General features: G+C 35.5%; 3 protein-coding genes across 5 annotated transcripts; 2 read left to right on the top strand and 1 right to left on the bottom strand.

Moving 5' to 3' along the window:
• Window positions 1–8,843: 8,843 nt before the first annotated feature.
• On the top strand, window positions 8,844–19,430 carry LOC129278092 (uncharacterized). Of its 2 annotated transcripts, none has more exons than XM_054914310.2 (2): window positions 8,844–9,497; window positions 17,208–19,430. In XM_054914310.2, the coding sequence occupies exons 1-2, from the start codon at window positions 9,444–9,446 to the stop codon at window positions 18,009–18,011; spliced, it is 858 nt and encodes a 285-aa protein (XP_054770285.1). In that variant the 5' UTR covers window positions 8,844–9,443; the 3' UTR covers window positions 18,012–19,430. The 2 variants fall into 2 exon arrangements, with proteins under 2 accessions (XP_054770285.1, XP_054770284.2); XM_054914309.2 differs by lacking the exon at window positions 8,844–9,497 and adding an exon at window positions 10,085–10,633.
• Window positions 19,431–36,961: 17,531 nt separating this feature from the next.
• Window positions 36,962–49,180, top strand: LOC129278091 (uncharacterized). The gene is made up of 5 exons (XM_054914308.2): window positions 36,962–38,201; window positions 38,557–38,672; window positions 40,610–40,677; window positions 45,269–45,326; window positions 46,358–49,180. Exons 1-5 carry the CDS (start codon window positions 38,096–38,098, stop codon window positions 46,388–46,390), a joined length of 381 nt encoding a protein of 126 aa, XP_054770283.1. The 5' UTR covers window positions 36,962–38,095; the 3' UTR covers window positions 46,391–49,180.
• Window positions 49,181–53,276: 4,096 nt separating this feature from the next.
• Window positions 53,277–71,878, bottom strand: LOC129278096 (integrator complex subunit 5-like). 2 transcript variants are annotated; one of them, XM_054914321.2, is made up of 19 exons: window positions 71,150–71,878; window positions 69,863–69,966; window positions 69,205–69,313; window positions 68,688–68,826; window positions 67,316–67,514; window positions 67,066–67,180; window positions 66,529–66,764; window positions 65,949–66,118; window positions 65,076–65,184; window positions 62,440–62,550; window positions 61,826–62,093; window positions 61,050–61,168; window positions 60,155–60,385; window positions 58,065–58,330; window positions 56,748–56,818; window positions 56,174–56,322; window positions 55,832–55,936; window positions 55,381–55,453; window positions 53,277–54,181 (listed from the first exon to the last, which is right to left on the bottom strand). In XM_054914321.2, the coding sequence occupies exons 2-19, from the start codon at window positions 69,959–69,961 to the stop codon at window positions 54,075–54,077; spliced, it is 2,676 nt and encodes an 891-aa protein (XP_054770296.2). In that variant the 5' UTR covers window positions 69,962–69,966; window positions 71,150–71,878; the 3' UTR covers window positions 53,277–54,074. The 2 variants fall into 2 exon arrangements, with proteins under 2 accessions (XP_054770296.2, XP_063966524.1); XM_064110454.1 differs by lacking the exon at window positions 62,440–62,550.
• Between the last annotated feature and the right edge of the window lie 211 nt (window positions 71,879–72,089).

Genomic DNA, 72,089 nt, shown 5'->3' with positions numbered 1-72,089 from the left:
TACAACGTTGAACTTGGGGTTCACCAGTTACATCGATTTTTGTTTCTTTGTTATAAGATTTGTATATTGTTACAGGTTCGTAGCAAAGTGAACAACTAGGCTTGGGCATGTATACAATACGTCATCCTTATTGGTGAGGTATTATGGCAACCAGTGACCTGACATTAAATGGTTTGGAACCATGCACGCACGTAACATGACATCATGAAGATAATAATAAAGATATATTATTGTCCTGTTTATTATGTTATTCAAAGAAACAATATGTTTCATAAGATCTGATCTTTTTCAAATTTATTAACATATGGTAGATATCAGCTGAAGGGAAAGTTAATAAACAAGTCAAGAGAAAATCTTAAATGTGTGGATCAATGTAAACCGATAGCAAAGTTTTTAAGCCCTCTGGGAAACTTGAAAATATTTTTGTTTATGACTCCTACAAGTCCAAAATATATTCATTTAACGGTAATACTTCTGCAGTTCACGAGGGTTTTGTAATCCATTATTTCTTCTCCTTCATCTAGTTCATTTTTAGTACAAATTTCTCAGTGCTCCCATGTGTTGTACTGCTTTTCTGTTATCGACATTTACCAAATATGATTACTAAACCGCAGAGGGCGCTCAACTAGAATGCCAAATGTTGACATTCATCGTATCACGAACTGTATCACTGTCAGTGGGCACAATGAATATTGGATAGGCCTACTGACAAAACAAAACACAGTCAAATTACACAGTTGCTTTCAAACTAATGTAGTTGTCACAACATAAAGGGATGAAGGAGGTCTTCCTAACATAGCAGCAAGGTGATGCTCGCGTTGTCATGCCTGCTATTATTTGAGATCCGCATCACAAATATTAGATAAGGTCGAGGTATAAATTCTCATCTTTATGGAAAGTTTCTCACAATACAGACTCACTAATTTAAATTCCATTTCTATCTCCCCAACGGTAATATGTTTTTCTTTGGTCATTTAACTATGGCGAAATCAAGCTTCCTTGTTCAAAGCGTAGATGTTCTTCAACTGGTGGTAATTCGAAGCAACCACTTTTGATATCATCAATGTTAAGATGACGTCACTGTACTTTAATGGCATTGGATGGGGAATAGACTCTTCTATTAACCTTGACTCTAATACACATGATATGAAGGATCTTCTGGTAATAAAAAGTGCAATGAAGTCCGGGAAGGTATAACTTGTTGATACGCCGTCAGAAAAAAAATATATATCGTATCAATTTTGTTGTTTGCCTTTTACGGAAACACAGTTCATACATTTTATATAACTTGAAGTTAAATTGAAAGACTCATAATTTTATACTGATATAATTTCGACACAGAACGCCCCTCCCCCTTCATCATTCTAGTTTACCATGTTTACTGAGGTGGTGCCATCGATCAGTGCATCGAACGCCGTCTTAAAGTGCGCCATCTTCGGTCACACCAGGAGATTTATTGAATATTTTTGGGCCACCCTTGTTTGATACTTTTCCTTTTACAAAAAAAGAGAATATTTTCCTTTATTCTCCGTTTCCCTCATTCGTACAATGCCAAATATGGTTGCCTAGATAGCATGTCATGTGGTCGTGTACCGAATTACACTTTTAATCAATGTTAACCAATTTATTTTACTCCGGGATTTTACCTAATTTCTGGTCTCCTCCTCTCCCAATACTGTCTTTGTTTGAGTCCCTTCCCTCCTATCGTTTCATCGTCCATTTATACACGTGTTACTTTTTTCTCGTGTTGGGTATGAATTTCATCATCGGCGACATGAGATTCAAATTACGGTTGTCTAAAGTTGAATTGGAAATATGAAACGTCCGCAATCCAAACAACAAAAATTATACGGGTATGTTGTGAGAAAGAACTCATTGTTAAACTGTTTCAAAGGGAGAATTTGATTTTTCCTGGTATGCGTGGGTACATTATTTTACCAGGATATCAGGTTTATTTATAGTCATGTCCATATAAATTGAGAGAAAAGGTATTTTTGAAGTTGTGAATCATTCATAAAATACTGCAGAACATCATTTTGATTATAAGATCGTCAGAATACTATAGAAGTTAAACATACCTGTTCGAAAAGTTGTCGCGGTGTGGGTTTTCCCGACATATTTCCCTAATTGACAGTGTGCATAATAATCAAAATGGGTAAGTTTTTAAAGGATTTTTACTATTGATAGGCCTTATGTTTTATATGGTACATAATAATGGCCGAAAACGACTATTGCATTCCTGTTTTTATACGAAAGTGTAGCATGTTCATGAATTTCATTTCATCAATTGATTATTGCATGGACCTACTAATACTAGTAGGTCCATGATTAATATAAGAAGAAAGAAAAGTTTTCACCAAAACGAGTTTAACATAATTTGTATTAACAAAAATGCTCTGTATTTATGGATCGCACTATCGATTTGCTATTGCATAAAGCAACGTTTAATAACAAAAATATGAAAAGATTCGCATTAGAGTACATACTACTACTACTACTAAAATTTCTACTTAAAAAAAATCCTGCAGCAGAGTCTCGAGAACACCTGTAATCTTACTGCACTGTAATATAACATGCATTTGTGTAAAATTACAAAAAATAGATATTTGGTGTATGTAACCTTACAAATTTATTGTAATGAAACTGTTTTCCCCCTTTTTAAAACAGACCTGTTCTGCAAAATTCTATAAAAAAATGTATAAAATCTTTTCTGTTTTAACAATTTACAGAATGATTTGGTTACTTCTTTCTGTAAAATCTTTTTTTTTTCTAACAGTGTACTACTACTATTACTACTACTACTACTACTACTACTAGTAGTAGTAGTATTCGCGCTGTCCCCGTCTTGCGAAGTATTAAGCATCGACAAGGCAACCTTAGCTTGGCAAAGTCAATCTACCTTGTTATTGTTTCTCTATTTACCTTTGTTATTTATTCGTCTACTTACACGCCCAGACCTCGTACGTCAAACATTATTAACTCCCTGGCTACACCCATTTTCTTGTATATTAAGGTACCACCTGTCTAACATTCTAAAGAGAACAATTTATACAACCCCTCCTTGAAAGGAGCCACTTACAAGTGGTATTGTGTGAGTGAGATGCAACTGAAACGTGTAAAAGATAAAGACAATAACCGACTTTCATATCCATCATATGTTATTCTGTAATTCAAGTGCTTTAAATTAATTTTCGCCTAGTTTTCTGTTCGTTGCAATGAACATTTTTTAGTAAGGATTCCGCTGATTGTATCGCATTAACTTTCGTCATTTATGTTGTTCAGTTTCGTTAGATAATATTTCCAAGAAGGTAGATGCTTCCTATAGTAGAGTTCATCACCCCAACATCGTGGTTTTTTTTGTATGTTGTTTATTTGTTGTCTTGCTGTTTACCTGGCTAAATAGTAAATGTCTGAGTAACTCAAACCCCTGTTCTGAAGGTTGACTTGTCTTGGAAACATTTGAGGTAATCCCCAGCCTTGTAAGAGAATATCGAAAAGCTATCTAGAAGGTTTGTCTTGAGATGGCGTCACGAAACTCCTTGTTAAAAAAACAGAGATGGTGGCGAATAAATTTCACTACAGCTTGACTTTATACCAGTCCATCATTATTGTACAAACTATTGATTCTTTTCTTGATTGTTCAAAGAGGAGGACACATACTCCCAATGGAGGGGCACTTAGCTCCATTATCCAGCCCAATTCTTAATGATCTATCGATATATCTCAATATCTCATGGATGTAAGGGTGTTCTGATAGGGCTTCGACTTCGATTGGCGTCATGACATAATCCTTGATGAATCTTAAGGTTTCCTTGAAGGTTGTAGATCGCATTTCACACCCGTAATATTCTGAATATATTGATCGTAGAAGTCACCACTCGTTCTCCTCCTCTAGAAGTAAATATGCAGATATATAATGTGAAATAAAGCTAGACTTGGACTAACTATTTTTGCTTGATCATGATTAAGTTTGGGCCTGGAATCTTAACAGTTAAGACAATGTTCTTCAAAACGCAGTTCTTATGCTAGGTTAAGCTTCCATCCAAAACAGTTTTAACATCGACAGACTTATATCACAATTTCATGTTAACTATACATTATTTACGGAATGTACGGATTTTACTCCATTTGAAATTGAGAAATAAACGATTTTATAATGATAGGTAGGACATGCAGGAAGGCCTAGTACTTGTCATAACATATTTGTATGCATTGGCTTCAGTTTTTAATTTTACTTTAAAAAACTCGACAACCACAGGTTGACATACATGACATAGGTCGAATAAATGTGACCGACAAAATGTAAAAATATATCCATGGATGTCCTTTGTGATATTTATTTAGGCTAGATTAAACTCTAAATGTTTGTGTTGGTCAGTTTGTCGAAGCATGTGCACAATCAACAATGAAGCAAGCTGACCTTCGGTAAACTTCGCAATTTTGTCTTTCCTTCTTCTCTATTCTCACTACATTATATCCATAAAATCAAAGATCATCATAAAACCCCTCCTCTCCCCCCCCCCCCCCATTTAGGCATACACCCCAAAAAAAATCAAAACCTCTATGTGGGCCGATCGAGGAGAGGCGTCGTTTTCCACCTTTATTAAAAAGTGTTGTCCTTTCCATGTCCTCTTAAAAGGTGAATTACCCCATTCCAACGTTTCTTTTTTGTGTGGAGAGTATATAGGCCTATACGTTGCAGCGCTTGGCTCTCACACTTCTTCTGATAATGTTCCAGTGATGATTTCGAACCTTCATAAATCCTTTCTCAGACCATGGATATACTTCTCTGGTCAGTCTTTACCTCTCATTTACTTAATGTCTCTTTAAGAGATTGGATGGTCCTTTTCAGGACCAACACTTGCCCAAGAAAGATACATGGTGTACCGTGAAACCTACTACACTATCTCTTCTTCATAACTCTGTATATCAATGAGGTGAGGTGAATACAGTCACCTTTTCTAATCTCCAATTTCAGCATCAGTCGTTAGTTCGATTCCTCATCGTTTCTTGAGAAAAAAAAAAGAAACTTGATGATTCCTGCACAGTACGATGCCTTCTCACATCGCTCTAGCCCATCCCATTGTTCTCTTGTCAACGATAGCCTCTCGATAAAATTGAAGACTTTATGGTGACTGCACAAAACGAATGAAGTCTGATGAGCTTAGTAACTACAAGAAATCGATATCACAATGGCGGACTATTGTTAACACAAATCCTATCAAAATACACATCGATCAATTTTCAGTCGATGGCAAATGCATAAAATGATTCTTATTTGCAATATGTCAAGACAGTAAGATTTCACAATACTTATAGGCAAGTGTGTGTTCTATTTGATAGGCCAGGTTGGGGCGGGGTGGGTCATTTTATTATAATTGTCACAAAAATGCAAAAAAAAAAATTTAATCCAAGTGAGAGCGAATGAAGTAGACCCCAAATACACCTGCCAATGTCGATCTCACAAAGTTCTAAGACTCACTAATAAAATAATCAAATGTGTTTTATATAATTGTTATTATTAGGGGAGCATTCAAGAGTCTCCATTATGTAGAATACAACATTTCTGTACAAGCTTGGCCCTTTACTGAACTCTTACGATTACTTAGAGTACCATGGAGTAATTAGGCGAAAATATCTCATTTATAGATTTTTTAAAAATCCCGTATGATACTAAATCAGTGAAGCTTTACTTGAGATATAAATTCCATTCAATTCCTCACTCAAGGTTGGGCATATTTTTCTTTTATAAAATACCAGCAGACTATTAAAGCAATCCTTTCTGCTCCAAATGATAATAACAAATGTATGTTTGTTTTTATTGTATTATTTTCAGACTTAATTATTCAAGTAGATATAAATCTATACAAAATTTATAAACAGAAACGTTTCTCGAGGTTCTTTGGAAATGATGTGGCAAATAGTAATTTCGTCATGCTATACAAGCGAGGCGTTCTTGTAACGACCTCGGAATTACCATACCCTCGCGCCGGTTTGATCTTCACACTATACCCCCCCCCCTCCCAAGTAAGTCCACCCCAACAAAAACATGATTTGAATAAAGAGAAAAATCCATCATGCATAACACTGCAAATTAAATCGGATATAAAATAAGAAAGTTATGACATTTTAAAGTTTTGCTTAATTAAAAAAAAATAGTTATGTGCACATCCTGGTCGGTATGCAAATGAGGAGAATGATGACGTCATCCACTCACTATTTCCTTTGTATTTTATTATATGAAATACGAAATATTCTAATTTTCTCCTCATTGTCAAGTGAAACAACGATTAATTCCTCACTGCAGAACATGTGGAATTAGCATTGTTTAATACGATATGGTTCAGTCAAGTTGGTCCTTCTGTCAAATCTGTAAAAAATGAAATATTGTATAATTCAAACAATAAAAAATAAACGAAAGAGTAATTTAGGGACATCATCGGCTGTCTCATTTGCATTTCACTGAATTGTATGTATCACTGTTTTATATATGAGAAATAAGCGAAACTTTAAAATGTCATAACTTTCTTAACTTACATCCAATTTTGATGAAACTTTCAGTATTATGCTATTTTGATTTTTCTCTATTTATTCAAGTCAACATTTTCTGGGATGGACCTTCAATTGACCTTCAACAAGGTGTACCTCTGACCGTCCCGACCCTTCAGTGTCATGAATGATGAATGATTAATATCATTGATAGATTATTCATTTAGTATTCATTAAATGTGTCCATATTTTTTTAAGATGTAGACTTTTTTTTAGTTTCGATAAGTATTTAGAGTTGGGAATATGTCTTGTGTTTTATTCTGGAACATATCAGTAGTCATATATGTTTTGCGAATACAAAATAGCTTTATATTAAGATAATTTATTGCAGACCCAGACATGGATGTGTATAGTTTATAAATTGAAGAGCATATATGCCGAGCAACATGCAAATGTTTGACGAGTAGGCTGTTGAATGGGTTTGATTTAATCTTCATATTTTATCACCTTTGTAAAGTGTTTACAATACACTTAACAATGCATTTAATGGGTTGAAAGCAAATACATAATGGCATTCTTTGCATTCCAATCTTCATAATTTGCCTATTTTTATATTGTTCGAGTAATTCCATTATATTCCATTCTAAATTCACTGTCAAATTCATGGATAGACGAATTGAAATCTGTGATAAATTTCGGTTATTATTGGAGAATATAGCACTATATAATGTGGTCTTAGATTTATTATACTATATTCCAAGGAAAATAATGCCATTTAAGTAATTTTTTCACCAATCAGTCACATATTAATATCGATTCGACAGCCATGGATAATTTATCAGTTGAAATTTTAGATTGATGTCGAGTTGTGTTCTAATATCAGTACTGATACAGTTCTGATTAAGTTCTGATTAAGGTTTTTTAATCTTTCAGAAACAAAGGAAAATTTACTTACAAAATACTCTATATATTTCCGTTTATCCAACTAAGATAAGCCTAATGCAAACGAATGAACATACATATATTGAATATTGATATGAAAGCAGTGTACAATAGAGAAAATGAAAATAAAAATTTATTTTGTTTTCTTCTCCTTAAACCACACTTCCTTCTTTTGTCGTCGTCATCGATCCTTGAATTACAAATAACTTCTTTCTCTTCTAATAACATCTAAACTTTTCTCAAGTCTACTTTGTAGCAGCATCAACTGAGACTTTCAATTTCTTCTCATTAGCATAATAAAACACTTATATGCTCCTTGACACGAGTCACCATCCTAAAAGAGTGCAAAAGCTTATCCCAGCTTTTCTTGTCTTTGATCCTATTGGATTAACACCATGATGAATCAATCGGTGTAGGTGTTATGACGAGGTTTGGTAATTAACCGGCCGCAAATCTGCTATCTGATACCTCAAATAACGATGACGCATGATGATTTTCCCATGTTTTTTTCTAAACTTCAGGAGGGACAAAAACAAAGACTCAGTCATGTTGCATAATTTGTTTGATTTCACCATGGAGATTCAAACAGATTCTACCATGAAGTTATTTTGATAGGTCCGATCGCCCCTCTGATTCGATAGTTACATTGGTGAAACCGACTCCAGACTGACAAAAGCTGCTAGGCCTGCTTTACCATGATTATTACCATTTAAAAAAGATAAGTCCACACCTAGTTTCAGAAAATGCATTGCATTTCCATTTATTTGAATGCAGGATAAAAGAGCACTGTCGATTAAATGCCTTGCTCATGGGCATAGGTGCCGTGGTTTGAATCGAACCCCAGACAATGTATAGTCGGCGCCTTAGACCACTTGGCCACGACACCTCCAATGTCATACCATGGATGGTCATACCATAGCTCGGTTTCTTTGGTGTGACTGCAGCGTGATACACACGAGCCTTTGTTTACTCTGGACTCGGTCAGTTTTCACCCCCCCCCATCACTTCAAGTAAATTTAAAGATCTTTTTATCAGATGAATTCTCCTCAGCAACGCCACATTTTAGCATATCTAAGAGAAAAAAACGGAAACATTTGTTTGATTTCTGAGGATAGGTGGTCTTAGTTTTGTTAATGACTTGACAAATTCCTGGTGGAATCGTTAAATCAAATTGGAAGGGTAAATATTTGGACACAAGCGGAAAGAAATGGATGGGAAGATACAAATTTACGAGGAAGTAAGAATTATTGAGAGATAAGGGGGAATGAGCGCTTGGTGACGGGAATGTGAAGGGGAAAGAGTGGGAAAATAAGACAGAAAAGGTAAAAGGGGGAGAAAGAAAGCCATATGAAACTTAGAGTCGTAAGTATATGAGCAGATGTATTTGAGCAATCAACCGACACATAGATATCACATCACGATACATCTGAGGATTTTAATGTATAAATTATATATTGTCACAATTATTCAATATTTGGGATAATTCAGGTGATTCGTATGGCAACTTATGTCATTGTACTAATGCTTAAAATAAATAAGGCCCGATGTGAAACAATGAAAAACGAGAGATAAGATTTCAAATGTTTCAAGGCAGGAAGAAGGCAGGGGGGTATGGGGTTGACTATTGACAGAAGTCACAGTTGAAAAGGTATGCGGCTTGCTTAGTGAATCATTGGAGCTTCGCATGCACACGAACTAAATGCATTTACTCTTTTGTTTGTCCAGTCGAAAAAGGGGGATACTTCGTTTCTTTCTCTGCTTGAGCACTCGTTAAATGTGACGATTTCTTTGTTGCCATTTCTCAGTTCGTCTTCTGAAAGACTTGCAGTAATCTAACGAGCTCCAGAAACTTGTGTCTTTGTGACATCTTATTACTTTACACGAACGCTATACTGCCCAGTATTCCCTTTATATTACATATCTGGAGACTTTGAGCGGAATATCTATGTTTTTTCGAGGATGCACTACTTTTTTTCCTGTATCAATAACTCATCTGAGTTTGAAATGTTGCAATGCTGACCAAAGGAAAGGAAAGGCTTGTGTACGTGGGTAAAAATTTAATAAAAGTAAGTATTACCGGCATGTCGACTGCAATGCAATCTTTGCTTTGTTACATTGCCTCCATCATCCTGTCTCGCTCTGTAAAATCATCCAGGTCTCGAAGTAGTGGATTATAACAGGTCTTTAAATAGCATGTTATCACCCACTGCAGACTTGGATAACTGCAGAATGTAGCAAAAAATTACCGAGTAGACACATGTTCAATAAATATATCTTAAAATTTTGTTTGCATGTGGATGAATAAATCTATACTAAAGACAGAATTTTAAGAACAGTGTATTATTTGCTGGCTAGGCAAAATAAGTATGATTGCCTAAGCGAGAACTTGCCTCAAAATCTCAAATCACTTCAGTTAGAACATAACAATAAAAAGGCAAAACGTAAAGTACCTACACCAGAATATTATCTGACGATTTTTCAGGACAATAACATAGGCCGGGAACGTAGGCTACAGGAAAAATACTGGATTATTTTTCACTGGATTATCTTTCACTTTTTCAAACCTCTTTAATTCCTCGAGCTCATATACATGATATACATACCATCAACATTGCCTGTTTAAATTGCCTGTTTGTTTTATAACACATAACAGTGAAATAACGCTATATGGAAATTGTAGCATTCAAGGACCGAAGAAGCATGCCGAGTCTAGGATGAGTGAAAGTTACTCCATTTAGACAGGGTTTTGACATTGAACGTGTATGGTGCGTCGCATAGAACCAGTGACGTTTAAATGTCTCGCATCCCCACAAAGTGTTTACATCGTATATACTTTTGTTTATGTGCTAGTATCCATTGTCTTTGACGACCTCAGATGTCGCAACCCATAATCATATCCAATGAGCATAAACAATTGAACTTGACGGGGGTCTACCGCTATGACAAGGGTGAAAAGAGCGAAATTGATTTTTGTTTTGTTTTTCTTTCGTGGAACGCATCTTCGCACCTCTAGAACGAGTTGTTACATTCAGAAGTTGCTTATGTAAAAATATCATTTGTTTTTACTTGTGGCCAATAGTCATGGTTGCGTCTCGCTTGCATGTATATACTACAGTTAAAGCGATGTCATCAGGAACAAATTTTAGGAAAGCATCAAGCTGGTGGATTCAAGGTGAAGAGTAGCATGAAAAAAGTCACTTTTGTAAGTTTTTATTCGAACTTCTCTCCTGGCATGTTTAAACGTTGATTTTTATTGTAACATCAACCTAGTAATTGCTTAAAAATGAATCTTCTAAATCCTGAAAATTTAATTGAGTTTCGATATAAAGGTACAGAATGTATCGATTTTTCTTATTCGAGAGATAACCTGATATTAAGTTCCTATTCAGCAAGACAAACTTACTTATTGTCTTTGTTTATCTATTAATGATAGCTGCATTCCATGTAGATGCCGTTCTTATCAAAATTCTTAGCTTGATCTATCGATGACAGTCTTCTTCGTCTACTTCTTTATCTGCTTATTTTCCTCTTATTCTTTTCTTCTTCCCCTTCTTTTTCTTTTCTTTCTTTCTTTATTTATTTCTTCCTTCCTTTCTTTCTTTATTTCTTCCTTTCTTTCTTTCTTTCTTTCTTTCTTTCTTTCTTTCTTTCTTTCTTTCTTTCTTTCTTTCTTTCTTTCTTTCTTTCTTTCTTTCTTTCTTTATTTCTTTCTTTCTTTCTTTCTTTCTTTCTTTCTTTCTTTCTTTATTTCTTTATTTCTTCCTTTCTTTCTTTCTTTCTTTCTTCCTTTCTTTCTTTCTTCTTTATCTTTGTCTTCTTTTTCTCATTCTTTCATCTTGTGTGTTTTGATGTTTTCTTGTCATCTTACCAAAATAAAGACAATCTATATTTCACTTTGCACAGTCATGCTTATGGTGAAATTGATGTTTTAGTTTCTATATTTAAAATAGTTAAATTGGTTAAAACGACATCAAGAATAACACGTTGGTACAGAGTACGTATCCTTTGGGGCAGTTAAGTGCAGAATAATTCTTTCTCGTTATATTTACACACTCAGCATGTAAAACCAATCCACAGTGTTTGTATATTTGTTCGCATGAGTACATTTACATAAAATATACATGCCATGTAAAATTCCAAGCTGTCACAACCTTGTGATGCCCTTCAGAAAAGTGAGCCTACAATGGGATGTAATAATAGGAGTGGGCAGAAGTGCTATCTTTAATAGAAATGGTCAAGACCATTACCTGCTTAATTTCTAAGGAATAGGGCAGATTTTGACCTTTTGGTGTATGTAAACTGTTATAACAGAAAATGTGGAATAACCCTGTGAAAAACCTCTCTCAAAATGCTTAAAAAAAACCTGACTGACTGAATTTGAGGCAGCCTGTTTTCACCAACCAGAAAGTCGGAAATTGACCTAAAAGATTGCATTCATAACGTACTGATTCCACCATGCCAGTGCAGAGGTTGTTACTGTTAATTATTGACATTTCAATCCGAGAATGGGCTTCGAAAATAAATAATACATAGCTTAGTTTGGGTGTCCCAGGCGAGAAAGATTATGGGCCCTGACCGAGACAAGATAATTACGATTATGAATAATAAAATGTTCTACTTCATTTAACACTGACTGCTGATATCAGGTTCAGATTCAGATTCATTAATTTATTGTCCTCAATGGAAATTCACTCTGTTGGCATTACAAAATATACATACATTATTTACATAGATTATACTGATGTATAACAATATTGGTTTAAAAACGGTGTAGATATACAATTATAATCAATTTGGCTATATAATATTAATTATTTGTAAGAGCCCCGCCCCCTTCATCAAACAAAAAATCAAAACCAAACTGAATGGCGTAACACACGTCAATCACTATACCTGTGATGGATCGTTTACATGGTATAGAGAATGCGTTTGTGACAGATTCAGGTTAGATCAATATTGTATCGTGATTGTACTACCAACGAGAATCGAATATTGCTATTCGAGTTGTTAACTCTTGGCAATAACTATTGGCAAACGAACAAACATTTTTGCGAAAAGCTTTGGTAACGAATAAAGAAGATCAAATGTTGGATGCAGTTATTTCCATGTACCAGTTCTATACAAAAAGTCAAGTATAATTGCCGAACGTTTACGTTTGTTTTTATTTGTGTTTAGCTATTGAGATTCAGTATTACTGTTCCCACGTGGGACGCAGGATGCTTGTTGGGAAATAATGAACTAGAGCAAACATATTGGACTACAATAATGATTTATTGTCTTCATTTATCATAGATAACCCGTAAATTGTAATTCAGAACTTGAAATAAACTGAATTTTCATCAGTAACTACTGGTTTTGTGAATAGTTTTGGAACTCCAAATTTTATTGATGATATTTTCAACCATCCTTAAAATACGTTTACCTGATAATATAGATTTATACGTACATGAATGTTTAGGTTTTGCTGATGATTAAATAAATCAAGCAATTTACTCATCCTAATTCTTAGAACATCGTCATGATTGTCATGATTGTAGAGAATATTGTCAGGTTGTTCTTCATATTGGAAACCAAAGGGAAATCTTCAAGATCTCGTGTTCCTATGTTTTTATGTTTTATGTTAAATGCGCGGCATTAGCTTCCGTTCTTTTGTTAGGACTTAGGAGGAAGTCGGTTTTATCCGTCTTTGTAACCGATAGCAAACCAGTAGTAAACAAATTATGACGAAGAATATTGTATTTTTAACGAACACTACAAACTGTTTCTTTTTCAGAAAGCGTTGAATTGTTAGAACTACGATTATCCCGAGAACATAACCAAAGTAACGGATATTGGTAAATACATGTTTACCTTGTTTAGAATCGAGACGTTTGTTGTGACGTCATTCAATAGTGTTTACATTAATTCAACAAAGTGACCTAACGTTTTATGTTTAAGTACATTGTATGGATAGCAAACAGTCAATATAATAAACTCCCAGTTCTAATTTGGAACGAATCTTTTCGACCTCAAGAAGAGGGGATATTAGTCAAACCCTAGTCAACTCTCCTGTTCCACTCGTATTGATTACTGTGTAAGGTATTGTTAATAACCCATTAAGGCGAAACCGATGGGGGAAAGAAGATTATTTGAAGATGAAGGGTAGTTTGTGATGATAAACAACTTATTCTACATGATAATGTCGGGTGAAAGACAGGAAAGTAATGAGAGTCTTAATGAACCATTTTATTAAGGTTAGTTCCACCACCCCCCCCCCAAAAAAAAATCGACTCCTCTCCCAGTGAATTGCGATGGGAACGTTAATTTGGAGGCCAATTTCTTAACGGTGAATCCGGCGGTGAATGAAGTTCTTCACTGATTTCATAAGATCAGTGTATTTCTTTTTTTCTAGGCCATTTGTTGAAAGAAGAAACGAATTTATATTCAAATATCCATGGGATAAATGTATGGTATCCGTCACGGAATGTCAGCAATCGTTAAACTTTCTGACGACGAAAAGTAAAAATAACGGGCTTCAATTTTCATTTGACTCGTCGATGTTGCTGATACTATCATAGAGGATTGAATATGGATATGGAATACCAGTGCCTAGTATCTTTTCCGTAGTATTAATTAACCTTACCTAGGTTCCAATAACTGTAATGTATATTGATGTTCTGCAGGAATTTACGCCGATTTGTATTCCTAGATGATTTATAGTTCAGTGTTCACACCAGTTCGTTTCAGTAAAATTTGTGATAGGTTTAGTCCTTTACATCATGGTAGATGTTTTCTTTTCTCACGCTTCTCTCACGAATTGATGAATCCAACATTTTCAGGTCACAATTTGATCCATTCCATCCATTATCTACCCACCCGTTTTTTGTCACATCCCATTGTAATCCTTTCAAGAATCACATCAAAATAACGAGCTGGTATAATAGAAATATTGCTAAATGATGTATGACAAAAGACTCTGAAACTCTCTAAGGGGTAGATTCCACGGAGATACCATTCTTCTGAAGTTCTCACAAAGAACCATCTTTTTTTCAGTGATACAAATTTTTCCCGTTTCTATAAACAAAGTAAGGTCTGATGTATAATTAAAAGTAAAAAAAAGCAACTTATTGTATATCGGTATATAAGTCAAGAAAAACTTTTACATCAATTAAGACCAGCAAAGGAAGAAAAAAAAATCGATCTTTATACCTTGCCACAACTTGAAAGGGAGTATCTGAACAATATTATGGAATTGTATTCTGTTTAATTACATTATATAAAAAAATCAAGATTGTTGAGCGTTGAATGTTGAATGTAGAAAAAAAAATTGTCATAACATAAACACTTTACTTTTGAGCACCGCTGCAAGCTTTAACGTGAACATAATTCAAATGTATAGACAATAATTTCAGTGCATATTCCCCTTCCGTTTTGGGGGCTAATTGGATCAAATTTATGAGAAAAATCCTAATTATAAAAGTTACCCTGGAATTTCACCTTTTGGTAACCCGTCGACGTGCAGCTATACAAAAGACACGAAAATTCACAAACTTCACTGAAGCAAGTCAAAGAAATTGACATTCCGTTTCCGATTCAAAACCTCAAACTTTTCAATTCTATTACATGTACACACAATGTGATATAATAGTCTAATGCTTTGGTTCTAAAGGTTAATACTTCACTGTTTGCGATCATAGCTAACCCTTTAAGAAATACTATAGGATTTGTTCCGCATTTGCGCTTTTCGGTATAAAAGCTAGGAAATCTGGGACATTTTTTTCTTATATCCATTTCCTGTCAAATCCTTCCGTTTATTGAACGTAAGTATGAATCTGTTCTTATGCCAAAGTATCTGATTTATTTTTCGTATTAAGACATTGAGCCCATTTTTTAGCAACTATAACAATAACGTTAACTCGATTAAACCAAGGGTTGATAAAACATTTAACAAAATTGCATGTGATTATTAAATCTCGCATTTATCTATTAAAATATCTGATTAAACATCAATCAAGTGACATTACTCTGGTACATATAATAGTCTGACGAGTGTGATTTTGTTCAAACCTTGGAGAGGTTATCGTCATGCTTTTGTAGCCATCGGTTAAATGGCAAAATGTCTTCTATGGGGGAAGTGTCAAGTAGAAATCTCGGAGAAAATACAGATTCTGTCATGGATGACACTAAATACAGCACCATTATTCTTTTGTTTTTCGGAATCCATTGTCTGATTGTGTAGAATATATTATTCACGAGACGTGTGGAAAGATGAGATTTCATGTTAAACCATGCGCAACACTGCCGATTTGTATCAGAAGATTTGATAAAAATATTTCATGACAACTCAGATCCTGCCCATCAATCAAAATGGTAGATTATGAATATTCTGTAAACAAGGGAAATGTTCTTTTATTTCATTTTCTTCACGAATGAAAATTCGAAGCTTTCGGTACCATCAACTTGTTTTAGAATGTGAGAAATAGAAGAGAGAAAGAGGAAGAGGATGCGCGTATGGAAGGAAGGAGAGAAAGAGGAGGTGGATTTTCAAAATTATCCCTTTCTTTAAAACATGTCAAAAGCAAACGTCAAATAATGAAAAAAAAAACAGTTCGTGACAGAAATACATAAAAAAAATAATTTAATATTGCTCCCACCGCAGTTCTCTATTTGCGTCATGTTAACTGTCATAAAAAAACGCACCAAAAAATCCCGTCAAAGTAGACGAGACTGCACGTGGGGTCCTAATAACGCATGTAAACGAAATATTTGCTGATATTTAGATAGGGGACGTTGTAATAGCCCGACCTCATTAACTTCAGTGTTTAAAATCCTGTCAGGTATGCCATCTACATATTTGTTCATCTAGAGGCATAAAATTACTTCTTATCTTGGCTTTTTTTGGTTTTGTTAAGCTGCCCCAGAGCTTCCCTCTTTTTCAAGTTTGCTCGCTGAATTAGAAAGTGTGTTTGCAAAACAGCTGAAGTTCTACGAACTGTCTTGCCACACAATTGAAGATACAAGGAAATTTCTTTCTCTGCCTCCAGTTCTTCTGGAGCTTCCCTTACTTGATTTCCAAAGTACAACAAGGTCTCAAGACGTGATTTACAATATGCTGCATTTTCTTCTTGCTGGAGATTAAGAATCGTTTAAATTGGAGAAAAGAAAAGAATGAATATGTATTTTAGTTGGGAGGCTTCTTATTCCCTTAGCTCTCTTCCCATACGATGTAACTTGGCAACGGATAATACCAATCTAAATATTGTTGTAATGTATTTTGTTGAAATTCTCTCCACTCTATCTCCCCCCCCCCTCTCTCTCTCTCTCTCTCTCTACCTACCCCTCACTTTCATCTCATCCCCTATCTCTCTATATTGGATCCCCTATATCCCCATACCTCTCTCTTTTTCGTCTTCAGTTACAAAACTGTTTCTGTTCTGTTTTGTTTCTGTTTTGTTTCTGTTTGATGGTAACCCCCGTAGGAACTCGGCAGGACAGCGTTTTATTGGTAATCGCCAAGCTGGTATATAACCAAATACTGTACCTTGGAAACATTTTACGTCTAGGTTATTCAGTCATAATGGCTGACCTTATAGACGACAGATCAAGGATTTTTTTTTAAATCAAAGTGGAGACAATGGCAGAGTGGGGATTCGAACTCACAACCTTGCGATTATAAGTCCAATGTTCTTACCACTGGACCATACGACCCATATCAATGACATGAATCGATCAAATTTTATTTTTGTTAAAGATTTAGTCCATTTACGATGTACATTTTGTTCTTTTTGTCTGTGCAGTTGGAAAGCGAAGTAAAGCTACTCCGAGAGAAGCTGGCTGCAGCCCAGACTACCCTTGGTGAGATGGGCCATCAGATGGACCTACAGAAGACAAGAACAAGACAACTCTTAGCTGGCTGGAAACTCAAACTCGAAGAGAGCGAAGATAAAATCATGTCGCAAGCACACGAGAAAGACTCCCAGTTTACCGATCTCATCTCTGATTTGATGTACTTTGAGGGATGTCTCAAGAGAGAGAGGCAAGAAATTGTTTCAAAGCTTGGTGACAAGGATCGCCGTATACGCGAACTGGAACGACAGGTTATGAAGCAAGAAAAACAGATTAACGCACTGAACAAAGCAAATGAGAAACTTATTAGTAGCTTACACGATACGAGGGGAATGTCGATGTCGGAGGATGATAGAAGCAATGGAGCGAAGTCGAGCGACGACTCGCACCACGACGAGAGCAGTAGCAGTCACGACAACAGCAGCGAGACCGAACGCGTCTCGTCACCCTCACCGATGATGTCGAGTCGACGTCCGAACGGTAGACGATGCACGGTACATACGGGTCCGACGTCGCAGCAAGTCAGTGGGATAAGACACCTTAACAACAACACCATTAAGGCTGGCAGTCCAACTAACGGACATCAACATCGAGTTCGCTTCGTCGATGATGTTGTTAATGACCTGAGCTCTAGTAGACCTAGAAAAGGTTTCCTAATGAAAACCGAAGATCGAAGTAAAGCTAGGAAGATATCTTTGCCCGCATATCGCTTGCCTGTACCCAATGAAGGTGATGAGAATATAAGGTTCTTCTGATATGAATTGAAGCGCATGACGCAGATGTAGAACTTGCTTTGAATATTATTATTTGAAAAGATTCTTGTCTACAGATATCACGTGGTTGTGCATTGTTGGAGTCGTGCTGACTCGAACTAAAGGCGCTCTGATTAATAGGGGCTGACAACATGGACAACAAAATGATTTGAGGAATCATTGATGTGGAAGTTTCTCGTGTAATACATCAAGTTTTGCAGTACAGTAAACTAAGATGTTTTGATAATGCCAATCGCTTGAAAAATGAAGACTTATGGACGAATTAATGTGAAACGCGATCACCAACTATAAGGAAACATGGAAGAACTTTTCTGCAAATCCCGCGATATTCGGATTATGTTAAGACAAGAAATTAATATATTTTTGAAAGCAAAGTAAATGAACATTACTATAATTATATGAGATGAATGAAGATAAATATTACATTTCAGAGGTATGTTGTATCAGTAATGAGGTTTTTTCATGTGCTGGTAATACAGTAAATACATGTCAACTTTGAGTTTCGTTTATTGGCGAAAAGGGAAGTTGAATGCATATTGCGATTAGCATTGGATCCCTTCCTTTTTGTTTTCTTCAAATATGTGATTATAGAAATGTCTGGTTTTATCGCAGAGATAGATATAAATGTTTTTGTAAGATTGAACAAACTGTATCAACCTCATTGATGGTATGAGAATAAAATTATTGTCATGACTGTACAACTCTAAATTCATGTCGACCACGTTGATAAATACCCTTCCCGGATAAAGATGTTTAGTTACTACGCATTATACAACTAATTTGTGTCCCAAGTACAGATTACTCTATGAGATAATAGAAAAGTATTTTCGTTGTTTTATTTGAGTTTGGATGTTCCCTACTTACCAAGAAAGCAATTTATGCTTATAAGCATGAACTATGGACCGATAATTTTACGACCTAGCCAAAGGAATTGATAATGATGATTGGTATACTAAGGATACTAGTATTTCGACATGGTTTCGAACTTTAATATCATTGTTTTTTCACCAAACCTCCATTACGTTTATATTTGTTGTATAAAATAATATACAGACATCCATTTAGTTAACATTAGAGTTCGACATGAGTCATTTATCATTATCATGTCCTCCGAAAGTTGGTGATGAAAATGTAGGTTTTCATTATATTAAACCATGAGATCAAACGTGTCAGACATGCATTGCATATTCATGATATTAGATAAATTTCAAAATTGAGAAAGAAACCATGTCTTTATAGAGATATTACATAAATTAAACCACCATGGCAAGTAGCAACATGCCATACTAATATTAAATTTCTTACCATGATTATAATTCAGATTTATGAGGAATTTGTGAACCTGGTTTATTTATTGTATGAGTGTACATAAAATATATCAGCTAGATTATAAACAATAAACCAGAATGTGCTTGTATTTAATTTTTCTTTCAGAAGAAAAAAACACCCGAGGAGGGGGTATAGGGAGAGGAGATGGAAGAAAGAGCGAGTGAGAGAGGGGGGAGAAGTTTGGGGAGGGAGGGCACTAGAAGATGAATGGATTTGAAAAAGAGGAGAGTGGGTTATCCAATTTGGCGATGGAGGGTATTAGCCTATAAGTGACAACTTTTTTAAAATTATTTTTCAAAGGGCCCTTTTCACTTCTGATATTGCCTTCTCACTTTAAAACTCTTTCAATAGTGTCTTTTAATAGTGTCATTCCCCCATCAATGCCTCTTTATTTCAAAAATCTATTTTGTGGAAAAGCGTGGACATGAAGAAAAATAAAGGGTATGAGAGCGAGCAAACGAGAGAGGAAAGGGAAGGATAGAAAAGGGAAACGAAAAAGAGAAAGATTGAAAGATGAAAGAAAGGAAAAGATTGAGTGAGAGAGACAGATCTAGAAAGGGGGAAGTACGGAGAAAAGGGGGGAAATGAGAGGAAGTAGATAGAGAAAGGGAGAGGGTGAGGCGGAGAGAGAGATAGCGTGAGAGATGAGGAGGGGGGACTAAATAGAGGATAGAGGTTGGGAGGAACTGAAATACATATACTTTTTTAAATGTTATGCTGCAGTCACATTTCTCCTACGGCGGCCGTACGGCGAGTCGAAAACAGCCGTTTAAACATTTTTGTACCAGCTACATAATTATAGGTGGTTTGAATTAAAATCAATAAAACGGCTGTTTTCGACTCGCCGTACGGCCGCCATAGAGCAAATGTGACCGAGGTATTATTCATTTTTATTCAAACCACCTATATGTAGCTGGTAAAAAAAGTGTTAAAACTGCTGTATTCGACTCACCGTACGGCCGCCGTAGCCCGTAGGCATCAGAAGCGGATCTAGATGGGGGGTTGGGGGGGTTGCAACCCCCCCAAAAAAAAAATTTAAAAAAAATCCGGGGACGATTTTTTTAAATCTTATTTTTTTTTTAAACTTGTAATTTTATTTTATTCTATTTCTATGTATTTATTTCATTTATTATTATTATTATTATTATTATTATTATTATTATTATTATTTCTTTTTGGGGGAGGGGGGGGGGTTAATTTGGCAACGACCTCTATACCAAAAAGAGTGGTGTTTTAGATGCAAGAAAACGCCATTTTCACACACAGATTTTCAAAAATTTTCCCTACTGTAGGAAGGGGGGACACCCCCCTCCCACACCCTCCCCCCTCGCTCGCTCCGCTCGCTTGGACTCGGTCGCTACGCTCCCTCGCATACCACCCCAACCCCCCCTTTATAAAAAGCTGGATCCGCCCCTGGGCATGGTAGGGGAAATGTGACTGCGTCATATTATTCGTAGGTTAAGAAATCGTGTTTTCCCCCATTAGTATTTCCTTTTTTTTCTTGTCCTGACAAAATATGTTCCATTCAATAATTCAATTTTAAAAGGCAAATTAATTCATAAAGTCAGTGAGTGGCTGAACTTTGTGTAATGGGGCTAGCATCGATCAAATTATTTTTTTTTTTATCTCACCAGGACTAACAAAAAGGTGGCGATGTCATAATGTACATTCTATAAACTGTAATTTTTTTAAAACTTTATTTCATCTCTTTCAGTAATCGCGAGCTTTAGCCACAATGGCATTTTGTGATATTCATGTTCAGCAGCTCGCAATAGGCATTTACATAATTTTAAAATGTCCATTAATGTATTTTTCTTTGTTTGATTTTCGACTAACTTTAATCCAGGGATATTCACCTCATATTTTACTGTTACAGGGGCCGCGGAATGGTTTTCAAGGGGGGGGGGGGGGGCTGACCATGCAAAAAATTACAATCATATGGTAATTTTTACGTTTTTGTACACGGTTTTGGAAAATAGTGGCCCCCCCGCTTCCGCGGCCCCTGCTGTTATAAATACATGATGATGAATCTCCTTTCATTTATACATCTTAAGATCGTGGTACCCCCAAAAAAGTAATGATAATAATAATAATTCAAATTTTCTTTAATGCGGTTTTGGATGATACAATATACTACACTGATGCTAAACTGTGACAACGCCACCTCTTTTATACCTCTTTGTTAGTCTTGACGAGAAAAAAAAATCAAATTTGATCGATGCTTGAGCCCCGTTACACAGAGTTCAGCCACTCACTGATTTTATGAATTAATTTGCCTTTTAAAATTAGATTATTGAATGGAACATATTTTGTCAGGACTAGAACAAATAAATGAAATGAATGAGTATATAAATAAATCATAGATTATGCACAAATTATTTTTTCCCAGGCATTTCTTTTATGTTTTAGACTTTGTTACATAATAAATTGCTTATTTAGTTGAAACCGGGTCGAATAACGATTTGTTAGAGACAATTTAATATTTTAGAGAAAAGAAGGAAATATAAAAAGGGTCACTTCATCTAAAAGGAAGGTAGCATAAACGAATCACTGATTAAACATTAAATTGGACAAAGAAAAAATATCAAAAGGAAATTACAGGCCCACAGAACTATAAGAAAAGAAATAGTTTACCAATAACTTTAAATAGGGGTCGTTGAAAGTATGACAGGGGCCGCGGAAGCGGGGGCTGGGGTGGCTTCAACCCCCCACTTTTTTCCAAAACCATGTACAAAAAACGTAAAAATGACCATACGATTGTGATTTTTTGCATGGTCAGCCCCCCCCCCCACTTTTGGCTCAGCCCCCCACTTTGAAAACCGTTCCGCGGCCTCTGTATGAATGTACAGAGTATGCCTATCAGTATGGGAAAATTGTATTGTTAGAAAATTCCCCTTAATATATGCACCCCCAAGAAAAAATATGAGCACTTCCACTTAGAGATTTCAAATATGATATAGGATCCGTTCTAAATCAAGAGGAATTTAATATGAGAAAGTGGTAGATGTGGAAAAAATGTTAAGCTGAAACAGGGGTTATTAATTGAATGCATAGTGAATTACATAGAAGGAGCGAAAAATTAGCACAAATTAGACTAAAGGAAGACCTTTTAAGTTTAGAAATGTTTTTTTCCGTATATGAGAACTTTTTAAAACCCGAAGAGGGCACTTTTAAAAACTAGGCATTCTATACTTTGGCACTTGTTAAGAATGAGCGGATTAGAGGGGAACTCGCACTCTCAATTTTCAAAAATTCAAAAAGACCATTTATCAGAATGTAAAGGGGCACTATGAAAGGAAAGGGGCGCAAAACATAGAGCAAAATAAAACATTAGCAGCTATAAAAATGGTAGTTAAAAAAAATCAAACGACTTATATAAATGAGAGAGAGAGAAAGCATTTGAGGCGGGTACTTAGGGAGGGTGACACGACATTTGCTCCTACGGCAATCGCTCCGGTCTTAATATCTCAGATTAGAGTTGTAGAAGATCAGTGTTTGGTTTAGAATAATATAAAGATTAGGATTAGGGTTTATTTAGTTTTGGGGGTTATAGGTTTTAGGTTTCGCTTAACAGTGCAGATTTTCCATCGGAGCAATAGTCGCCGGAGCAAATGTCATGGAACCTTGGGGAGTGTGTTCTCGCCTCCGAGTGCATTGCCTCTTTATGACATATTGATAGCTAGGGGGTCGCCAACTTGAAGACGATTTGAAAGTGACGTCATAATTGTTCACAATGGAATTAGGGTAACTCATACCGGACCATAGAGATATATAATTAGTATACATCTCTATGTACCGGACCCACCTCTCATTTTCATACTCTTCCATTCTTCCTTTTTCCTCACCTTCTTTTTCTTCTACTAATTTTTTTTCACTGGTCGAAAAATTACAGGGACCCTCCCCCGGGCATCCCCCCGTGGTGACACCGCCCTACCGTCATCTTGCATTCTTGTATTCTTTTCTATTTACTCAATAAGCACTGGATTTCTTTCTTTAGTGTCGCCCTCATTCGACAATGTATCATCAGTCAATTATTGTTTCTGCACGTCTTGGCAACCTTACGTCATTTCCCATACATTTGTACGGATGACTACCCGATTATACTCGCACAACAATGCCCGCCCGATGTGATATGCGAGTATTACGATATACACCTGTGTTTGCAAACCACAGATCTAGTTCAATTCTACATATACGCTTAACATAGTACAAGTGGACATTTGACATGACTTGACATTGGTGCTTATGACTGTGACTATATGCTCAGGAATTCAGCTTTTAGTAACGCATTGTCGAATTGTTTTAGCTCCGACTAGACTTAGCTTTGCTTTGAGAAGCATTGGCATGATTGGTAAGGTAATACGATTTTTAAGTTAATTGATAATGCAATTTATGATTCATTATTTGTTTTTAAATGGAATTAAGCGATCCGAGGCGAGGGTCAGGGTGGGTTAATTATGAAGGATGTAACTATGAGTAAACTTTCTTGTAGACGAATTAATATGAATATGATGTATTTGAGTGTGTTTAAATTTAAAATTGTGAATGGTACATATGGTCAGGATATATATGTTCATGATTTTTTTTTTCTTACTTTTTACTGTACATGTACTATCATGTACAGTGACTCGGGTGCAAATCAGTGAGTGATCTGCATCATACCTACCCACCACGTACATGCAGGGGCCGCGGAAGCGGGGGGCTGGGGGGCTTCAGCCCCCCACTTTTTTCCGAAACCGTGTACAAATAAAACGTAAAAAGACCATATGATTGTGATTTTTGCATGGTCAGCCCCCCCACTTATGGCTCAGCCCCCCCCCCACTTTGAAAACCGTTCCGCGGCCCCCAGACATGTACTCACCCTTTTCCTATTCCAACCCAATTTCGAAATATATAAAGTGTATTTGCTCCATAAACATCAAATACATGTATGATGTAGGGGAGGCGCGATAGCTCAGTCGGTAGAGCGGGGGTTTCGGATTTCGGTGACCCGGGTTCGATTCCCAAGTGGTGCGCTAGTGCCCTTTGGTAAGGCATTTATCCTCATTACCAGGTCCCTCGGAGAGGACCTTAAGCCGTTGGTCCACTGGTTGCTTGCTCACAGGCATTCGTGCTTTCTTAGCAGTCGGGTAAAACAACCTCGGTATAACATGTATCCCAGGTTGGTGTTTGTGTTTCATCTGTCCATAAGTTAAATAGCCACTTTAACTGGTCGAACCCCCGGGGGGGGCACTCGACCAAAAAAGTGGTAGGGGTGTGCCGCGGGCGAGGCAAAAAACGGGGGCCTTGGAGCGGGCTTATTGTAAAAAGGAGGGTCCTCGGAACGGGCTTCGGAACTACAAATGTTTGTGAAAACGGGGGTCCTCGGAACGGATCTCCGTATCTCTGTGAGTGCGTATGCATCCCTATGGAACGGGCAATCGTGCATGACGCAGCTAGCGCGGCCTCCGCCGGGCGCGCTCGCGCTTAGGCGATGGTCGAAAAGCGCTCTACGGCCGCTTTTCACCAAAATTGTAGCAGATCAATGCGACCGGAACGGCGTAACGAAAAATATACGAAGCTTTGGAGCTGATTTCTTTCTTCTTTTTTCTCGATAAGAAGGAAATGCTATGCCTTGGAGCGGCTTTCTTTGTTCTTTTTCTCAATAAGACAAATACGCTATGCCTTGGAACGGAAATTTGAGTGTAAAAATGGGGGTCCCCTCCGCGGCACATACCCACTATGCATTATATACTGAGTGCCCCCCCCGGGGTCGAACCTCATGCGTTAAGTTATCACCAGTGAACATATCTTTTATCGCAAGAAAGGATCACCAGTCATTCTTAAAGTGACTTTATGAAATGGCCCCAGGATGCATTGCTTGCTGCCATAAATCCAGCGCCCAGTGGTTACGATTTTTTTTCTGGGGGTGCTGATGCAAATTTGAAAAGCCAAAAAAAAAGTTTTTCACTACTAAGATTAGGTCATTTTAGTCCTGAAAAATTTGAAAAGCAACCCCCCAAGGGGGGGGGGGGTTCACTACATTCCTCCATTTTACACACCTTCCAGAATTCCAGGGGGTGCTGCCCTTGGATACACACCCCTCAGGAAAAAAACGCGGTACCCCCACTTACCAGGGCCATGCATAATCAAATGATGTGATCAGGTTGATGCAGGCATAAGTTTGAAGAGTAGTATGGAGTAAAAGTAGGAATTTGACAAAAACAGGGGTGGCAACAATTAATGCTAATTTATTGGGTTGACAAATTGTAAGTATTTCCATTAGAAAGGCAAACTTGAAGTTCAGCATAAATTTGATTGTTACCTATTATTTGACAATGTTATGCTTTGTATGTATTTTGCATATTTTATTAACATGAGAATGAATCCAAATGTTTTTATCACTCTATCAAGGGAGAAGAGACACATGGTAGGCCTACATCTACAGAATACAAAAAATATATTATACACACACACACATATACATATATATATATATATATATATATACATACATAAAAATATATATATATATCAAATTACCATATTTCAAATTTTCAAATTGAATCAGCCAATCAAAATGAAGGAAAGTTATCAGATCAGACAAATATTGATGAAATACTCCCCATGCTGTGTAATGCTCCAAATTACTTTCTGCGAAATATAATCTAACAGGGATTTCACAGCCCCTATTTACTTCTCTATATAGTTTCACAAATCCACCATTAAAATGATCAAATTCAATATATGTGCCTTTGTGAAAAAAGAAGCATCAAAATCATTATGCTTCAAATAATGTTATATTTTCATAAGCTTCATTATGACGATTAATATGAGGAAATATAACGAAATAAAAGCAAAGTTTGCACTGTATTGTGATGAAGATTAACATTACAGATAGAGAGAGAGAGAGAGAAAGAGAGAGGGAGAGGAGAAGGGAGAGGGAAGAAGGAAAGTGTAATTTCATTTTAGAAAGAAGAAACGATTCCAAGATAACAGTACAAAGGTCTATTGTACATTGTCCATGAAAAATGATGACTAATCTTAGGATTGAAATTACATACTGCAAAACACTACTACAAAAAGAGTTGATAAATAAAAAATTGATTATGGAGTTTGGCTTTCAAAGCAAAAATAAAATGGAAACTTTGAAGATAATTGTATGATTTTTGAAATATTGAAAGTGAAAAAAAAATTTAATAGTATTTGTATGGATACTGATTTTATGATCAGCATTCAAAAAGGTTACTTTTTATTTGTGACTGTCATTAGATTCAGATTTACACACAAAATAACTACAAAATAATAATTGTGCAATATGTAGAAAAATCATGTCTACTCTTCCTGTTGCCATGACAATTTGAATGTATTGCTGTACTTTACAAAAACATCTGACTGTCATCATACAGACCTTTGTATACTCACATTCATCTCTGTATGATGAAGATTGGTAATTTAAAGGTCAAGTCCACCACAGAAAAATGTTGATTTGAATAAATAGAGAAAAATCAAGCTGGCATTACGCTGAAAATTTCATCAAAATCGTAGGTGAAATAAGAAAGTTATGACATTTTAAGGTTTCGCTTATTTTTCACAAAACAGTGATATATCCACTACTCAAAAAAATGCAAATGAGACAGTCGGTGATGTCCCTCACTCATTATTTCTTTTGTTTTTTATTGTTTAAAATTATATAAATTTTTTTCATTTTTATAGATTTGACAAGACTGAACCATACAGTATTAAACAATGCTAATTTCTCATGTTCAGGGAGGAATTAATTGTTGTTTCACTCGATATTGAGAATCTTAAAATATTTCATATTTCGATAAAATATGTGAGAAATAGTGAGTGGATGACATCATACGTCTCCTCATTTGCATACCGACCAGGATAGGCATATAACTGTTGTGTGAAATTAAGCGAAATTTGTCATGAAAATGTCATAACTTTTTTATTTTACAGCGTTATGCTTGTTGGATTTTTCCCTTTTTATTCAAATAAACTTTTTGTTGGGGTGAACTTGTCCTTTAAGTTGCATAATAAACATAAACCCATATTGGCTATAAATTATTTTTTTCAGCAATGTACATGTACTATAACGATCCATATTTGACAGATTCAAACATCAATTTTCACAATAATGGACTCTACATCAATTTGTTGTTTCTGTTTCTTGAGCTATTTTGCATTTTAAGCTGCACAATTCCAGAATATTGGTCAGCCTCTTTGTTGTTAAATCCCATTTTTTAGCAGACATTCTTTCTTGAGTTCCGTAGATCTTCTCTGAAAATTTCTTTTTGAGAATTCATGATGCGTTGTGTGATTTTTGTTCTTTCAAAATTGTCTATTTCATTTTCATGTTTGAAATTTTTAATGTCTTGGGAGCGCTTTATGAAAGGACTGTTGGATGTTTTATCTAACAGTCTGTCTTTTTTACATATTCCTTAGTAACTGTCAGACACCTGGCTCTCAGTCAATCATGCATGGAAGGTTGTCAGATGTGACATTTTATAAGGTGACAAAGAATGGAATGTTGATTAAACACTCTCCTTCTGAGCAGTTATTGATTCATGACACTTCTTAGAGAAAGTTTGTGGATTTACAATTTTCAATGATATAGCACAATTATCCTTTGGCAATCATTATGATCACTGTACAGTTGAGTATTGATTTTTGTCTCACCTGCATAGCAGAGTGAGACTATAGGCGCCGCTTTTCCGACAACGGCGGCATCAACACCAAATCTTAACCTAAGGTTAAGTTTTTGAAATGACAGCATATACATTTGTAAGGACCTAGTTCATGAAACTTGGCCATAAGGTTGATCTAGTATTACTGAACTCTCTGCCTGAGTTTCAGGTCACATGACCAAGATCAAAGGTCATTTAGGGTCAATGAACTTAGACCATGTTGGTGGAATCAACATCAAAATCTTAACCTAAGGTTAAATTTTTGAAATGTCATCATAACTTAGAAAATATATGGACCTAGTTCATGAAACTTAAATATAAGGTTAATCAAGTATTACTGAACATCCTGCTTGAGTTTCACTTCACATGACCAATGTCAAAGGTCATTTAGGGTCAATGAACTTTGGCCAAATTGGGGGTATTTGTCGAATTACCATCATAACTTTGAAAGTTTATTGGTCTAGTTCATAAAACTTGGACATAAGAGTAATTGAGTATCACTGAACATCCTGTGTGAATTTTAGGTCACATGACCAACGTCAAAGGTCAATGAACTTTGGCCATAATGGGGTATCTGTTGAATTACCATTATAACTTTGATTGTTTATGGATCTGATTCATGAAACTTGGCCATAAAAGTAATCAAGTATCTTTGAACATCCCGTCCGAGTTTCAGGTCACATAACCAAGGTCAAAGGTCATTTAAGGTCAATGAACTTTGGCTATGTTGGGGGTATTTGTTGAATTACCATCATATCTCTGTAAGTGTATTGGTCTAGTTCATAAAACGTGGACATAAGAGTAACCAAGTATCACTGAACATCTTGTGCGAGTTTCAGGTCACATGACCTAGGTCAAAGGTCAGTGGACTTTGGCCATGTTTGGGGTATTTGTTGAATTACCATCATAACTCTGATATTGGTCTAGTTCATAAAACTTGGACATAAGAGTCATCAAGTATCACTGAACATCTCCTGCGAGTTTCAGGTCACATGACCAAAGTCAAAGGTCATTTAAGGTCATTGAACTTTGGCCATTTTAGAGGTAATTATTAGATTACTGTCATAACTTTCAAAGTTTATAGATAATGCATAAAATGTGGATAAAAGGGTAATCAAGTATCACTGACAAGTTTTAGGTCACATGATCAAGGTCAAATGTCAATGAACGTAGTATTGTATCATTATATGAATGGTGTTTTTTGTGAATAATTATTTTATAGTAGCTTTCAAAGTCAGCACTGCTGCTATATTGAATCGCGTGATGCAGGTGAGACAGCCAGAGGCATTCCACTTGTTAATAGATTTCATTCAAATATTATTTTATCAGTCTTATGCTTGTTTCTCTATACTCATACATTCCACGCTTTCCCCCTAGTCTGGCACCACCCAAATGCATGCAGATTATAATCTGCAGGCACAGACCCTAATTGAAACTTTGATCAACAAGTGTGTCTCCATGCAAAGACTAGCACATACAAAAATTGCTGTTTCAATTCCTGAGCGAGAGGGCCTTCAGTACGCAAGGCACGAGTAGGCTGCAATTCAGACCCTTAGGCTTTACTCGAGTAAGGGTTTGCACAGCAGACTATGCAGATTGAATGTACATGTATTTCATTGATTATTAATTTTTTGACAGGTTTCCTTCAATATGTTATGTTTGATTTATATTGTGTGAATGCATCAGATTGATCCCATGATGTTTTAATTGAATTAGAATTTATGAACAAACTTCATTCACTTGACATGAACATTTTGTTTTACGATATAGACAATGATATCATAAAAAATATTTGTAGCAGTATATCGTATAAATCAGTAATACATCAATACATTTTCCATAGATTTCCAGTAAATTGAATTATGTATATATATACTGTATCTATATATACAAAGATATGAAAGATTGTAAACATATGAAAGCATGGTAGAATGCGATGGCAATGAATGGTGTTGTTATACATGTACATGTACATTCATTGAATAATATGAGATAGTATCCCACCGCTGACACCAAAAAGTAAATTTGTTCAAATGAATTGATTGAGAATAACATTGAATCATGGTACAGTATAACTAAAGAACCAAGCATACTCAACAGGGCTGTGATTTAATGTTGAATTCTAGGATGATGATCTTAAAGGTCTTTCAAGGGATGTATTACAAAACAATGTTAAAAACTTAGATTTTGCATGTGTTACATGTACACAATTTTTTTTTTTAAAGTTTAGAAAAGTTTGTTTAGAACTATAGTTGTGGGGGTATGTTTTTTAAATGGCCAAGTATTTTTAATTCACCATTAAAAAAATATGTAATTTTACGATTACCATTCATGTGATTAGCTCTACTTGTGCTGGATAAATGGAAGCTCTATGGCTATGCCTATAGGGCCGTCTCCACCAGCCTGAGTTTTCAAATAATCGCGCTATTTCTGATCTGGCAAATTTTCCCAATCTGAACAATCTTGAGATTATTTGTAATGGAGATACAAACATCGGGGTAGTTCGCTGGATTAATCTCGAAATTGCAATCCTAAGTCAACTTGGGATCATTTGCAAATTAGCGCGCTATTTTCGAATTATCCCGCTAAATCGCAGGTGCAGACGCACTCGGGATTATTTATTCATGGCATCGGACCATAATGCATCCATGCGTAGCTCGAGCAAGAATTGCTCTTCTTGCACTGGTGGAGATGGGGTTTCTTGAATCTTAAGTTTAATCGCGAAGAGGGCTTATCGGGCTAAAATCTCGAGATTGAGCAAACTCGGGCTGGTGCAGCACTGCCTTAGGGGATTATGACAGAGGCAGGTTTAGAGTTAGTGAAGCAGGAGCATGTATCAATCATGTGGGGGAATGTGTGGTATTGACTATGTATTGATCTGTTGTTTTGGTGAAGCGTTAGCAAGTTCCAATGTCAAATTGTACAATAGTCTCACAATTCCAGACCTTAAACCTTCCATTCAATGTATCTTCTTGCAGAGTAATGATTTACAAATTTTTAATGGTATACCAGGTAGAATGCAAGATCCAAAAATCATGCAGAGATGATATGTGTACATTTATACATGAAGAGTGTTTAATTTTCATCAACATTTGTTTTCTGATACTGACAACTTTCTTTTTGATAAGCTGAGAAGGACAGTTTTTCGGACTGTTACTATGGTAATTGTCAGATGAATTGGTCTTTATCAGATGAAACATTTGACAAATTCATTTATGAAATGTTCCTCGATTTAAAGGAAACAGATGTACACTTTAAGTCTATTTTATTGAAGAGCAATTGAGATTTCATGGTACATGTACATGTAACTGTAAATGATGTCAAGGATTGATTAAAAACCTTTCAGTCAGGGTATATTATAAAAGACTCACACTCTAATATGATAACCTTCAAGTCAGTGCATGAGCACATGCTAACATACATGTATCTTTCAAGACTCTAGGCGTAATAAGTCATCCTTGTAGATGATTAGCTCGTGTTACAACCTGTGCTCATTTATTGTCACGCTTACTTTTCTCCGTTCAATGAAGCGCTCAATGCAGCTTACCAGTTACATGTACATGGTCATCCTTGATGCTTTCTTGCTAATATGTTTGTTTCACAGTAATAGGCGTTCACAATTAAAGGTACTCACTTCATTAATCACAGTCTACTTTGATAGATGTAGAATTATATTATGGTAATGAAGCATGGCAGGTTTCTTTGAATCAGCTAACTTTTTAATCATCTTGGTTGTATTAGGAAAGAGGGTCAGGCTTATGTTTGTGTCCACTTGGTTAATGACTCATCTGAATAATACAATGTACATGTAGGGCCTAGATGTGTAACTGATGAGAAGAAACTTTGTGAAAATACACCAGTATGTCACAAAATTTTTCCCATTAGAACAGCTCTTAAACAAGTCAGCCCAACTGAAAAAAAATCTTAGAATCTTAGTGCATTTTACCCTGACCTTTAATAGGTTTTGATATTATTTTTGGAAGTAGAGCTTGTTTCATAGAATCCTTTAGATGATTCCATTGCCTGGCCTTTCCTCTAAGCAAGGCTAATCTATGTTTGTTTCACCTGCTTACTGCTGTGTTGACATCATTGTTTTGATTTAGGTGTTGCCATGAGTAGCAGATAAATTTTTTTTCTGAGATGAATTTGTGAAAATTGAACACGGTTGCTTGGAGAATGCGGCCTACAGGTGATGAAGATTTCATTAGGTGGCTGCAGGTATGAACACACGATGTTGGTGATCACATAAAATAGTTATACTTTGCATGAAAGAATAATGGAGACAAAGTATGCCTACATGTATTTGGCGGATGATGATTTTCCAATGAAGGATAAAGACGATTGTTAAATCTCTACTTTACTGGAACCTTTTAAAAAAGATAATACAAAACAGTTGCCATCTTTTATTAAGGGTTTCTGTAAAGTAAAGTTTTACATTAGACGTAACTGACCTTCTTTCCATTATTTAAATGAAATGGATGTTGCTTTAGCTAAAACTCAAATCTTGGTCTGTAAGCCTGTATACAAAATTCCACGTTTAATTTATATGGTTCATTTCTATTGATAATCCTGGGTTAGATTTCATCATGGCTATAATAATGATAATAATAGGCATATATATGGCGCCATCTATCTACATGTAGAAATAATCTATTCCGTGGCGCATTGTTATTATTATTACCCCAGCTTTAGCTCGAACTGCCTTTCAGCGCTCAGTGCATTCAAGGAATTAATCCTACCTGGTACCCATTCACCTCACCTGGGTTAAGTGCAGCACAATGTGGATAAATTTCTTGCTGAAGGAAATTACGCCATAGCTGGTATTCGAACCCACGACCCTATAATATTTCCCTCTTGCTATATTTATTAAGTTGAAGAAAGAAATGGTGTTCAGTAAATACCAAATTCATGAGAAGTCAGGAATATATCTCATTTTACAACTCCTTGATATGGTTATCCTCACTACAATGGCTGCTAAAGGCAGGTGTTAATCTTTACAATCTATCAGTTGTTCCAACATTTAACCGGATCCCAAATTGGTTGCCTTATCCACCATCCAGTGAGGAAATATTGACATTGACATGACAGGTTGCTAGGTTTCTTTTATCTGACTCACCAGCCACATCTATAGAGTGTCTTTTTTCTTGCGATGTTGATATGTGAGGGCGTTGAATGCTTCCTCTACATATTCGTGCTGCGTCGATCATGGCAAACGATAACACCTTCAGCAAGGCTTTGACTCTGTAACGATGGTCGTAATCATAGGTATCACACTTATAGTCCAGCAGTGGTGTTTGTCATTGACGCTGGTCATAAGGATGGCCAGATATTCAATGCATATCTCTCGGTCAGATGGCTTTTGTCCATTATACAAAATATGTTCATTTTTTATACCACTCTTACAAACTGAAACAAGTTCTTCACATAACAAGATAAACAGCATAGGAAAAGAATGATGCATGATGACTTGCTTGATTACTGATTTAAAGCTAAAATGAGAACAGTTTGGTAACTTTCAGAATCCTGTAGGCCCTGTATTTCTTGTTTTTAAAGTTGATAACAGGAAATTTGCCCCTTTAGAAATGAACTGTTGAAATACATGTATTTGCCAGGAGAGACATGATTTATAATCTACTGAGACAGGCAGATATGTGCAAAACATTGAAATGGCATAGTGTCCATCATCTTTAAAGCCAACTACAGTAGATAGAAGTAAGATGTAGCAAGCTATTATTTAAAGAGAAATTCCTTATACAATATAATATAATATTTTATAAATAGTGTACAATCTATACTGGATTATAATGTACGACAAATATAAAATTATCCCGAGTGCAGGTTTATTTCACCGAGGCCAAATTTGGAGTTCATATAGTCCAGTAATATTGTATGATAGAAAGTTCACTATACAACCTACTTAGCTTGTGGTACACGAGCAATTGGGAGACTGAATGTCAAACATTCGTACCGTTGCACAAATACCATCCAAAATGTACCGTCCTAATGTAAAGTTGCACAAGTCAGGAAAAGGTGACGTCACTAAAAATTAAGATTCAACGCATTGCATGCACTTATAGTAAATGCAGACACGTAGGACTGACTGGCTAAATGCGCATTGCCATTAATCTATAGTCTCCCCATTCATTTAACATGGGTTTTACCCTCTGAAAATCGAAATTTATATTGTACATAAATTATGTACAAATTTAATTTTTTCAAGGGAGCATTCCGGGTCTGTTAACGGATGTTCCAAATAATTATAAAGAAACTGCCAATCGTATACATTGTAAATGACCATTTTCTACAAATAGCTTCAAACTTACCTAGTTTGAATAAACAACAATTACTGTGTTTCTTACCAGCGCCCTCTATGTGCCCTATTGTTCAGCCGTATGAAATATATACTGTGTAAACTAAAATCACAAAAATCAAGTATCTCCAATGATTTACCGATCCGCATTATTCGAGAGTTTGCAGTTGAATTGAGTACTCCGTTAGCTGATATCTTAAACTCATCTTTCCATCTAGGTGTTTTTCCTCAAATGTGGAAGTATGCTGAGATCATTCCTGTTCCTAAGTCTTCCCCATCAAACATCGATGAGTTAACACCAATTGCATTAACATCATTTTTTGCGAAGATTGCGGAAACATTTATTGCAAAATGGCTTTGGGAATATATTTCGAACAAAATTGATCAAATCAGTACGGAAACAATAAAGGAATCTCTACATGTCACTAATTGATTGGGTTGTTACATGAATTATGAAGGAATGCTGATAAACCTAAGTCTATATCAACACTCATACTGACAGAATTTTCGAAAACTTTCGATCGGATAAATCACAATATTCTTATTACTAAATTATGTGAAATGCATGTTCGACCTTGTGTTATATCTTTGGTAGTAGATTTCTTAAGTAATCCCCAACAAACTGTGAAGTATAGGGGCCAGTTATCAAAATCAAAATGCAGTGTTACGGGTCTACCTCAGGGTACCAAACTTGGTCCCATTTTATTTTTGATAATGGTAAATGGTGCCTGTAGTGATAGTAGTTTGTCATACTTTAAATATGTAGATGACTTAACCATGGTAGAGTGTAGAATGAATAATCAAACTTCACAAATACAAACTGAAATTGAATTACTCAAATCATGGACTTCTCAAAATGATATGGAACTCAATGCATCAAAATATTCTACAATGTCAATTTCATTTTCAAAACAACCTCTTCAATCGCAAGTGATCTATATAAATAACACCCCATTGCAATGAGTAACCACAGTGAAAATCCTAGGAATTACACTTCAGAATGATTTAAAGTGGAATGCTCATCTAACCGAAATAATGAAAAAGAGCAATAAAAAGGTATGCTAAGAAGATTGAAAGCTTACAATCTACCTGAATGTGATGCGTTAACAGTGTATATAGGGTATGTAAGACCAGTCCTAGAGTATTGTGTACCTCTATTCGCTGCTTGTCTTACTTTGAAACAGATAAAAGTTATTGAAACTGTCCAGAAAAGAGCATGCGAGATAATATTGGGAACCAAGTATCTATAATTTGACTTCACTTGAAAGTCGAAGAGTAAAACTTACCACAGATTTCGCTTTAAAGTTAGAATTGAATCAATTCTACAAAATTGGTTACCTCCACTAAAAACAAACGCTTTCAATTTACGACATACATGTATGAATAAATATAAGGAGATTCCATGTAAAACAAAAAGATTTCAGAACAGTGCTCTTCCAAGTCTGACAAGATTATTAAATAAGTACCATGGTAAATAAGTTTGCAATTTGTGTAATGCATGTGCAATATTGTATTATCTATATTTTATTTTTTATCCATTTTAACTACATTTTTAACTGCACATATGTAATTTTAATTTGTATGTTCATTGTTTATCCTAGTAATTTTGACTATTTTTATATATTGGCATTGGGTAAACATGTACAATTCAGTCTGTGACTGCCAATCATGTTTTTTTTGCAATAAACCTGAATTGAATCTCTATCAGGTTCTGTTATAGAAAGCTCAATGTTGGTAAATGGTGGAAATAAATGAAAAACACCCACTCTGTTGATTGCTTGGAAAATAATGAAATGTTTGTTTTCTTAATTGCTGAGAAAAATGATAATTCTTTACCTGAGTCATCATTACCAGGTATTTTATGGCATGATTACCCGGTATCCAGACAAATATATAAACAGGCCTACTTGGTTATCAAAGTTGAGCAAAAATTCAGTCTGTGATCATTAGTTGGAAAGTGTGACTCCTTTAATGTATTGATGTTTGGTTTATGTGTCTGACACTATTATACCTGAGTTTATTGGCTGCTACCCTAGGAGCGTTTTTATTAGAGATGCAGACATGTTGTTTTATTGATTGGATTCTATAATGACGGCAAGCATTTTCTCTGGAGGATGCCTCGTCGTTTAATTACAGTTTTGGATAATGAAGGCTTCTGTGCTGTAAGAGCTGAAGCTTTTCTGAATTTACAACTTGAGAGTTTGATTGAGTAATAATTTGTGATCAGATATCTTATTTCATATTTTTAAATTTCTTTATCCATTAATTTGTATTCTTTCTTTATACAGTAAATGGTAGTAGTTTTAGGAGTATAGACTCATGATGCCGAGGTCATGGGTTTATGTTTAACACATGGTGCTTACGTCCTCTGACAAGTCGTTTAGCTACAAGTCCAAATGACAGACAAAATAAAACTGTACTTGTGTATTCAATGCAGGATTCAACAAATTTGGTCTAAAATATGGTCAGAAATCTGCGAAAAGTTCTAACTTTCTTGATAACACCCTTGAAAGCAGTAAGACACATGCGTGTACCATTATTGCATCCTGATAGTCTGTCTGTTTCAATCTACATCTATTTTGAAATAAAATAATTAAAAGACTTTTCTTCTGTTTTTTTTAAAGATGCTCCTGCGTCATGAATCACAGCTATGGAATGTCATCAAAGGCTTCATAAATGACCATAACCCCTACAAGAAGTGGCTTCATTATTGAGGAGAAGAGAGTTGCATCATGGTATCTGCAATGGAGTAAATCGCGGAAGAAGTAGATTCATTACTATGACAACACCTTCATTAGCTGTGAGATTTCAGATTGGAACTCATTAACTCAAAGGATAAACATCAATATGCTTGAGGAGGAATTGAGTTATGAGAAGATGACACTGAACTAGGAAAGGCTAAATGGACCTGGTTGATGAGATCTCAAGTCACTGACAGATATTGCTCTTAAGATTCAAGGATGATATTTATAGAAAGCAATTACTTATTTTCATTCTAATAATCTGTAATCTAATCAAGAGTGTTTCAGAAGAGATTGCACAGCGCCCTTGCTTCTTTTTTATTTCAAGGATTGGTCAACATTTACAAATCTCTGGTTTAATCACGATAGGCCATCATCAAAATGATAATTATAAACCTTGCTGTGTGCAAGTGTACAATGTGAATGTGTGATTTGAGCATTGCTTTTAATGCATGGTCAATCTTTGTCATCCTGGGAGGAGAGAGGCTTCAATGTGTATTGATGAGAATCGAGGATAGCAAGCTATTTTGATGACTTACCAAGCAACCAGGATTGCAGAATTGATGGTACTGTCATCGCCAGGGGGAGAACATTTTCTTTTCATGATTTTCGATCGACGCCGGAGCATAAATGCTTCCAGATGATTCGTCTATAAATGCATTATTGATGTTGTTGTGGTAACGAGAACATTTTTCTTTGTGATTTCCTCTTGGATGAAGAATCATTATAATGCTTCTAGTTTTTCCAGGTGTCTTGCTACTAAGATCATGAAACATTAATACAGTAGATGAGGCTAGAGAAGTAGGCAAAGCAATACACATTGATTATGTGATATGGAGATGTTTCTTAAGAGGCTGAAAAGGGAAACTCAAAATAGAGCAAACAGATGCAATCTATCAACTCTAAAATGTTACCACCATATGCATGAGCGAAATATCTTGTGTAATAATTGGAGAACATTAAAACACTTTTATTTTTAAATATTTTGAGACATTATTCATCTGGACTGTCGCGATGGGATGTTCGGTGGGTAAAAATCCTCCGCTGGATCGGATACCATCAACTTCATCAAATGCAGACCTCAAGTCAAAAGAAAACGGGAAGTCTGTGCATTCAAAAGGTAGGTTTAGGCATCTCAGTCATTTATGTACAGGTGTAGTTTGTACATGTAGGTGTGAGGTGACAAATATTAATATTGGTACTCTTTATTTTTTTGGAGGGGGGGGGGGGGTAAAAATGAAGGAAATATACTAGTGAAATAAATTATATTTCACCGCCATTGAGATAATTAGGATTAAAATCTGGTTTAACTCTTGAGAATGTATATTTAAAGTTCCTACACAAATCATGTAAGCATCATAACAAAGAACATTTTAAATTTGCTACATGTATCCTTGTTCCTTAATTGCAGTTTTACATCCAATTATATATCATTCCATTAGCTTTAATATTTTGTTTCGCCATTTTATTTTTAGGGGATGCTTCTGATCTACCAAGCAAGAAAACACTTGAGAGAAGGGATACAGGAAAGTTTAGCAATGGATCATTAGGAAATGGAGATGAACAGACAAATCATCAAGCTACAAGTCTAGTAAGTATCAAATTAAGGGGCTTGTGGTGATGAGGGGAGGGGGTGAGGGGGTAGATTGATGGGGGGAAGTTTAGCAAGGGATTAGGAAATGGAGATGAAAAGACCAATCATCATGAAGCTACAAGTCTAGTAAGAATCAGATGAAGGGCTCAGAGGATGAGGTGAGGGGGAGGGTCCGGGGGGGGGGGGGGTTGAGGGGAGGCATGGGGGTTGATGGGAGAAAGTTGGGGATGAGGGAAGGGAGAGGGGGGAGGGAAGGAGGGATGTTTAGCGATGGATCATTAGGAAATGGAGATGAAAAGACAAATCATCAAGTTACAAGTCTAGTAAGAATCAGATGAAGGGCTCAGAAGATGAGGAGAGGGGGAGGGTCCGGGGGCATGGGGATCGAGGGGAGGCAAGTCTAGTAAGAATCAGAGAAAGGGGTTCCGTGCAGGTGAGGAGGGAGAGGTGGTAATTAGTGGAGGGAGAGAGAGAGAGGAGAGGGAGAGGGAAGTTTAGCAATGGATTAGGAAATAGAGATGAAAAGGTGAATCATCAGGTAATGAATCTAGTAAGTATCAGAGATAGAAGCTGCTTTTCAGCCCACGCCAAAAAAAAAAAAACCCAATCAGAAAAAGATCAGGTATCTTGCCAATGTGAAAACAAATTACTCATGATATTCCAGAAAGAAAATACCTGAGGTGGTTTTCTAGAACACTCATAACTTTTGTCATAAATTTTGTCATTTCTTTCTGAGATATTACACTGTTATGATTATCACAGATCGTTATTCTTAATATTGTCTTTTCCCCAAGTCTCGCCTTTGAAACAAAAGGTTGTGGGTTCGAATCGTAGCCACGGCGTGTTTTCCTTCAGCAAGAAATTTATCCACACTGTGCTGCACTCGACCCAGGTGAGGTGAATGGATACCCGGCAGGAGTAATTCCTTGCATGCACTGAGTGCCGGTGATGGTAGCTCGAACTAAAGCTGGGGTAATAATAGCAACGCTTTGTATCCTCTGGCAAAAAGCGCTTAATAAATTCAGCTATTATTGATATTATATCTCTTTAAGTTCCCGCCCATCTTTTCAGAGGCAAACCAATCCAAATCAGTTAGTTCCCAGTGGGAGCCCTTCTAACCAATAAGAAGGCCTGATGGCACATGGGGTGTATCCTCAATAAGTAGCTGGCGTTGTGCAACTGCGCGTATGTTGATGCGCTTAATTGCAAAGAGGCAGGGAGCCGTGAATTATTTTTAGAAGAGAGATAGAAAAAAAAATGAAAAAAGAGAAAAAAAGAGGAACTAATATGTAGGGCCTCACTAATTGTAGCAAGAAATTTCTTTGTTGAAAATAATCATGGATGATGAGTGAAACTAATATCACCATCTAATCTAAATAATATCATTGTATGCTTTAGTCGGCAGGGTATCAGGATATTTGGTACTAAAAGACCCTGTCATACATTTTGTCATATCTTTTGCTTGTATACTGGGATTATGCGCATTTAAGAAATGCATTTTTTGGTGCGCTCTAAAGAGAAGAGACAAAATTTATGACAATTTTTATGACAAAAGTTTTGACATCCACCAGAATACCGATTCTGTCATATCTCTGAGAAAGGACAAAATATGGAGAAAAGACAATGTTCAGAATACGGCCCCTGCTTTTTCATAGATACTCTTAAAAAATTACAAGAACTATTGGGTATTATGAGGCCTGAAGAAGATATTGTAAATTTATGGTATTTTGATGATCAAGTAAGTGTATCTGAAAGGACCTATAGAGAGAAAGGGGAGGAGTTCTGAGAGAAACAGATGAAGAGGGATGGGGTGAGGTACCCAATGGTTGTCAATGATGAACAAGCTACCATACATACTGGATGTATAAATCATATATGTATGGTATATATTCACAGTATACTGTATATTATTCTTTTTTCATTTTGATTTTCAGGTTGACTATTCAAGCATGAAGAAACATAAAGATGTGCCATTATCAGGTCCTATATGCAATAACAATAAGTAAGTACACATATCTTTTTTAAAACAAAATTATCAGTATAAATTTGCTATGTTTTTGTATATCCAGCAATGTAAAATTTTGTTTTTATTTCGGCAAGATGTCATATTTCCCTATTTTTTAGACCATTCTTTACTTCCAATTTAATATGAAAATTATCCAATTAGAAAAAGAAAAAAAATCTATATTTTTTAATAATTACTGCGGGACAAATTGTAACAAGAGTACAGTATCTAATATTTACTAACCAAGATTTTGGACTGTGCTAAAAAAAAAAGAGGAGAACTCTGAAATAGTATAAACTATTGTTAATATATCAGATTAATATACTGATATGGTTGTAAGTCTATGGTATATCGCACTAAGGAGGAATATTTTCTCAAAGATTTTTTTTCCTCATCATTTTTCTCTAACATTGATAACCTTTGTCAAATAGTCTCATGATAATTTTGATATTAATCAGTTACTTTTCATTTCATCATGTATGTGGGTAACTTCATGCCGAAGACTTCAAATACAAATATTGAATCAGCGCTAGTTAGCAATATTACAAGGTATTGAAATTTGCTTAAAATTACCATCCATGGAATTGCCCAAATGAAATTTCCATGAGGAGAGTTTTGATTTGAATTTATAAAGCCCTCTTGTCTTCAAAAGTACATATGCATTCCAAGAGAAGTTTGAACATGTATACACCATACAAACAATGGTTGTGTATGCTATGTTTACAGTAGCTAGATCTGGTTACCCTGTACTGTGTAAATGCTAGGTCTCTACTGTCAAGGGTTTTTACACGGTGAAATTCATATCCTTTGGATTTACAATTATATTATGGATGTCGTGGTAGTTATTCATTTTGAATGAAACCATTGGACTCTCAATTCCATTGTGGAAATTGTAGAAATAGTGAAATTTTTGCCCTTTCTCCATGCATTCAATGGCATTACTTTAACAGAGCATGCAATTAAGCCAATAAAGTGAAATTAAAGTGTATGTCTGAAATTATGAGAGGGCTACCTTGGGTTATAATAAACTCCACCATTACATCTAGAAGAAGAGTGATGATATTATATTGACACCATTCACACTACCTTGGGTTATAATAAACTCCACCATTACATCTAGAACAAGAGTGATGATATTATATTGAGACCATTCACACTATTAAAGATATCACTTGAATGATTGTGAATTTGTTTGACTACCCTCTCATGTTATAAATCCTAATGTTCATTCAACCCCCCCCCCCTCTCCCATGAAAAAAATTAGAATGTCATTCGGATTCTGTCAGAAAAACATAAGAAACTCAGTACTTAAAGGGATGCTCTGGGCTGAAGGTATTTATATCTCAATAAATAAATTAAAATTCACAGAGCAAAATGCTGAAAATTTGATTAAAAATGGATAACAAATAAACAAAGTTATTGAATTTTAAAGATTTGCATTCTTCCGGTGAAACAGTTCTAGGCATATCTTCATGAATATTCATTAGGTGGGCTGATGATGCCATATTCTTACTTTTTCTTTTGTATTTTATTATATGAAATTAGGTTTATTCATAATTTTATACCAAGAACTACGACAATTGGATTGACAACTGATTAAGTGCATTAGTTATTTCTTGCTGCAAATTATTTTGTCATAAGTGAGACACATCATTTACACATTGATGAAAAAATGAAACAATTTTGATTTCATGTAATAACATAAAAAAACAAGGAAAGTGGGTATGTGACTTCATCAGCCCACTCTATTTATTTAGATATAAATATCTCTAGCCCGGAGTATCACTTTAAAATCCATGCTGCTTTAGATTTGAAATATTTAAAATCCTTGTCTGGAACACAATTCATCTATGTGTATACCGTATATGCTTGACAAGGGTAAGCTAGTGTTACATGTTTGCTTTTGATAGTGAAACATGGAAAACAATGGGCAAAGGGAGAAGTTATTTGCACATAATGGGTGGGAGGGAAAAAAGCAATTCCTCATTTTGAAGAGAGAGTTCATTTCCGAAATATGTAAAGAAAATTAAAACTCGGCCGTAAAGATGAGGAAATACGTTGCATGTTCTGGGCAATGTAAGACAAAGCTTTAATAGCAATTGATTGTAAGACTGATTTCTATGATTGATTGATTGTATTGATTATTGTGTACATGTATGACCAATGGTAAATATCAATCCTACAATCAATTACTCACCTTCATTTAAGTATGACAATAGAGTCGCACTTAAATTCCGACATGTATATGACATGTAATGCGCAATCTTATTGGTTAATACGCAGTGGTAAGCGTCAATTTGCCATGATCTAACCAATGCGGTCATGCTTTTTATACCGCACGCAACTAGGCATTTAAGTGCGAATTTAAGTCATACTTCAATCTTTTTGAAACACCCCTCAGGGTTTTAGTGAGTTTATATTCATATATTTTAACAGACAATCAAACAAAAAATCTTATAAATGTATTTTACTATGGATATAGTTCAATATTTTTGAAATCACATTTTGAACAACTCTAGTTATATTATGCATTATCGTTGGCCATAAAATAGAAGGGCATGGTGGATAGCCTTTTATCATATCTAGTTGGTCATTATTCTAAATTATGTGCAAGTCCTCTATCTGGTAAAATTAATCCTCTTTTCACTGTACATAATACCACTCCAATCTACCTCCCATACTGCGTATAATTTATCATGGATTGGGAAATTTTTTTTTTTTCAATCATATCTGCGAGGCACTTAGGCCTGAACCTTCCTCTGTAGAAATTGAGCATTTAGCCATTGACTTTTATAGCATGCATCTGTACAGCCAATGATAGTAATAGAAAACTCAGGATGATTGAATACTATATGTCTTCATAAGTGCTATCATTATTGGAGGAAGTGGATGGATAGGAGTGGCCAATTACATTGGTTGCCATGGTAATAAACAAGATTAGATGAAAAGTTGCTTCACCACAATCTGGGTTACTCTTTGATTAAGACGAGATTAGTCGTTGACAATTGATGGCTACAGATGTTATGGGAAAATGCAATAAAAAATTGTATTTTATATAACCATAGTCAGTTTTAAAATAGGAGTAGAACATTTAACTGGATGCTTATAGTTATAATTTGTTTTTTTTGTGTGAATTAAGAGAGAATACATGTATATTATCATCATTTTTATTATAAATAATAATATGGTCCATTTACAAAGCGCAGCTACTATAATTGCATATACTCTTCTGCGCTTAATACTTGGTATCTTATATTATTACCCCGGCTGTAGCTGAGCCACCATATACATGTACATGTAGGTGCTAAAGCATTCAAGGAATAAATCTTACCGGGAACCCATTCACCGCACCTTGGTCGAGTGCAGCACAACGTGGGTAAATTTCTTGCTGAAGGAAAACACGCCATGGCTGGGATTCGAACCCACGTCCCTCTGATTTGAAAACGAAAATCGTAACCACTAGACCACAAAGTATACATGTAGATTAATTAATTGTAATGTCTGATTTGTGATTGACCTTTGGCTGATTTCTATGATTGATTGCATTTAGTAATTGGTAATAAAGTCCCATGATCAATCGCAAAGCTATTGTTACCAGGCCCTTGTTAGAAAGCAGAATTAATGGTAATCAGGAAAGCATTGGTCATTTTAGGGTTTTGTACGTGTATAATCACTGCACTCGTTGCTTTGTTTGAATGGAAGCTTTATATTGCAGTGATGCTGAGATAAATTCTTAGGTGTGAAATGTACATAAACTTAAGTCTTTTTATTTATTAGTAAGTTTCTATTTACAAGGACTTTATATGGGGTTATTGCTTGGCGTAATTTATAGGCAACAAATTCTGTATCCTGTAGCTTCTTTTAATTTTCAAGTACAATACTTTTGTACATGAATGTTGTATGACCTTAAGTGCTATTAAGCAGTTAAGTGGTTATTATTTACCTGACTTTTTAGAAAGCTTGAATTTTCATTTGTTAGCACTGAGAGGACTTTCAGCTGTACATCTTCTCTAAGGGACTTGAAAATATTATTAAAGGTCAATGCCTTACCAAAAGACTTCACATTGCTTTTGAATCTAGGTTGCCAGATTTTTAAGCCACCATATAAGTTGAGTAATTGATTTAACCATTTGTACTTCTACTTCTTCTGTCAATTTTCTCAATAGTAGATTGAATTTTTTTAAATATTTGTTTCTGTATGGAAGTACATGTATAAGTTTCATCACTTTTGAGAGAAAGTGCAGAAGAAATGAAGTAAGAAAGTATGAATGTTTGAACAACAAGATTATCAAATTTTTTTGGGCATAATCATAAAAAAATGATATCATATCCCACTAAATAACAGTCTTTCTAAGTGTTAGATTGTGTATACTTTACCCCAGCTGTAGCATGGTTATCTTGATTGGGTACCAATTTACTAATATAGATTGATGCCTCGCCAACGGATGCAGATGCTGCAGTGGGATTTGAACCCTATAGGTTGTGGCTCAAAGTCTGGTAACTTACATTATCCACTGAGCCACGACACCCCTACAAAAAAAAAAACCCATCAATATAATAAGTAATTTACTCTCTTTCTCTCTTTCAGGGAAGTTTCTAAAAGCCAGTCTGACTTCTTCAAGATGCTGGATGCAAAAATAGAGCAGGTAAACTTTTTATTATTTATAAAGAATAGGAGCTGTATTCAATTTATACTTAGAATTTTAAGTATTTTACTCAGTATTTTGCTGAAGTAAAATACTTAATCATCTTTAGCATTCAATTGCATTTTTTTTCTCAGTATTTTGCTTGAATTTAAGTCAGCCCTCTGCCAGACTTAGTCTGGCTTACGTGCAGTTTACAAACGCGATACGTGCAATCATACATTCCATGCACAGATTGATTCATGTACATACATAGCGTGTTGTTTGGCTCAAACTTTATGACGTCACAATGGTTATTAGTAAGTATTTTGCTTAAATTTGGCTTGATAAAGTAAAATATTTAGCTGCGATCTGAATATGAGTTAAAACATTTTGCTTAGCCAAGTAAAATGCTAAGAAAAATACTTGAAAACTGAATACTGGCTCAAGGGCTGGTTCATAAAGCTGTTCATGAATTATGCATGACTTTATACATGACCTTTGACCCATGACTGATGACCCTCGTGCTAAATTATATATTCCAGTGAAGTTGCCTTAACACCTACGTCATGTGTAAAGTGCATAACATTACCAACAGCTTCTTGAAATACCCATCAGTTGTAAAGTGCCTCCAAATTCATCAAGTGTTACATACTGTAATGATGAGCAAAGTAGGGTCCTGCATCAATATTCTCTGTATCTTATCTCACTTTTTTAAGCTAAAAAACCTTATTCTTTGAATAATTGTGTTTTATCAGTCAATTATCCAATCTTAGCATGAGTCGGCATAGCATGTTTTACTGCATTTACAAATTGCTATGTCTATCTATCACCATTTCTGCACTTCTGCATTTCTGACACTCCTTCCGGTAGCTCACTTTATTCATCATCCCAGTATAGCTTGCTATATGAGCTGCCAAAGGGATTTCATCAAGTATCAAACAATCAAAAGCATTTATACTGATGTTGTTGAATGCTGGGTTAATATGTGATTAGTCACAGCGTTTTCCATGACATTGAATGTGACCACTTTTCTTGAATTGTTTTTCATACAGGGTAAGGACCTAGATCCTGAAGAAGTGACGTGACACCAGTCTATTTCATCTAGTGGGACCCCTGGATTCTACAAGGGACAGAGATTGAAACTCATTGAAAGAAAACTAAAGATGCAGTTGCTCCTTCTTAGGCGTGCTCTCCTTCCCATCAATAATCGTGCTGCAATTTTTCTGGTTCATCATGTTTCAGATTATTACAAATCAATCTTTGCTACTCTTCAAAGACTGAAAGATTCATTCATAACTTCTCTTCCATGAATGAGAAACTGATTTTTGTTGAAAAAAGGGGTTGTAAGTTTTTCACATTTTGGCATATATTTTGTACTTATGATATAAATCTGAAAACCTGTGATGAATTTTGTACAGTATAAATGATATTTTTCAAGGCCTTGTTAAAGAATGAAGTACTTGTAAATTGGAAAAGATATTTATTTTGTGGAGAATTATGCGAGTCATCCATTTGTAATCTGTTTTCAAGACTGTGATGGGCATTGTTGAATGGTCGTAGAATGTTTGTTTTATCACATTCATTATTCCTCTTTCTATTCAGAATTTGTTTTATGTCCTACAATGTATGTCTGTTTCCTTCTTGTCCAACTACTATAGAGCGTTTTATCAATCTTTGTCATCTGATACCTTCCTTGGTTTTGATTGGCCGAGAACCATGGCTTTCCGATTGTTACTATGGTAACTGTCAGATTAAAAATCCCTTTATGAAATGCTCAAAAATCTCTCTAAATCAAATCAAATCCTCTAAAGGACTATACAGCTGAGCTTAAAGTTGACCTTGATATTAGACATGGACTTTGGAGAAAAAAGTGGGACAAGGGCCTTTCCATAGCTGGAGGAAATCTAACTCTGTATTTCTAAACTGTTAAAAATGTTGCTTAGCATTGGTATACCTTATCTCCACAAGACATGTGAGTGAAAATGGGTACTTCATTCAGTGCTTGGCCAAATATTCCAAAGATCTAATTCTAATTCCATCCACTTCAGCCATTGCCCTCATCAAATTGTGTGCCACATATGAATGTTACTAACCCCAATCACATTCCATCTTGTACATTTCCTATTCCATTTATTATTATTATTATTGATATGATATATTTGAGCGTGATTATTATATAATCCAACTTACTTTTGTATATCTTGTGCCATGTGTGTGTTTTACAATCAACCATCTACCTTGAAACCTGCCATCTCATATACAACCATATGTAAATATATATTTTTGCTGTTTTCAATTAAATTTGATTGCTGAAAACAGATTATCTTGACAGATATTGATCAGAGGGTGTGTAGGAGACATATGGATTCGTTTGGTATAGTGTTAACAAGTGTGATAGAAATACTCCAATATCAATATCAATAATTCTAATATGATTCCCGTCCCCAATATTCATTTCCCCCCCCCCCACGTTATAGAAATTACATGAATTATGAGGTCCAAAGCCCTACGTCTGGGACCTGTCTGAAATATTTTGTCTCTGTTGTCTAGTTCATATTAAAAGTTTCATCAATGAACCATAATTATTGAGCAGTTTGGGGAATGAAGTAACGTGAAGGAACATGAGGGATGAATGCACTAAAAGTTTGATTATTTTGGAAAAATTTACATTTGCAGTTTAAACTCTTCGACATGGTTGTTAAAAGAAAGTGAAAATGCTCCTCTACATTGATGCAAAAATTTATAATATTTCATAAATTTAATATTCATAAAAATCTCACTGGTTTGGAAGATTAATCTGCTCTTGATGTTAATATTTATTACATGTACATAAAATATCATGGGATTGCATATTAAATCAAAATGATTTTGAAAGCTTTATTCATAAGAATTAAAGGGAAAGTCCACCCTAATAGACTTTAAGAAATAGCAGAAAAAATATTAAGAAATATTGGTGAAGGATTGAGGGAAATCCATCAAAGATTAAAAAAAGTTATTAGAATTTAAATTTTTTGACTTGTGACGACATATGCACGCAGCTTTCCCATATATCGAGTAGTAAAAAAAACAAATGAAATATTTTGTATTATAGATAAGTAATAGTACCATTTTTTTCCCCAAAATTTATTATTTAACAGGGTAACAATGAAGACTTTCGAGGTTGAGTTATTTTTGTAATGTAAATGTTTCTTGTTTTATTTTTATTTGCATAGTTATTGATATCTTCAGTCATTGAATATTCAGATAATAATTGTTTATTTCGAGAAAATCTAATGCAACTACAGTATTGTCATTTAGGAAGTTATACAGTATCAGTGCACCAAACTTGATTAGGTGTTTGACCTTCGGAAGGTAATTTCATTGTGCTACCAAAACTTACTTAAACACCAACATACATGTACTTGATTAGGTGTTGTAGCTAGGGAAGGCAATATCAATTGTGCTTTTAACACCAAAACTAACACCAAACTTGAACTCACCCAACATGTGTAACAATGTGTGGAATGATAATCTTGTTGTTACACAGGCATTTCCTTTTAAAGAAAAAACTATGAATTCCTCTATGATATGCAGCAGCAGACTTCATTGTTTATTTTCAGTGTCAATATAATGCAGTTATCATACCTCTGTTTTATCAGATGTTGTTTGAAGGTTTGCATGGTGGCATGTACAATCACTGATGTGGTTTACGGTACACCATGTGGAGTGTTATAGAAACAGTGGATAGAAGAAGAGAAGGAATGGATAGGCGAGAAAGTGAAGACGGACAGTCAACCTGTCTGAAACGTCGAGTCTCTACTAATCATCTCTACTCGCCGACTCAAGCCAGCATCTCATCAGCTCTACTAAAGCTGTTCTCAACTCATCAATCTTTCCTGGTTTACAGTCCTTTTCAGGACTACTTTCAAGAAAGAATACTCTACTCTCAAATCTCCACTTTCTCTTCTATCCACTGTTTCTATAACACTCCACATGGTGTACCGTAAACTCTGTTTTATCATATTGCAAACATGTTACATGTGGTTGAATGCAGTTTACTTTTGAAAATCTTTGGTTAACGTCATGTGTTATATATCATCTTCAAGAAGTATTGAATTGTCATAGGAAAAAATAGCATAATGAAGTTTGTAGTTGCGATATAAGAGATACGATGCAACAATACTGATTGGTCACAGCTTTTTATACAATTTAAAGCCCAGTATTTTGAGATTCTTGCAAAGAAGAGTGTCATTTTGATGATCCATGCAAGGGTCCTGTGGTACAGCATTTTTGTTGTACTATAATAGTGGTGCCTTTTTATATTGAATTTTGATACAGATAATCTATATCTGTTGTGTGTATTAAGAGAGAAGAATATGGAGCTGCATCAATTACAAGAATCTTCATAAAAGGAATGCATAATTGTTCAAAGTTTATGCCATGTTTAGATGTTATATCACAATACTGAAAATGATTGAAATCCAGGGTGGTTTTACATAAAGCTGCTCATAACTTACAAGCAACTGCAAGAACTACTGGTGATCGTTTCTTAAGAACTAAACCAACACCAATGAAAATGTGGTGTATATCATTTACCACAAGAAAGGGTCACCAGTCATTCTATGTTGCTTATAACTTTCAAACATTTTTATGAAACACCCACCAGATTATCCATCAAGCTTGAATTACTTTATTTAAATAGCCATGTGGACTGAAAGTCACAAAGAATATAAAAAGGTAATATAGATGGCAACTTTACAGAACGAGAACTGATTATGAAAATTCAAGTTTTATGTGATCATGATTGTTTAATGTGGCAATGTTTTCTTAAAATTCTGGAAGTTACCAAGAATTCTCATTTTCTTTTGAAAAAACCAACAAATAACCTTGTAAGAACATTTAAAAGAAACTACTACGCAATTAATTGAAGTTTCCTAAAGCTTGTAAAGTGAATGGGAGAATTTCTCACGTGTAAATTATGAGTTGTATATTTCAGAGCTTATAATGTGATCGAAGAGAAAACTTATATTTATGTGCCTTCAATGATAACCCTTGTATGTACTTAAGAAAAAGATCACTCTGATGCAGTGTGGGCTTTGGTAAAAGTAGAAACTTTGATAAATAGATCTGTGAAAATATAAGCAAAATGGTGGGAAAAGGTAAATTTCTAGAGATAATGTGCTAGCAGTGACACCAATGAAATAGACCAGTCTGATTGATGGTATGTCATTTCAAAATAACTAGACAAGTTTTGATCAATCTGATATTGGTTTTGTTGGTTTGACTGGTATTTAAGATTGTAAAAACTTGTAATGAAGATTGAGATACGCGCTCATAGAAAATTATGGTACTTTTTCAATACATTGGCTATCATGGGATATGTTTATTTTTTGTTATTTTTTATGAAAAAAAATGAGTTGGATAAAAGAAAGAAGTTAAAGACCCTGACCGGTGTAAAAACAGTCATATATCAAAATAAAGGTAATGATTCATACAATACAAATATACCGAAAATATTACATATATTTCCTTCCAATAATTAAAAGTATTAAATAAGAATCAAAGAAACTGCTCCTCCAAAGTACGCTTCGATTGAGCACCCCCACGTCGCCTGGAAATGATGACGTCACGTTGTGTCAGGAGGGTTGTGATTCCATAGGTTTGTGTACAAAAGCATTGGGTATTTTCTTCCATTTCCATGTTATAAATCCATTTTTTTTTTCGTTTTCAGATGAAAATGGCACTAAACATTATTCACTGTTCAAATTGTTGTAAACCTACAACAATTCACTACCTTTTTTGTGATTTCTTTGTTTGGCTCTTATTGGGCCTAAATTGCTATGTCAGGAAAAGTTGTTATACATAATCTAAATGCAGATAGAATTGAAATCTGCGCCAAATAAGCAGGAAATAAAATATGGCAAAAACTAGTTAAAAAACTGTAGATTTCATAAATTCAAGCTTGTGGGTAAAAATATATGTGATATCCCTCTGTGATAGAAGTGAAGAGAATGAAATGCGTTATCTGGAAAGCAAAAAATCACCCAGTTTTTCTGTGTACAAACATATGGAATCACGACGCTTCTTACACAACGTGACGTCACGGTCTCGAGGCAGGTGAAAAGCACAATAAAGCCCATTTTCTAAGCATGGTTCGATGCCCGATAATTGGAATATTCTTAAGCAAAATACTCAGCTGGGAAGCGGTGAAAATGCATAAAGCATACCTTGCTGTATTTAGTAGCTTATAAGCTTTCGATTGGTATGTAATTTATCAATTTCATTTTCGGGTCCGGTCTGGATCTTTAAATATAATAGCAAATGGGAGAGAATCTTGCAGCATATCTCAAGTGTCCAATAAAAAAAAATGTTCATTTGTATTTGCATCTTTTGCTGTTCCATTTTTGTCAAGATTTTCTACTTCTTTCTATAATGTACTTCCCTGGAATGACATGTATTCTGAAGAGAAGTCTATTCTGATACTGTAATCAATAAATGTTTTGTGGAGGAAAGTTCTTTTTTTCACTTCTTGCCTTAAAAACGGAAGGGTCTTGTGGTTTTTTTTTTCATTTGGCTGCATGTACTTCTGAATTGAAAAAGTGTAGAAGCAAGCATATTAAGCTTTGTATTACATATATTGTGCAAGACCTGCTTTAGGAGGAGAAAATTGCTGAAGTGAATACTAGTAAATGAGTAAAGAAAAGGTGTTATTATTAAACCTTCATGACTCAGAATTTGAAAAAATAAGGACAGATTAGAAGACTATTTCAGAATTATGAGACAAGTGGATAGGTGACTCTGCCCTAGTCAAATATCTTGGGACCACAGGGGTTACTTTGATTTCATATAATCTGGTATGAAGTAATGTTTCTAGTTAGGTGATTATTCAACTGTGGAAGGTCAAGAGTATACTGTATTTCTGTATAGCTATAACCCTAACCCTATCGCAAAAAATATGTAAATTTTGAGATACAGTTTGAACAGACCACTAATGTATTGCTATTATTAGAATGAATGCATTTTTAATTAGACTCTAAGGACTTATTAGAGATGGTGAAATCCTGTTTGTAATTAACCTTGTCTAGAAGGTTCTGTCTTGGTTAAGCAGAATCATAATCACCAAGACAGAATATATTATCCCTTGGGTATGACTAATATGTAATCAACATTTGTTTTCGATTCTATCAAATAAGAGAATCTTGGAGTGCCATTGTATAAAGCAAATGATGCATGTCTCCACTCGACCATTTTACAATCTATCCACTCTATTTGAGGTTGTGTTCAATTCATTGCATTTAGCCTGACGGCTTTGCACAATAGATGGAACAGAGCCGCAACTTGAATGAGGATAGATCATATCTTCTTCTGTTGATTTCCTCCAGTCCTGGAGAACTATGGTATCAAGTGGTTACCCTGGTTTGATCAGAGTTAATAGTGGTTTGATAAGAGTGAATAGAAATAAAAGACATGAACTAGGCTCATTCAGGAAGAGGGCTACAATATATCACAAGAATTTCTATTTGTAATCACCAACAAAGAATGTTTGACATGAAGTTCATGCAAAAAGTGAACTAAAATGAACTCGTATCATGAACTCAAATGCATGCATTGATACTATACCAATTATTTTTATTTCTAAGGATGAGAAGTTTGTTAGCATTAGTTTAAATCAACTTGTTCAATCCAGATTGTAATGAGTGCCAATGGGAGTTTGATCATTTCTACATGAAATATTGGTTGACAATACTACCGTCTCTAGAGAGAGAAAAAAAAGTGAAACTCTGTAAACAGTTACTACCTGACAAAAAAAAATCCTCTTCTTCTGTTAAGGGTATAGATATTAAACATATAAAAGTAAATATCATAGATTGTAGTATTTAGTATGTGATGAAGTAGTGTCTATAGGCCTCAAGTAACAGGATAATTAACATGAAAGTGATCAAAACATTATTGATGTAAAACAACTAAAACTGAAATAAACAAAGAAAAGGATGAAATGAATTCAATTTTTAATTTGACTTTAATAACAAAATATGTACAGTCAAACATACAATATCACAAGAGGCACCAAGTTATCAATGTACAAACTGTAGTACAATTACTTGTTTCATGATAAAAAGATTATCAAAAGTAAATTCAAATTGGCTTTTCAACAACAGCCAATCTCTTGCAAATTAAAACATTGGCACTGCAAAAGAGCAATATACTTTGCAGTAGCCGTTTTTAAAATGGTTTTGTACTCATTTGAGATGTTGAAGATCTTCCCCTCACTAGGTTTATGTACCTGGAAAGCTTTGTCAGCCAACCTAGAAAGATCATTGAGGCCACTAATATTTCCTAAGTATATCAGTAACATATCTTGACATGACCAGATTCATGTAAAAAAAAAATCTGAATTTATTTCATATCAATCCATTCCCTTTGAAATGTTCATAAATCACACTTTTCAGGAAGAAATGTTGGCTTTGAGGTTGGGTGAAAGTTCAGCTTTGGGAACAGAATTTCCATCAGAGCGATAGTCACATGGGCAAAGTGGATGAGACTATTATTTGAGGTGTTATTTGAAATCGGTAACTTCAATTGGGTAATTCCATAGGTATGTATATTAAATCCCCTATATTTTTTGTATTATATGAAAGGTTGTAATGCTTATCCAGGCTTTAGCAGTTCATTAATAAGTGAGGTAAAAATGGGGATCAAATTTAAAATAAACAAAAAGGCTATTTTAAGGAAAAACTGCCCTTTAGCCTTCTTTAAGTCATACAGTAGATGCGTTTACATTTATAACGTTTACATCTGTGTAGGAACAGGACAGAGATGAGCATAAAGGTGACCAAACTTATGAATATTACAATGGACTAGACTCCTTACGACCTCAGCGTACTTGGACACCAGTTCTGTGAATAAGAAAAGAATCGTAAAGTTTTGAAAGACTTTTACCACACTTTCACGTTTACTCTGACAAGTGAGAAAATATTGAAAAGGAGATGCTCAAAATACTGTCACTTGAAGTGGAATATTATGTTTCTTTAGTTAGCTCATTCTTTTTTTAAACCTATGATTGCATAATGCATAATAACCAAAAACAAGAATGGTGGTAATTCTATTCATACATCTTGGATAATATTGTCAGATAAAAATGTTGATGAAATGCTCTCTGGAACATTAAAAAAACCCAATACTCTTCTTAACCCCAGCCCAGCCTGTTGTACTTCCAATACAACTCAATATATATTAACAGATGAATATATTTGGGAATTTCAGAAAGAGGCTTTCTATACAATGTTGCTATAGAAAGCCCCCCCCCCCCCCTAATATCAAGGGAAATATAAAGGGAGTGTCCACTCAAGCACGCTAATTGGTCTTTGTCTGAGGCAAAATAGGATGAATAAAAAAGCAACCATTATAAAGGATCACAGGCTTGAGCTGAAACATATTACATCCTTAATGGCTGTAATCCTTTTTTGGGGGGTCACTCTAAATTGTAAAGCCACCAGAAACTTAGTGGATACGCTCAAGAAATTCAGATTCTTAACCTCCTAATTATACACCAATGTGTATGGGCTTGACAATTTGGAAAGTGAAGAATAGGTGGCACTGCAAAACTTGGTATAGGCTGAAAATAATTGCTTATTAATACAAAATAGACATTTTATTCCAATGAGACCAATGGGTATTACACAAAGTTAAAGTACACATTAAATGGGCTTTGAAGTTCTGAACATTTGGAAATAGACAAGTTTACTAATCGATTCAAATTTATGGATGTTTCTTTACTGGGGAGCTAGTAACCAGGTGTACCATCAACCTATTTTTAATTGAATGAACTACAATACTCGGTATCCAGTAAGTATACATTACTTGCTGCTATGTCTGGCAAGTATCTGACCAGATTTCAGATTTGTTCGTAAATGTATAAACTTTTCATATGTTGGTAAACATGTCTAATGATTAGGCACTACCAGAGGGATCTATATATTTACATCATTATTATTATTTTTTTTTTTTGGGGGGGGGGGGGTCATTTTGAATTGTGAAAGGGGATGTACAAATTGTAAGCTTGTAGAGAGAACATGAAAGTTTGATGGATGATTACCTTGTGGGAAATCTCTAGATGGTGCACCCTGCTCATCAGTTTCAATGAACACTTCTGCTATTGGTGGATTGTCCTTGAAATAAGAGTAACAATAAAAGATTGTTCAGACATGGTAAGATAAAGCTCTGCAACAAACCTCGCAAACAACGTTCAGCAACATATTTGTGTATAAAGTCAATGAGATATGAGGCATCAAAAACATATTGATGAATAGGCAAGCATCTTTTGTTTTGGCGACAATCTTCAGACCACTTAAAATTGTGTTAAGCTTTGTTGCATCATATCTGAATTAAGTTTAACAATCATTTGAAGACAGTGATATAAGTCCTGATCAACTGATTGGCTGGATCTCATCACATGACCAGTTCAATACTTTGTCAACAAACAAAAGTTAATCTGAAGGGAAACTGTCCAAGCATCCTTATGAAGAGAAACTGTTTGCCATACTCACCCTAAGGAATGCCCAAATGTTACTGAGTAGTACATAGACCTCTCTAGGAGTTAGATCACTAAAGATTGGATGACACTGGTTCAGGGGTGGTGGGAGGAATCCAGCCTGAAATGGAGTAAAGAAGAATGTTAACCTGGGGGTGTTTCACAAAGACATGTTCGACTTAGAGTTGCACTTAAATGCCGACACATACATAATATGCAAGGCGCAATCTTATTGATCAATACGCAGTAGTGCGCATCCTCTTGGCATGATCTGACCAATGCGGTCATGCCTTTTATACCGATGATGATGATTATAATGATGGTGGTAGTGAAGATGGCGCTAATTATGGGTTCTTACCAGATTCATACAGTGCACAAGACGGCATGTAACCAGAAGATGACCTTTGGAATCTCCTGCTGTCTTGTGGCGTGATGATTCCCAATGTGAAATGAGTGTTGCCATAACACTGTATAGCAGACCAGAACAGAAACATAGAGCTGGTTTGGCTAAACACACAGAAAAACAAACAAAAATTATAATTTTCCAGGAAAGGAATTCATTATTATTTAATTCAATTCAATTCGATTCAACTAAATTAAATTTGTTTATTTAAGGTAATGTAATATGAAATATGTACATACTATAGTGTTTTCCTTCAGCAAGAAATTTAGCCACATTGTGCTGTGCTCAACCCAGGTGAAGTGAATGGGTTTCCTGGTAGGATTAATCCCCTGAAAGCACTGAGCACTACAGAAGAAACAGCTATTCAGGACTTGATTTACTGAGTTGAATTAATAAACAAAACTCTTTCTGCGAAAGGCCCCTTGGATTGTTTAACCACTATTTTACCCAAAAAAGAGCTTTATTTTATCCATTTTTTTTATACAAGGACTTCTGTTCAATATTGCTATGGATGCTATATCAGACTTACCTCTTGCAATGATTTCCAGGACATCCCAGACGAACGGATACTCATCAACCTTCTTCTTGATACTTAGATCCCTAAAAATACAACAACAAAAAAACTAGTCTCAAGTTAAGTATATGGTGCGCAAACACTTTTGTTAATAATAAAAATCTAAATCAAGTGTAGCATGACGTTTTGAAAGATATACCCACAAGAAACTTAGATGTCACAACACTGCTACATGACATTTTCAGTAGTATCTCATGCAACTATTGAAACCAAATTTGTGACCTCTGTCAGAAAGAGTGGACAGAGAGAGAGAGATAGTAATAGGAGAGAGAATATAGCGGTAGAGGTTTACGGTACACCTGCCCGAAACGCTGAGTCTACTCTCCTGCTCGTGCTACTACTCTATTCATCGACTCAAGCCAGCCTTCTCTCATCTACTCAAGCCTTCTACTCAAGCCTGCCAACTACTCAGCTTTCGACTCCTTCTGGTTTACAATCCTTACACTCATTTTGAAAAGAATAATCTACTTTCAAACCTCCACTTTCTCGCCTTTCCAATTCACCTCCAATTCTATCCACTTTTCTTATCTTAGTCCTTCCAGGACTTTACACATGGGGTACCGTAAACCTCTTCCACGATTGCTCATACCACCATGCAAACCTTCAAATATCATCTGAGAGAATATGTGTAATAGACAAGCCTAATCCATTGACTAATGAATTATTTAACTCTCATAGGTTGATACAGAAGCTACCTGGTTCCCAAAGTCGATGGGTGGTATTCTGATCATTTAACCTAGGGTTAACCCTAAACTAGAATTTTAAACCACACTTCTATGAAATGCTGGGCTTTAGTATATTTGTGGTAATTGTAATGGATTAATTAATTCATAAAAATTCAATACAGCCTTGGCGTAATTTCCTTCAGCAAGAATTTTATCCACATTGTGCTGCACTCAACCCAGGTGAGATGAATGGATACCCGGCAGGATTAATTCCTTGAATGCATGAGTGCTGAAAGGCAGCTCGAGCTAAAGCCGGGGTAATAATAATAACAATGCGCCTCGGAATAGAATATTTCTAGATAGATGGCGCTATATAAATGCCTATTATTATTATAAAAATCGATATATTTTAGTATGTACCTGTTCTTCTCATTTCATGGCTCAATTCATTTTTTGAAAACTTTTTGCAACAGGAGAATAATATTTTTTTAATTCGTAAATTAGTTGAACAAATGGTACTCCATAAAAGTGATGTCTTAGTTAACCCGAGTTTAACTAAACCATGGCTATCAGAATACCACAAAACAGAGAATCTATATATACTCACCTCTCAATGGTATGTTTAATCATTTCCTCATCTGGCCAACACTCTTCAGCATGACTTACATCAGGGCACATGATCTCCATCAGTATCTCAGCCATCAGCTTCCCCGTAGCTCTGGCTACAGGCTGTCTTGATGTCTGCTGGGTTTTTGGATCTACTGGGAGAAGGTGGGCATTGCCTGACCTGATGAGGGGGGCGGGGCGTGGTCTCATGTGGGCGCAAGATGAGATGGTCTCGACAAGCAGCTGTGAGTTGGTCTGTTTGGTCTCCTAAAAATGAGTAGATTGCATTTTTTATATCATATTCAGGGACTGGTAACACAAAGCCTAGCAGTGGTGGTAGGCCAATATTTAAAGGTCAAGTCCACCCCAGAAAAATGTTGATTTAAATAAATAGAGAAAAATTAAACTAGCAAAACGCTGAAAATTTCATCAAAATCGGATGTAAAATAAGAAAGTTATGACATTTCAAAGTTTTGCTTATTTTTCACAAAACAGTGATATGCACAACTCAAATGAAACGGTCGATGATGTCCCTCAATCACTATTTCTTTTGATTTTTATAGTTTGAATTATACAATATTTCATTTTTTATAGATTTGAAAGTAAGGACCAACTTGACTGAATCATATACTATTAAACAATGCTCATTCCACATTTTCAGGGAGGAATTAATCGTTGTTTCACTTGGCAATGAGGAGAAAACTAGAATATTTCATATTTCATATAATAAAATACAAAAGAAATAGTGAGTGGATGACATCATCAGTCTCCTCATTTGCATACCAGCCAGGATGTGCATATAACTGTTTTGTGAAATTAAACAAAACTTTAAAATGTCATAACTTTCTTATTTTACATCCGATTTTGATGAAATTTTCGGTGTTATGCTTGTTGGATTTTTCTCTTTTTATTCAAATCAACTCTTGTGGGGGTGGACTTGTCCTTTAATGATTGATTGCATTGACCACAATCTATAATCAATTGTGACACCAACATATGATCAATCATAAAGCCTTGTGCTAGAGGGCCCTGCTTTAACATATCAAACACATAATAAGATTCCAAAGATTTGTAGGTGGAAAATCCCATTAAATAATCAACCCTTTTGTATATCCGACCCTATTTTTCTCAACTGCACTTCACGAAAAGCTCAAGCCATAAGGAATCAAGTCAGAATTTCAACATTTCATGTAAACTACTTAAAGAGACAAATGATATCAGGAATGTCCCACATAAGGGGGGTTGGATGTATATAATCTATGGAATCACAGAGGAAATGTACAGTAGTAGTTTATAGTATACAAATGATGCATGCATATGAGTTCATTAGGCGATCTATCCTCACGCGAGTTGAGGCTCTGTTCAATCCATTGCACGAAGTTGATAGGCTGAGTGCAATGGGGTGAACACAGCCTCAACGAGAGTGGATAGGTCGCATAATGAACAAATGAAGACATGCATCATTTGGTTTATACAACAAATTTTCTAGATTTTGTTATTTGACTAAGAGAAGAAAAAAATAACCAAAGCAGATGGAATTAAGACACATTTTGCCTTTGTCCGACAATTCATTTTCTCGGAAAATATTATTTTACCCGTGCATGAAACCAGTTGATTGCTTTTGTTCTTTTGTGACGCACTTTAATTAATTAATCTGAGCGCGCACAGTCAGCCTTGTTGATGCGCTTACTTCGATCCGCACAAACACACACACACATACAAAATGTATGTACACAGTACACACACATGTTTAGTCGTACACACTGAGGGAGAGAGCTCAACCGTGCAATGGGAAAATAACAAATGCATGGTCGCCGTGCAATGGAAAATAACATTTGCATGCAGCACAAAATATATCAAATATTGAATGGCTTTCAACCAATCAAATTACAAGAATCTTTGTATAAGTTGTATAATATATTTTCATTCATTTATTTATTGCAGCTTGAGAAAAAATACAATCATATTAAGGAAATGTTAATGAAACATAATAAATCTGTCTATTGTATGAATTTTACTAATTTTCAAATTTCAAAGTGGATATTGTTTTTTTTTTTTTTTTTTACATATGTGTAACAATTTTTGACTTACAATTTCTGAAGCATCCTGCTTGGGCATCTTCTTCCTGGCCCCCTGTCCAATAATCCCTGAATGGAATGCAGTAGATGCTCCTCTAGGAACGGTCAAAGACCCAGAGAAATCCTGGTTATGCTTCATAAGGTATGCTGATCCTAGAGATGATTCTAACATGGATGACTGTGAATGGGACTGAGGATGCTGGGCCGAGTGATTACTAGCGTTGGCAAAGAGCAGGGAGTTATGCTGGAATAGGAGATAGGAGTAGATACAACACATGAAATCCAATGTAAAGTGTTTGGGCTCCTGCATATCAAATATGGTTTGGGTCCATGGTGTGGTCATATGGTTGATGAAAACAGAAATTCATTTTTTGTTCTAATCCCTTCAAATTTTCTAGGATCACACAGATGAAGAGGTTACATCTGCTTTTTATTATGACATCACAGACTAATATAGTATGCATACTGTAGTTAGTGCATCTAAATATTTGCTGTAGACATTCCTTTGAAAAGAATGTTATTTCAGATGTCGTCAGTTTTTATGCGCTGTAAGGAAAATTATATACCCCAAAATGCACAACTAGAAGTTTGCATAGAATTACGATATGAACATGTGACCTACATAGCCGCACTCACAATTTGCTAAATCCTTGAATACATTTTATTATACTCCATTATCATTTCATCAGGGATAAACATAATAAATCTGATTTTGTGAGTAAGGCACGTCATTAAAAGTCAGTCACATCATATAGCAGGAGTCTCAATATTTAGGTACTATGCATCTTCTCTTTTAACTTTTTGACAAGTTGCTTAAATCAAACAATAAGGAAAATCACTATCATGACAGGTGGTAGGTTATCCCAACCAGTTAAATTCATAGTCTGGAATGGAGAAATAATTCTTACCACTTGTACCGAACCCACAAGTAAGGCTCTGAGTACGATTGTTTGGGCCATGGAATGACTGCATAAGAAGGTTAGATAACTGCTACACCTTTCCAATGTCTTCAAACGGTTGGCAGTATCTGGAAAATGGGGAGAAAAGAAAAAAATCATGGCCAACATGAAAGTTGAGCGGAATGGATTCTGATACTCAGGAATAACACCTAAAGCAACATATCTGTTAACTTATTATCCCTTGGGATAGGGAGTTTAAGAAAGGACTCTCAAGACAGTAAGTACTTTGGGTGCTCTGTGGTCTAGTGGTTCTGACTCTCATCTATCAAACAGAGGGTTGTGGGTTCAAATCCCATCCATGGGGCATTCAACACTGTGCTGCCCTCAATCCAGTTGAATAGGTGTGTAGCAGGAATAATTCCTTGCATGCATCAAGTACCACAATTAAGTGGCAGCACAATCTGAAGTTAGGGTAATGATGGTTATTTTTTGTTGCCCTCATATTAAGTGCTATATAAATTAATCTATTTCAATCATTCTGATAAGATGATAGTTATATGATAATTGTATCCCGACTCCTTCAATGCCTTAACATCAGTAAGCAATATAGCCAATAAGACCCGATCACTGCTAATAGAAAGGCTATGCAATGTGCCAATTTCTGGCCAAAAATATCTGACATTCATTTTGTACTTGTAGATGACGGACATGAAAGAAGAAGAACTTTATCATGTCTGTATTAATTCTTGCTGCTAACTCAAAGAGGAAATTCCTTCACTTCTTACCAGCACTATGCATGGCTGCAAAGAAAAACTCTACAGATGACTGACACAAACAGATCAATGTAGACATGTCAATCATCTCAGGTAAACCAATCAGCTTCAAGAGATCTACTGTCTGACAAGCCACGCCCAGATCACCATGGTGAAGCTGGCTGGCAATCATCTGAAGGTGAGAGGTCAAGTGGATTCGAAGGTTAGAGGTCAGTTTGCTGGATTGGTTGCTAGTCTTGAAAGACAGGAGTTTGTTGAGGTTGGTCAACAGCTGCAGTGTCTGTCGCAAACAAACAACAGATAAAATGTATGAATTTATTATAAAAAAAAAACTTTAAATAATCTTATATTTACAAGAAGTTATTAACATTGTAGATGTATGAGTTACAAATGAAATGAGTTGATATTTCACAATGGTCTTGTGTTGGTATTAATAATTTGGTTTATATTTTTAAATTTCTACTCAATCAAACAATTGTCTTTACAATTCCTACTTAACTAGTCTCTTTTTTTTCGATCCCCTATTTTCCCCCTATTTTACACACAATGGCTGTTTAAAAAAAAAACCAATAGTTTTAAACAGCAGCCAATTTGAATTGTTTAAAACCCATATCTATGGTTTATACCTGTTTTGGTGTAGTTCTCTGTAGTTGATTGACTGATTTCTGGATAGCTGAAGGGAGTACTGCAGGGTAGCTAGTCTCAATCTCAGTCAGGATACTGATGTATAAACCGATCTAATAACAATCATAGTAATACAGGATTAGAGACTTATATGACAATAGAGGACAGTGTCCAACATTTCTTCACACAGACCCTACATCAACAATGCATCAAAATCACCACTTATAAACACATACAAGCATCAATAATGATCACAACTAATATGATTATTGAGATCATCCTCACAGCCATTACCCCTATACTAGACTTTTCGTCAGCTTTTGACACCATTAAACACGACATTCTCCTGAAACGTTTAGAGTACAGATTTGGGATACGTGATCTGGCTCTGCAATGGTTTCATTCATATCTTTTAGGTTGAAGCCATCGTGTCGTCATTGGAAGTGAGAAATCAACTTTCCACTCTTTAACTCAAGGTGTTCCTCAGGGATCTGTACTGGGGCCGATCTTATTTACACTGTACACTTCCCCACTTGAGTCTATAATTAATAAGTTCAATATACAAAAAATGTTTTATGCGGAAGATACGCAACTGTAAGTTACCCTTAAAAAGTGTAAAGATTCTGACCCCACTGCTGAAATTAAACAATGTATTCAAGAGATCAAAGAATGGTCATAGATGAATAGCCTCAAACTAAACGGTGAAAAAACAGAGTTTTTACACATTTCCTCACGTTTTCGAGAAACAGAATCAATCCAGATATTAAAACTTGATGGAATGGACATACGCGCAATTACTTCTTGTAGAAATCTAGGAGTTATATTTGATGATAAATTGACATTTGATGAATCTATATCCCAAAAATGTCGCTCTGCATCATATGCCTTATACAAAATTGGTAAACTTTGTGAATTCTTGGACAAACCCATCACTAAAAAATTGGTACATGCTTTTATTTTATGTCACATTGATTTCTGCAATAGTCTCCTTTCAGGATTACCTCTTAAACAAATTAAAAAACTGCAAACCATTCAAAATTCAGCTGCGAGAGTAGTAACACGAACCCGCAAGTATGAAAGGAGAATGAAACCAGCTGAATCCATATCAAAGAGAAAAATCAAAGAAACATATTGTTGAAAGTTTGAGGAAGATTGAATGAAAACTAAGAAAGTTATGAGCATTTGAATATTGAGATCACTAATGCCATGTAGATCCTCCAGTTGGCAATGCGACCAAGATCTGTGATGTCACACACGTACAACTCCCTCATTACTTTAGTATTTATTTCACTTATATTCTCACTTTATAGAGTCTATCACAAGGTGAGGTGTTCTCTTTATGAGAGGACAAGTACAGAGGTTTCACAACATTATATCATTGATGAATCGTTTGTCATATGATTAGAATGAGCAAAAAGATATGTTTTGGGGTATATTTTCAGTGTCCAAAAGGGGAGAGTTGTTCATCTGTGACATCATAGATCTTGGTCGTATTGCCAATGGGAGGATCTCCAAAGCATTAGTGATCTAGACATTAAAATGCTCATAACTCTTCTATTGCTAGTCCTATTTTACTCAAACTTTTGTTGATCTTATTATTTGATTTTTCTGCTTTCACAAAAGCTAACTTGCTCCAAGAGTTTCATTCTCCTTGAAGCAATTACTCCAGTTCTCAGAGAATTACATTGGCTCCCTGTCCGTTCCTGGATTGTATTCAAGCTTCTAGTTTTTGCACACAAGTGTTTTTATAAAACTGCCCCGTCCTATTTACTCGATTTAGTATCATATTACCAGCCATCCCGAAATCTTAGATCAAGCTCAAAAGCATTATTCATTGTTCCCTCTGTCTTTACAAAGTCATATGGTGAGCGTGCTTTTACTCATGCCTCTGCTGTCCTCTGGAATGCTTTACCTAATTCAATGAGACATCAAAGTGATTTATGTAGGTTCAGGAGATCCCTTAAAACATATCTATTCAATGCATAAAATACCAACTTTGAACTAACGGTCCAATATAAATATCTTGATTACTTTATTCTTACCTTACACTATTTCTTCTTTAAGCGCATAGGGACATGCTATGCTATGTGTGATGCGCTATACAAGAATTGAGCATTATTATTATTATTATTATCTCCTTCATAATGTAAATCATTCTCTACCATCAGCAGCATCATCATCACCACCACCACCATCACCATCAACATCATCATCATCACCATCACCACCATCATCACCATCATCATCATCATCATCATCATCATCATCACCATCACCATCATCATCATCATCATCATCATCACCATCACCATCATCATCACCACCATCATCATCATCATCATCACCATCACCATCATCATCATCATCATCATCACCATCACCATCACCATCATCATCACCACCATCACCATCAACATCATCATCATCACCACCATCACCATCACCATCACCATCACCATCATCATCACCACCATCACCATCATCATCATCATCATCACCACCACCACCATCACCATCACCATCACCATCATCATCACCACCATCACCATCATCATCATCATCATCACCACCACCACCATCACCATCATCATCATCATCACCATCACCCTCATCATCATCATCGTTCATCCCTTCCTACCTTATCTGGGTTAGATTCATTGATGAGTATAAAGCTCAGTATGTCTGATGCGCAGGATTCTCCAGACTGTACTGAGATTAGAGATAGAATCCTTTGCAACCATCCAACTCTGGCAATAAAAAAAGAAATATAATACATTGAAACAAGATGAAGAGGCAAAAACTAAGTGAAACTTATGATCTAAGTAACCAAGCATGCTTTTTATAAAATCATTAAATAGTATTTTCCCTCCTAAAACATTTTAGCATCAATAATTGAATGTTTGTGGAATGCAAGAGGTGACAGAGGATGTATTACTTCTTCTTTCTTCCCATTTCTTTTCCTTCTATAACATCTTTCTTCTATCAAACATGCTATCAAAAAGTCCATCACAACCCCTCCCCTTATACATTTTTTTAAATCAACAATGATGAAAACTTCTGAGTTGCAAAAGCATATCATTCACTTACATTATCTAAAGCAAAATCATAAAAACAATTAAATTTGTTTATCTTTGCATCCAAACTACACTTGAACATGACATAAAAATGCTTTCTAAAACAAATCTTTTGAGGTAATAATACCCATACTAAGCAAAATTTATATTGTGCTTGATACAAATGTTTCTAAGAGTTGCACATTGTTACCCCAGTTTTAGCACAGCTACTCTGATCAGGTGCTCTGGTATTCAAGGAATTCCTTCATATTGGTGTGGGTAACCATTTACTACACCTGGGTGAAGACTGGCTAATGTAATTAAAGCCTTGCCAATCACAAAGCAATAATCACATTCCCTTGGAGATGACAATGGATATTAATTCATAATACAACTAATAGATACAAGAACTATATTATTCATTAAAACAAGGATAGTTCATGACTTCAGTTTATCACCTTCTTCCTTGAGAGCTGATGATATCATTACACAGGAGAGAGGTATGCTTCTGTAGTTCATTGAGAAATGGTATGTTACCATTCTCTTGACTGAGCTGTGGACCTACAAGAAGGGATAGGTTACCAGACTGACTGTAGGCTGATCGCTGAAGGTCTAATAGAAGGAGATCCTGTGAACAAAATGTGGGGTTAAATAATTGTAATGAATTTCTTTTTCACATTATAGTGGACATCAGTTCGAATTAGATTTACAAAGGAGTAAATTTCATGAATCCGTGATGGCTAAGGCCTAAGGGCTATTCCATATTATAGAGTTTTTGTACATCCGACCCCCTTTGTTTCATCTTCTTACTACACTTCATGAATGACACAAGCCACGACAGTTAAAAGGCATTTACAGCCTTTCATATGAACTATAAAAACAGAGACAAATCATTTTAAGAAAGGTTCAGACAAACATATTTATAGAATTGTTCTATGTCACTAAAATAAAGTGTCATAAAAGAATGAATGTGAACTGAATTACTGAGTAAATAATCATAGCACAGGTAAAATAACAAGCAAATTTCTTGTAACTCACCAATATCAGCGCACAAGTGTCTTGGACCATCTTGTTGACCTTTGATCCCTCTTTGACCTTGGTTGACCCCTGTTCATCACAGCCTGTATCCAGTAAGAAGAGAAGAAGGTTGAATGCTCCACTACCAGATCGACAGATGAGATGAATGATGAGAGTGAGAAGACTGTCTCGGTCTCGCTTCAACACCATCGAGTCACGGAACTGCTCTGAGATTCGGTTCAGTACCTCTGGAGTCACTTCAGGAAAACAGATAAAACCAATAAAGAATAAAGTAAGCTTACTTCATAATTTCATTTATTTGCATTAGAGCACAGTTCCAGGAGTTGGCTTGCTTGACTTACCCCCCCCTATATATTTGAAAAAGTGAGTGCCCCCCCATTGATAAATCCTGGATCAGCCCCTGTTTGCATGTAACAAACGTGTAACAATGTGTTCGTCTAGGTAATATAAATGACATGCTTCCTAACCATTTTTAATCAATTAATGATATTGGGGCACCAAATGGATTTTGCAAGAAAGTGGTTTTAGAGAACTTACAGGCTTGAACAAAATCTGTTGTGATTATTTTGAGGAGCATAGGTGACATTGTAGCAAGCTGAAGAAGGAATGGTACAGTGAAGACATCATGTTCCTTCTTACCATCAAGACTTTCCTGAAGAAAAAAAAAGGAAGAAAAAAATGATTATGACAAAGGCCACGCAAATTAGGATGTGATAAATATAATACAATTAGTAATTTAGTGACTGGATTTGGAAAAAAAAAAAAATATCAAAGGATCCCCCCATACCTGAAATAAATCCAGCAAGGCTTTTCGGATGTCTTGGGAATGCTGTGAGGTCAGGTGACCTAGGATTCCAACTACAGACGCAACCTTTGGAACCTTAATTTCGGTGGCAATGAGCTGGCCCTCTGTTGACTGGCTGGAGCAGAAGTCTTTGAGCCCACAAGAGAGAACACGGGTGATGATGGTGGTTGGGAAGCATGAACTAGAAATACAAGAGGAACAAGTATTCGTACAGATTGGTTAAAAATCTACCATGAACTGAAGAGAGGAAAGGGACATGCAGGAAGGGTGGTTAGATGGTGTTACATAGCGGGTGATGAAGGAAGGGGGCTGCACCAATGGGGCCGACTCGTACATGAGCAAGACGGCACACTGTACTGCGTTATCAAGTCAGCAAATACGTCAAGATGTTTTACTTTTTTTGATGTCTGACCCCCATTTTTTCCATTTCACTTGTATGATCGAAGCCATGATAATTTAACCCTATCTAGGCCGGGGTATTTTGGGAGTTCATATGGCTGGGGGGGCCTGGGAGGCCCCCCCTTGAGATCTCGGCCGTCGACCGTGCGATCGCGCCAAATTGGCACGCGGGTTGCCTGGGACATAATCTACACAATTGTATATTAATTTTTTTCATGCAAATCGCTATTAAGCAATTATGCTAATTTATGCGTAATTAGTATGCAAAATCATACTTTTTCCTTTAACTCCCTAAATAAAGCTTTAAATGTTCTAATTATTGGTATAGAAACTCTTTGTGGTATTCTTAGCAAGTGTACTTGAACAAAATTGCGATATCAAATCATTTTCTTATGTATTATATTGTTTTTTGCAATTTCTTATGTATTTCTTTGTTTTTTTAACCTTTTGTTTTTCATTGTTTTTTCAATGAAATTTGTTTGGGACTCTTCTGAGATCATAAAAAGCATAAAATAAATACATTTAGACCAGCAAAACTAAAAATAATCATACATTTATGATTTTTGGTTGAAAACACAATTTGCATTGACTTTGTACACAAATCACATTTTTGGAGCAATTTTTTGTCTGACATGCACTTACATAATGTTGCATAATTTCGGAACCACATACCCGGTTGACGCAAAATTTATCTCAAAAGTTGCGCAAGACTTGAAAGTAAAAAGTCAGCGAGCAGCGCGGTCAAAAAATTTCGCGCGGCAAAAATATTGCGCGAATCGTTGAGGGGGGGCCTCCGAGGCCCCCCCCAGCCTAGATAGGGTTAAAGGCATTACAACTTGTCATATGAACTGAAATACAGAGACAAAGCATTATTGGAAGGTCTCATATATAGGGGGATGGACATAAATATTTTATGGAATTGCCCACCTGCTAAACTCTACTCTTATAAACTTACCCTATATGTGCTACAACCCAGTCAAAGTGAGGCGAATGTTGAACAGAGGTATTAAGGAGAGCATCAACACATGGGTCAGGGCAAGAAGAACTCATTGCTGCTATACAGTGTGTTGCTAGATCCATGATGGTTCTTGTTGCTGAACAAAAAGAAATAAAAATAATTAATGGGTTTTAAAATGAGAAAAGTATTTAGCAACTTATATCACACTGATTCACTGTAAGCATTTGTTCTCTCCTAGTGAGTTCTTTTATTGCACTTATATTATGCTTGAAAATTATTTAGTAAGTGCTAATGCGCACAACTTGGTAGCATAGGGTCCCATGAGCGTGATCTTACCAATGATGTGAGGAGTTTAAGTCTGATTTTTAGTCAGTCTTATATCTTTGTGAAACACTCCCTTTCTCAAGGTGGTCTTCTGGCTGCTAACATCCAAACATTGTTGAGAAAATAACCATGAACAAACAATATTAATACCAATGAAAAAAAAAGTTGAAGATTTGATGAGAGCTGTTACCTTTACATGTCATCCAGAGCTGTAGCAGTTCATTGAGGTTTGAAGGGTGAGGTACACCTCTACGACTGGCATAATTGCTACTGATCTGACCAAGCAGAGCAATGGACCACTAGGGATTTAAGTAGAACAGGAGAAAAATATTAATTATAAAAAAGAATACTTCTTAAATCAAAAGTAGTATACATTTATGTTTTAATAATTACTGCAAAAATGGAAGTCTACATACTATGTATAAATACATCATAATAAAATTTTACATCATTCTAATGAGATACAATTGAACATTTTAAGAAGCAATGAAACATGTTGCTACTCAGATATTACTTTATGGAACATTGTCTTTAAGATTAAAATAGTTCATTGATGGTTGTAACTAGATATCAAAATTTGCTTAGGGAAGAACAAAAAGCATCACTGAACTAAACGTATCAGGAAAGTATTATATTCTGTAACAGATATTTCTGCCACAATACATAGGCCTAAATAGTTAGGATACACAGTTGTGTTTAACAATGTTTCATTAGAATGGTCTCAGTCTAATTAAGCATGACTGTTTAGCAGATAAGAATGATTCTGTTGATTCAAGATATCATTTATTAAACAGTTTTAATTTATTCGATAGTTAAATTGATTATGAAATAATAAAAAAGAACCTTACAGCAGATAGGATGGGAGACCAGGCTGAAGGACTGTCTTCTATCAGCTTCTTGAGCACCTTGTAGATATCTTCAATTAATTCACCAAGGTGAAGACCCATGCTTGCTGTACAGACAATAGAAATAAACAGTGTCAGAGAGAAATACATGTACATAGCTTTACATTAAGATAATTAAATAAAGGCAAAATGTGAAAAGTCATATATGCACAAAATGGCCAATAAAAACAATGAAAAACACATAGATAAACAAGTGGAATGCCTCTGGCGGTCTCACCTGCATCACGCGATTCAATATAGCAGCAGTGCTGACTTTGAAAACTACTATCAAATAATTATTCACAAAAAACACCATTCATATAATGATACAATACTACGTTCATTGACATTTGATCTTGATCATGTGACCTAAAACTTGTCAGTGAAACTTGATTACCCCTATATCCACATTTTAAACACTACAGTATATCTATAAACTTTGAAAGTCATGATGGTAATTCAACAAATACCCCCATTATGGCCAAAGTTCATTGACCTTTGACCTTGGTCATGTGACCTGAAATGCGCACAGGATATTCAGTGATACTTGATTACTCTTATGTTCAAGTTTTATGAACTAGACCAATAAACTTTCAAAGTTATGATGGTAATTCAACAAATACCCCCAACTTTGCCAAAGTTCATTGACCATAAATGACCTTTGACCTTATTAATGTGACCTGAAACTTGCACAGGATGTTCAGTGATACTTGATTACTCTTATGTCCAAGTTTCATGAATCAGATCCATAAACTTTCAAAGTTATGATAGTAATTCAACAGATACCCCCAATTTGGCCAAAGTTCATTGACCCTAATTGACCTTTGACCTTGGTCATGTGACCTGAAACTCAGGCAGGATGTTCAGTAATACTTGATTATCCTTATGGCCAAGTTTCATGAACTAGGTCCATATAATTTTTAAGTTATGCTGTCATTTCAAAAACTTAACCTTAGGTTAAGATTTGGTGTTGACGCCGCCGCCACTGCCGTCGCAAAAGCGGTGCCTACAGTCTCACTCTGCTATGCAGGTGAGACAAAAATTGCTTTACAGGAAATGAAAATACAGCTAAGTCTAAATTTATCTACCAAGAGAGAAGAAAGGGTGAGAAAGGGAGGAAGAAAAGGGGAAAGATACAAAGGGGAAAGAGATAGAGAAAGAAAATAAGGAAAAGAGAAGTGAGTAATAAGAGGAAGAACTTGATGGTGAGGAAAAAAATAAGGAAAATCAAAAGGCTGATGTTAAACATACATGCCCCTTCTCCTTCCAGCTCATACAAATACAAGTTGACACTCTCATCAAAGACATGGCAAAGAAAATCCAAGACAGCTGCGCGGGCAGCTGGTAGCGTCTTTAAAAGATGGAGTGCATAACGTGCATGTTCTTCACTTGAGAGCTTTCGTCCATTACGGACGTCGACACCCTTCACAAAAGTGCGAACATTGGACAGGATATCCTGTAGTCAAAAGAAATATAAAAAGCAAAAGAATGAATCTAATATTTGTTAATTACACATTTTGTCTAAAATCCAGTCTCTGACTTAGAAGGGCACATTAATTAATTAATTAATCACCATCACATAGGGGGCCCTCTGTCTGCGCACCTATTAAAAAAAATATTTAGATCTAACTTAAGATTAATCATGAATAGTTATCTTTACATTGAGTCGTATTGACAAGCTTTCTCCCAGTCCCCACAGCTATTATATCCTTTTCCCTTTAGGTGGCCAATGATTACCCTTTATGGCAAATAATGTCACTCCTTGTACTGACCTAACTAATGGTGATTTCTTGAATGTCTTTCAATCATTAATACATTCCCACTCTAACGATCGCGACAGTGATTTTGTTAATGATATGATCTCTACTCTCAACTCAAATAATTTGGATTTTGTAGCCCCTTTTGATGATAATGAGCAAGAACAGGTTAACCCTTCCTCTTACTACACTGAAAATCAACTTGTTTCTCACTTTTCAAATCTAGATAAGACTGTCTTTTCAATGTTCCACACTAACATTAGGAGTATGAATAGCAATTTTGAGTGCCTACGTAACCTTCTTGACCATAGGCTTAATCTAAATTGTTCTGTAATCGGCTTAACTGAAACTTGGCTTTCAGATACACCACACTCATTATATTCCCTACAAGGTTATGACTTAATAGTGAACAATAGACCCAACAGACAGGGAGG

The sequence above is a fragment of the Lytechinus pictus genome, chromosome 15 (assembly GCF_037042905.1).
Source record: "Lytechinus pictus isolate F3 Inbred chromosome 15, Lp3.0, whole genome shotgun sequence".
Lineage (NCBI taxonomy): Eukaryota > Metazoa > Echinodermata > Echinoidea > Temnopleuroida > Toxopneustidae > Lytechinus > Lytechinus pictus.
This window is presented reverse-complemented; position numbering and strand designations above follow the sequence as displayed.

Excerpts from the sequence above, each read along its gene's own strand:
- LOC129278092 (XM_054914309.2), top strand. The coding sequence starts at position 10,532 with ATGTATATACTACAGTTAAAGCGATGTCATCAGGAACAAATTTTAGGA. Across the intron at positions 10,634-17,207 it reads GCATGAAAAAAGTCACTTTT|TTGGAAAGCGAAGTAAAGCT; the intron begins GTAAGTTTTTAT and ends TTGTCTGTGCAG.
- LOC129278091 (XM_054914308.2), top strand. The coding sequence starts at position 38,096 with ATGGGATGTTCGGTGGGTAAAAATCCTCCGCTGGATCGGATACCATCA. Across the intron at positions 38,202-38,556 it reads GAAGTCTGTGCATTCAAAAG|GGGATGCTTCTGATCTACCA; the intron begins GTAGGTTTAGGC and ends TTTTATTTTTAG. Across the intron at positions 45,327-46,357 it reads TGGATGCAAAAATAGAGCAG|GGTAAGGACCTAGATCCTGA; the intron begins GTAAACTTTTTA and ends TTTTTCATACAG.
- LOC129278096 (XM_054914321.2), bottom strand. The coding sequence starts at position 69,961 with ATGGGTCTTCACCTTGGTGAATTAATTGAAGATATCTACAAGGTGCTC. Across the intron at positions 62,094-62,439 it reads AGAGAACTACACCAAAACAG|ACACTGCAGCTGTTGACCAA; the intron begins GTATAAACCATA and ends TGTTTGCGACAG. Across the intron at positions 60,386-61,049 it reads TTGTGGGTTCGGTACAAGTG|CATAACTCCCTGCTCTTTGC; the intron begins GTAAGAATTATT and ends CTCCTATTCCAG.